The sequence below is a fragment of the Papaver somniferum genome, chromosome 1, assembly GCF_003573695.1.
Source record: "Papaver somniferum cultivar HN1 chromosome 1, ASM357369v1, whole genome shotgun sequence".
In the NCBI taxonomy this organism is placed as follows: Eukaryota; Viridiplantae; Streptophyta; class Magnoliopsida; order Ranunculales; family Papaveraceae; genus Papaver; species Papaver somniferum.
The window spans coordinates 114,855,839-114,927,927 of record NC_039358.1 but is presented as its reverse complement, the minus strand read 5'-3'; the positions used below and the strand labels follow the sequence as shown (position 1 = coordinate 114,927,927).

General features: G+C 36.6%; 2 protein-coding genes, 1 long non-coding RNA gene and 3 pseudogenes across 3 annotated transcripts; 3 read left to right on the top strand and 3 right to left on the bottom strand.

Moving 5' to 3' along the window:
• Window positions 1-1,807: 1,807 nt before the first annotated feature.
• LOC113297392 lies at window positions 1,808-5,003 on the bottom strand. Its single transcript, XR_003333460.1, has 2 exons — window positions 3,377-5,003; window positions 1,808-2,037 (listed from the first exon to the last, which is right to left on the bottom strand). It is a non-coding gene; the product is annotated as an uncharacterized LOC113297392 (long non-coding RNA).
• Window positions 5,004-22,932: 17,929 nt separating this feature from the next.
• Window positions 22,933-23,910, top strand: LOC113349524 (annotated as a pseudogene).
• A 5,942-nt stretch (window positions 23,911-29,852) lies between these two features.
• On the top strand, window positions 29,853-31,146 carry LOC113297384 (annotated as a pseudogene).
• Window positions 31,147-42,251: 11,105 nt separating this feature from the next.
• Window positions 42,252-44,191, bottom strand: LOC113349515. Its single transcript, XM_026593493.1, has 3 exons — window positions 43,427-44,191; window positions 43,047-43,228; window positions 42,252-42,648 (listed from the first exon to the last, which is right to left on the bottom strand). Exons 1-3 carry the CDS (start codon window positions 44,189-44,191, stop codon window positions 42,252-42,254), a joined length of 1,344 nt encoding a protein of 447 aa, XP_026449278.1.
• A 7,376-nt stretch (window positions 44,192-51,567) lies between these two features.
• On the top strand, window positions 51,568-52,762 carry LOC113297374 (annotated as a pseudogene).
• Window positions 52,763-52,941: 179 nt separating this feature from the next.
• Window positions 52,942-55,177, bottom strand: LOC113297368 (patatin-like protein 2). The gene is made up of 7 exons (XM_026545813.1): window positions 54,937-55,177; window positions 54,604-54,785; window positions 54,315-54,501; window positions 53,958-54,119; window positions 53,551-53,853; window positions 53,271-53,446; window positions 52,942-53,171 (listed from the first exon to the last, which is right to left on the bottom strand). The coding sequence occupies exons 1-7, from the start codon at window positions 55,075-55,077 to the stop codon at window positions 53,102-53,104; spliced, it is 1,221 nt and encodes a 406-aa protein (XP_026401598.1). The 5' UTR covers window positions 55,078-55,177; the 3' UTR covers window positions 52,942-53,101.
• Window positions 55,178-72,089: the final 16,912 nt, after the last annotated feature.

Here is a 72,089-nt window from a genome sequence, read left to right as displayed (position 1 = left end):
ATATCCATATCACGTCCATCCCATGAAAATAGGCCATTGAATCTCATTAAAACAAGTCCAATAATCCAACACTAAATCTGCCAGAACTGTTGTAACTTTTTCCCGCCATTTTTTGCATTTGAATTTTGAAGAAGATGACCTCCCCCTATCTAGTTCTGGTGTCCCTTTAGCACATGCCCGAAATGGGTTACCCCTTATCCTAAATTAGAGTCTGTATAGTAATTTTCTCCCACGAGCACAAAAACCGCTTTTCGAGCCAATTTCGCCGCAAAAGCTTATTTCTCCAAAATACCTATAAAGACATAAAATAACCAAAATAAGTACAAAATCGAGCACTAAAAATATATACAATTGAGATCATATTAGACACAAAAATGTGTTTATCACTCAGTCCTGAGAATTTTGATATTTTCTGATGCACGTTTGAGCAACATTTGAGAAAATATGAAGAAATCGAGGTTTTTGCTCAAACTGAGGAAACTTCATAAGATGAAGGAAATAATAATAATAAAAGAAGGAATCATGAAGTGTGGGACCGGCTATGGCCAAGGCATGGCTGTCCGGCCAATAAGCCCGATCCCATGGCACTTTTCCTAATTTTATATTATTTTCATGATTTTAGGGAAATACCATGAAATCAAGGAGTTTGTTGAAATAAAGGATTTTTCCTTAAAGTGAAGGAGTTTCCATGAGATGAAGGAAACAATGGTAATTAATAATAATAAAATAAGTGGTGTGTGGGACCCGCCACGACTAGGGCATGGTCGGCCGGCTAGGGCCCGGTCCCGCGAGTCTTCCCTAATTTTATATCTTTTCCTTGATGTGAAGGAAATATCATGAAACCAAGGATTTTCATGGAATGAAGGAAATAATAATAATAAAATAATAAGGAATGCAAGGTGTGGGACCGGCCACAACTAGGGAATGACCGGCCGGCTAGTGAGCTTGGTCCCGCGACACCTTTCCAAATTTTTATTATTTCCTTGATACAGAGGAAACACCATGAAACTGAGGAGTTTCCTTAAAATGAAGGGTTTTTGTTCAAATGAAGGAATTTTCATGAGACGAAGGAAAAATAATAAAATATGATAAAATAAGGAATTAGGCGTGGGACTGGCCACGACATGACTGGCCGGCCGGTGGTCCCGGTCCCCTAGCGCCTTAGCTTAATATTTTACTATTATTATTTTTCTTCCTATTTTGCATAGGTTCATCGTTCCTTCGTATTTTTGAATGCTCGTTCGTGCATTCAGGTGCTCGTTAGTGCATTATTACTGAATACACTTGCACCATTTTGGTCGGGGCTTACTCGATAGTGGCTCAGATGCCCGTACGTTGAATATTTATAACTAACCCATGGAATTCTGCTGGGAAGAACCACAAATTGAAGTAATGAAATATTATGAAGAACGTAGAATGTTTCCAAATATCCAGTTAATGAATTTAAGGATTAGAAATAATTAATTGATGGCCTCTATACTAGCAGGCATGCTGTCTAGGAGCAATAATTATCTTAGAGTCGAGTAATATGAGCTTGTTGAAGCGTCATATTTCTTTTATACAGTCAGGGAAAACATTGTTACATCCTGAAGACGTTATTGCTATATACTAGCAGGCAAGCTGTCTAGGAGCCGTCCAATCTTTCGATTCTATATAGAAATATTTACTGAAATTGCTCAGTATTTATAAGATATGTCGTTGCCTCAGCTTAGAGACTACACATCTACGTATACAATACTCTCTGTAGCGCCCCCAAAGCTATCAGCTGACTAATCCAAGAGATTAACTAAATAAAGAGGCACTACGATTCTAAAACAAATACTTAAACTTTCAATTAAGAAATCTGCTACAAAAACTTAACCCAAAACTAACCTCGCTCAGAAATATATATACAAGGACTCCTCTCAAATGATACATATACAATAGTCATTTGGTTTACAAATAGAATATACAATATAATAAATATAACAGAAGTTAACCAACTAACGAAATCAACCCTTGAAGCTTTCGCTGCGCAACTCTGATCTGTCTCTGAAACTGAAAGTGGGAATAGGTGAGCACATCATCCCTAGAAGAGGTTCCCAGTAGGAATATAACATTTAACTTTCAAGAAATCATGGAAAGACATGGAAAACAGTACATGTTTTCCCAAACATTAAAAAGTGACCAAGTCACTGTAATAAACAAACATGTATATGGACAAACTCCTTCTTCAAACAATGTATAATATGGTTGTGCAATTCCGAACTCGCAAATCCACACCTAATCGTATATATGGATGTCGACAATTCCGAACTCGCAAACTGCCAACCAATATATCATAAAAGCTCTAGGTATAAATGTGAAGGAGCGTATCCTATATACCACAGGTGGAAACTCTTATTTCCCATATAGATTCATATTGACATTCAAACATTAAAAGTCCTTTCCAAACCATGGAAAGATTACAAAATAATCAACAGAATACTCATAATACAAACTGAACATGGAATGCACAAATAGACGATGCATGAGTTTATAAACATAAATCTTTGTAAAAGAAACAACAATGGTTTCAAAAGATTTAAATGTAAATTCCCACCTCTTTTGATGACAAGACACGCCTACCTCGAGATCCATGATCCACCGGTTCATCCTTTGAATCGATCGTTGTTAATAACTAACTGTTAACCACACAAGAACTCTAAGAATCTAGCCAAAATGGTTCATACAAGAGTCATACAAGTTTATCTAATGGTTCTAAGCCCATTTATGGTTCTACACCTTTTCAATATCTATCTTTAGAACATATAAGGATTTACTAATTCTATTAGGTTGGTTCTGTCGTCCAATAACTAAGTCTTATGAATATCTATAACTTTGTAGAAGGAACCAAAGGCTAATTCGGACCATAAGGGGTCTAATTCATCTAATTAAGAAAGATTAATCCTAAGCCCAAACCCACGACCCGCGGGCTTACTCCGGCCCGGCCCATCAAACCAGCCCGTTAACAAAAGGTTTGACCCATCTAAGTCAACTAACAGTCAACGTCTGGTCAAAGTTCAACCAACAGTCAACGTGCAAGGTCAGGTCAATGCCCAGGGTCAATGTTCAACGAGTCAAGACTAGTGACTTAGTGGGTCAAACCCCATTCGACTCAGTCAAATGGACTAAGTCAGCTAGAGTCAGATACCTGACTAGGTTGAATGGCACAAAGCCAAAACACTTGAACAGGCCAGAATCATTGCTCAGACCAAGGAATGCTAATGCACAATCATTGTGCAACACCAAAACTCTAAACTCTACAACTCACACTCAAGTTCAATTTCAAACTAATAATACATCAATAAAATCATTCAAATAAACTTCAAATTGAATTACAAAGATAACAGCCTACCTGCAATTGCAGTTCCAAGCTTTCACTGAAAGATTCGACCTAACCTATTCCTCTAAACATCAACCACTGAGTTCAGTTCCACCAGATTCTAGCTAAAACCTCAACCACATATTCATTTCACCCTCAATAGCAACATCACTCAATATCATACGCACCCAACTGATTCAACCACAGTTTTGTAACTACCACTAAATCTAGTTCTGTCATTCAACCACACAGACAAGACCACCATATCCATCCACTCATATTCCTTGCAACTTCAACAACATCACCACTTATTCCTCTAAACATCAACCATTGAGTTCAGTTCCACCAGATTCTATCTAAAACCTCAACTACATATTCATTTCACCCTCAATAGCAAAATCACTCAATATCATACGCACCCAACTGATTCAACCACAGTTTCGTAACTAGCACTAAATCTAGTTTTGTCATTCAACCACACAGACAAGACCACCATATCCAGCCACTCATATTCCTTACAACATCACCACCTCACGGTCTCAACAATAACTTTACCACTATACTTCAATACTTCCATTACACCACTCTTACGTTCATTTTCCTTTTAACTCATTCACAACCATAACAACTTCCCCTTCAGTTCTTTAGTTACAACTTCAACTAAGACCACCAACCACCAACACCATAAGAAGATCATAACTTACTTACATTCAATTCCATACAGAGCACCAACTTATACATCTCAAACCTCTAATCTTCAACTGTAACTCATTGCAGACCTAATCTACATCTCCAATTCCAACACAGGTTCATATACATTCATTTCAATCTTATCTCCATTAACATCAAACATTCAACAACCAAAACGAACATCTTAACAAAATGAACTTAGAATAATAATTACCTCCAATCTGTGTTGCTCAAACAATTGAATTCCTTCCTTCTTTGCCTTGATCTGTTTCAACACCTCATCTTCAAACAACATCCATTAAATCCTTATCACCTTTACTGGAATACAACAGATAAACCCAACTTAATCTCTAATTCAACTGCATCAAGACCTAATTCCATTCCCAAACACAAGATTTCTCTAATTCGAACCCAAACAATGACCTAACTCTTCAAATCAACAAAACCCATCTCCAATCTTTCTTAAACAACACCTAATTCGAATTATACCTTAACTCAGAAAACCCGAAAACCTCAATCTCGAATTAACTTCTTCTCTGTAACCAATTCTCAAATTGAATACCCAATTCTTCTTGTTTGTTCTCAAAATACAAAACCCATTCTCTAATCATCTATCTATAGCATCATATTCACTTTCTAAATTTTCTCAGAGCTCTCCTCATGAAACCCTAACTTACCGATTCATCACTGAATCATCTTCAGAACTTCACTTAAACACTAACCCCTTTTGTTCTTCATCGCCAACTAATCAAATCCTCCTTCAATTAATCAATTATTCTATGGCTTGAACTATCTGGTTTCTCTACAGATCGTCATCTCCTCTTCTTCTCATGATCCACCAACATGAACACCACCACTAAACCTTCTTTGATTATATATTAACAACATCATCGATCGATTCCCTTAAATCGATTCTCAGAATCTCCGGAGAAGAAAAGAGAACAAAAGAAGAAAGAATAACGAGAGGAGAAGAAGAAAAGAAAAGAAAAGAAAAGAAAATGAATCTCTTCTCGATGGTTTTGAAGATAAGGTCGATCCAATTTGCTGAGTCACCCACTCGCTTCGACAGGTGCAGCCACAGGATAATATCCGAAATTACTATTTTACTTTCTGAAACAACTTGATAAATCTTCTTAACCCAGTGTCCGAATGACGCGTGCGAGCAGTCCATTCCGTATAACTTTTCGAGATATATCCAATGGTACTAGTTTTGTATCTAAATCGTTGTTAGATTAATTTCTATTAATTAACGTTCGTATTAAACTAATCGAGTTATTATCGGCTAATTCGTCACTTGACTGGTCTAATAGCGTTGACGAGCTTCAAGGTCTTTACACTCTCAGTTAGAGGTTCTTGCGGCATGAACTTTCATGCTTCAATGAGAGACATCAGCCTCAATACTCATCTGATTGCTGGATCAGGAGTATGTACAATTATGGTTTTACGATTTTATCCTTTGTCGAAAATCCACCATCTACACTTGTAGATGCTTTTGATACTTCAGTTTTTTTTGTTCATGTGACTGGAGCCATGCTTCACCGAGTAATATTCTTTCATTCATGTTATTTTGATAATTTCATATCTTTAATTGGATGAATGAATAAAATCTCCGAAAGAATTCCAAAACCCCTTTTTGCGAAAAACAAGTTCGTCCATTCTTCCAGAGAGATTCAACGGATGGAAAGTCAAAACACATAAATTAGCGTAGCAATAACGCTAGCTGGCGCGTCACATGTTGTTCGTCTACTTCCACAATAACGCCTCCACATGTTGTTGGCAACCGTAACTCAAAACAGGGGAAACAATAGCAATAGTTAAGGGTTTGACCAACCTTTTATCGGATTTTCCCTTGCAAATTACACATGATGTCTGTAGCATGCCGCCTGAGTATGTAGAAGTGTGAGCTGCCACAAGCTGGGAAACACGTCGCGAGAAGTAGAGAAACCTCTTCAGGCGAAAGTTGAAGCCAGATGTTCTTATGCCGCCACTTGCTGATCTTCTTCCTTGCATATTCTCCTCTTCAGTACTTTTTGAATAAGATATTTCTTGTAGGGTTTGATTTTTTCTGGTTTCGAATTGATGGGTAATGGCTTTGTGAGGGTTTGGATTTTACTTGGTGTTTTTCCCTTTGAGATTCAGGAAGACTTATTTTTTGAAAGAAAGATACTTTTAATTAAAATCGAAGCCCTAATTATGAACGCAAGCAGTGCAATCATTTTGAAGGAATTACAAATATTGCATGAAGAGGAAAATTGCTGAAGGAAATACTAAGAAGAATTTTGAGGCAAGAGGTGGCGTGACTTTTTAGACTTTGAAAGGTTTGAGCCACCGGGAATGTATTACTATACCGTCTAATTTGTCCGTGTTGATGAGCTTGCAGTAGCCTCCCAAAATAACTTCTGCTACTAGGTATGGTTCGTCTGTGGAGTCGGACGAAGGAGGCTGGGAGGAAACTTTTACTACCATGTCTCCAACTTGGAATGGGTTTTGATGTTGCGCCGCTACTTGATTCTTGGATCCATTATTATTGACTAAGACAACTTCCAAACTTTTAATGAAACACTTGAAGGGGCCGGCATCCCATTCATATCTTCCAGTAACGCCCGGATTGATAATTGGATCTAGTCCTCAGGCCTGGGCGGGAGGAGAAGTGACTGGTTGCATAAAGGATTGTTTGATGAGACTTACTTGTGTCCGAAATATGCGTATGTACGTCGATGGGCTTTCTCCAGGCAGGTGGGTTACATTGGCAAGTTGTAGATACAACAACATGTAGTCTTCAGGGTCGGACGGCTTGTTGGAAACACTTTAAGGTACGGACACCGGCAGAGGACATACTCCTAATTTTTCTTTATTGTTATGCACCCACGAGCGCCCCAGAATCATGCCATAATTTGGGCATTCTTTGACAATGTGGAATTTGCCGTGTGTTAAAGCATCTCCCACCTTTATTTCGAGATTGTTGTAGCCGTAAGCGTTCATTGCTTCTCCTTCCGTGTTTTTGACCACAATTGGGGAGTGAGTAGCCTCTTACTTTGAAACCCCGCAGATCTCAAAGTCTTGACAGTAAAAATGTTGAAATCAGAGGCTGCGTCGATTAGTGAGCTATCGAACTCGACATCCTTCAGGTGAGCAGTGGTCAGCAGTCCCCAGTTGCACTTTCCAACGGTGTTTCCCGAGAGAGGTTGGGATTTGGGAGCAGTTTCTTTGACAGAAAAGAGTCGCCTGCCCGACACGACGCGGTTGAGGGCTGTAAATATATCTTGACTCTGCGCTTTGGAGAAATAGAGGATTTCACACACATGCTGCATCATGGACTGCACTTTCTTGTGGACAGAGTCCCCAGAAAGCATACAACTCCTAACTGGAAGAGGATCTCTGTGAACTCCCTCATTGCCTAGTTGAAGTTCTCCCGCCTCCACCTTCTCCTTGAAGATGTGTTTAAATCTATAGCATTCATTGGTCGGGTGATGGACGAACCTGTGGTAGCGGCAATACTTGGGATTTTCCATTTCCTCTTCAGTTGGCGGACGCCTGATAGGAGGTAGCTTGATGGCATCATCTTGAATCCATGCTTCCAGGAGTTCAATTACCTCATCGATTGGGAAAGGGAAATCCAGGGCAGCTTCTCCGGCTTCTTGGGGTTGCACAGGAGCTTTAGTTGCGGCCTTTCGAGGTGGAGCCGCCTGATGTGCTGGTGCTGCACGCTTGGGTGGTTGTTTTGCTGCTGGAGCTTTCCTTCTTCCTCCTTCACCCACCACGCTTACAGAGGGGCCAGTGTTATATTGCTTGTTGACGAGACGTCTGTTTCCTCGAGTTTCGTGTGCTTCTTCACTCTTGGTCGGCCTGGTTCTTTCTAATAATGCTGGTGTTGTTGTGGTCGACCGCTTAGCGGCTTCATGAAGTTCAGAGAATGTCTGGAAGCGTAGATTCTCCAATAAAGCGCGGTAAATGGGAACCATGCCATTGATGCAAGACTCCACCAGTTGTTGCTCAGTCACGTTTGGGTTGTGACAATTCAGTGCCTGAATTCTGAACCTTTTGACGTAATCATTTGGATGTTCATTGTTTCGTTGGAACATATTTCCTAAGTCAAGAAAGGTGATTTGCTCCGACACAAAGAAATACTTCTTGTAGAATGCTGCAACCATCTCACATCAGTTGGATATGTTGTTTGGTGCAATGTTGTTGTACCAGGTGACGCTCTTCCAGTAAGTGAATTTGAAAATTCTTTCAAGAGGAGGACATGATTGTATTCGTTCTCACCCAAGGATTTTAAAAATCGAGAGATATTTTCACGTGCATTACCAGTGCCGTCATAAAGGGAGAATTGAGGAGAAGAATATCCCCTCGGAAGAGGAATTCTTTGCACATCAGGAGGATACGGAGGTTGATGCTGGTGCATGTCCACCGGGTTTTCTCTGTCTCGATTTCATCGAAGTCGTTCCAAATCTTTCACGTGTGATGAAATTGGATGGATGATTCCTCTCCAATGGGCGGGCCTCTTCATCTACAAGGGTGCGCCCTGATGAGGTACTAGTGCCAGGGGTATTAAAATTGCTCCTCATTGGCTCTGGTCTGCGTGGTTCCTGCGGTAACCGATCCATTAGTGTCTTGAGGAAAGTAAGCACCTCATTCTGATTTGAATCCATGTCCGTCTTAGCCTTAGCAAGAACTTCCTATCTTTCCATCAAATCAACAATGGTGATAGGGGATGGCCTCCTATGGTTCCTCCAGTCTCTCGTCCCGATGGTGGAGTGGCGGCGGCTCTGGTGACAATTGGGGGCGTCACGCTCGAAGAAATATTGGGGGTGGCGGCAGCGGCTCTGGCCCTGGTGATCGGAGGTGTAACGCCTGAGGAAATGCTTCCTGTGCCGCTGGTGTTGATCATGCTGACAGGTGGTACATTGATGCCACTGGAAGGGACGTTGATACCAAGGACGTTCTCAGCACTGGTGGCATCAGGGCTTGTTGCTGATCCGGATCTGAGCTCTACCATCTTGAAATTGGGATTGTGATTAATGATTTTTCGTGGGTTGTAGTAATGAGGTTCAAACTCTCGGATTTGTGAAGGATAATTTTTTAGACTTAATAAAAAAGATAAATATATACAATAAAATATTAACAATGGTGAGAGGTACTGGGACTAATGATTCGGCCAATCTTCATAAAATAGGGCTCAATGAATTATTCTCGACAATAATCGCTCAAAACATAAGTTATATGGACTCTTATTTTTCCAAAGTAGATTCTCAAAAAATTGATTGTAAATGTTTAGCATGGAACATCAAATCACCTAAGCTAAGCATGACCCATCTAATCAAATAACAACCAATTTTATTAAATCATATTTCAATTAATTTTTAATGCAAAAAGTAAATAAAGAATTAATTTAAATTACCACATGGATGAAACACGGCCTCCTCCGTCGTCCCAGTGCTTGGGGTTTACCTCGTCATATTAATCATGTTCTCAAAATACATAATTGATGCTCAAAATTTGATTAAAAGAGTGAAAGTATAAAACAGTGAATCTACGACCCACAAAAGACGTCCAGAAATCAACGATAGAAGTTTACTGTTGTAAAACAACGATACTTAGCTGTTGCTGTTGACACTGTTGAAGAACGACGGTCCTGGGACGTCTGTTCTTCGTCTTCTCCTTCTTCTTCAACAGCAGCATGAAACTTTCCTGCAGTTCTTCTCTTCGCCTCTGCAACCTCCCTGTGGTCTCCCAATGGACCCCAAACTCTCGACACCCTTTCTCTGGCCTCTAAGGACTCTATTTAAACTCGAAGCATGCATCGAATCTCCTCCATAACTCCACAAATCCTCGGCAGTGAAAGAAAATATTTTCGGATATTTTCTTTCCTGTTTTAGCTTTTCACGCGTTTTCTCTGGTCCATCACACTCCAATTCGATTACACATGATCCAACAGGTTGCTCGATGCATGAAACACGAGCAGAACACACACAAAATCTTCCAGAAGTCGTAGAGAAACTCTTCTGCATGTGTTTTACCTGTTTTGATCCCGTGAATTGGATAGCCAATTCTAGCCAAATTTGAGCTAAGAGAACACTCACAACAGCTTTTCCATGTTAAATCACAACTTCTCACCAATTTTCAGCGATTGAATCGCACTTGAACACCTTCATTTTGCTGATTGAAAATCTGTCAGGAGTGAAAATGGTTTTCCCGCCAAAACAAGAATTTGAATGTTGAAGATGATATGCCCCCTATCCTGAACTGGGGTGCGAATAGCAGATTCCTTGGGGGTGACCTTGGGGTGCCCCTTAGTAATTAGGTTACCCCTTATCCAAAAGCGAGAGTCTGAATAACACTTGTCCTCCGGGTGCCAAAATCAACTTTTCGAGCCGAATTTTCCAAAAATGTTTATTTCCTAAAAATACATAAAAATACAATATTAGTACAAAAATAGAGTTCCAACAATACAGACATTGAGGACAAAGTAGACACAAAAATGTGTCTATCAAATACCCCCAAACCTATTATTTGCTAGTCCTCGAGCAAATCTAATCTAAAAAATAAAATGACTACACTTAGCACGTGCAGTAAGTCGTTAAACCACTAGGTGGCCCTAGTGGAGGAGTGTTGTCTCCGGAGGGTTTACCAGAGGTGTACCCACAAAACCTTCATACTCCAAACCCTAGCTATCTCTGTCGAACCTTGGAAGGCACTAAAGAATTTCCTTGGTTGGCTTACAATCACTGACTACAGGAGGAAGTACCCTGATGCGAAATTCCAATTGTTGTACACGAGTTTACACTCAAGCATACTAAAATTCATATAAAGTGACAGAGCTCTACTCAAAATAGTTGCACTATGGACATCATATTCGGAGTCAAACTAATCATATGGATAGAAAAAGGAGATGGAAATAGAAAAATGTAGATGGTTTTGATGTTAACCAAATGATCGATGTTTCACATATCTGTCTGAAGGCCACTGCCAGAATGAACCTATCCTAATAGACTGAGATACCGGTCTGACTAATATCAACACAACTGGCATATACAAGGGAACCAGTGGTCAATAACTTAAATCTAAATCAACAAACTAGCAAATACAAGGGAAACAGCAGTTGACTACACAAAACAATAACCATTTTATTTTTTTAACTTAACGGCATGAATAGATCTTTTTGATCCAAGCGCATGCTTCTTGTCAGCAGATTACACGATAGTTCCCACGGGTCCTGCATTCCACGCTTGCTTAGGCGACGGAAACAGGGAGAACACACGCATATTGCTATCCAAGTGTTAATACTTATTCCGATTGGTCTAACTGGTCCGGTTTCTTTTTTTTTTAGTAACTCAGTCACTCTAATTCACCCTAGCAGTGGTAACAACTTGAATCGTGTGCCCCACCTAATAACTTAGAGAAAAATAGTTTAAAATGAAAAAATAAAATGAAAAAAAGAAATGAAAAGGACTCAGCGAGATATGGTGCAACTATCATGTTATTTCTAACACCTGAGCTATGTGCTTTTATGAATAGACTCTATAGATGTTTCCATCTAATCAGATTGGCTCCTCAACTCCTACAACCAAGATGTTCCCATCCACTTAGATTGGTTAGTGCAAACCTTAATAGGCATAAATTTATAGGCTCTGGAGTTTATTAATTGCAACTAAAAAGTTTCTCCCATACCCCCAAACTTAAATCTAACATTGTCCTCAATGTTCTAAAGATGAAACTAAAAGCATGAACAAGGAGAAACTGTTACCATTTGAAGCGAAAGAGTTAAGGAAAGATATTACCGTGTTGCATGAGCATGGGATACCTCCCAAGAAGTGCTAAGTTTAAAGTCTTCAGCCAGACTTAGGAAAGGATTAGTCAACTCGAACCATAAAGTAACAGTCAAAATAACTGTGGGTCTTCAAAACTAAATAGAGCTGACCAAAGGAAACTGCAATGAACCAAGATAGTGAACAAGACTAGCATGACCTTACTTAGTTTCCTGATTAAGAAATTTATATCTAATTGTGGTTCAGGTTCAGGTTCTATAAAAGGGTCTAAATAGAAAATTTTCATTGGATGCGTTTCTTCATAGGTGGGATCCGAATCATTAGGTCCTAGAGTCTGGAAAAACTCAAATATGATCTTAGAAGCGCACAATAATAACCTAAATAACTGAGGATCCTCTAAGTCAATAAGATTTGACTTACATAATTGACCACAATGAGAGTAGTGGTCATTCTTAAGCAAATGTGTCGATTCTAATTTCCTAAATCATTTAGGTTTAGTCTCACAACTTAATATTCGACACATTTGGAATATAAACGTTCCCACAGTTGGAAGAAAACTATTTGGTGGGAAAACAAAGTCAATCTGGGGATCATAGCCTGGGCAAACCACATCAACCAGAGGATAGGTTTCTAACGACTGAACTTCTTCCTGGACATCATTAGGTTCGGGAAAACGAGTATGAAGGTAATCTTGTAAAATTGTCGAGGCAGAGATATCAAGTCCTAAGTGAAGGGACTTTCTGAGAGTTAAAGGTAAGGCACTAGGAAGGTGATAATCACCCCCAAACTTAGAGTTTTGGGTATCTCTAGATAAACTAGCTACAATTTCCCTAATTTCTAGGTCATCAAATTCCTGGAAATGGTCAATTGATTCTTCTAAGTCAGGTTCATGCTCACTCATCTCTACGAGTTCATCTTCTTCGTCTAAGACTATTGTTTCTGAATCGCTAGACTCTAAAACATTATTCTCAGAATAAACTCGTTCATCTAAATCATTATCGGCTTTGTAAACAGGAAATACTACATCGTCTAAAACGAGGGTATCTCTAGTCAAATCCTCGTCCTTTTGAATAGGTGAATAATTATTAAAATTATTTGGATTTGAACTAGAAATAATATTATCATTGTAAAGCTCAATTGGAGTAACCATTTCCTGATCACTATTCCTACATAAGTATGATTCTCCATCAACACTATCCTCATCATAATAACATGAAAAAGATCGAACCTCATCAAAACAAGTAGTGCTACCAATTCTAACCTTGTCATCTTAATTATGAAAATAACTATCCTCATTTTTAAGGGTATTATTGGAAACACTATATTAGAAAGTAAGATTATTTCGAGCAAGTCTTTCGTTCGTCTCAGCCATCAGCTTGAGGGATTCCTCTATAGAAAGTTCACTCATTATTGTAGTTCTTTTGTCTAGAATTACACTATTCATCTCAGCTAACTTACGCGTCGACTCAGCTAACTCCCTAAGGGACTCTTCTAAGGAAGGAATAGGAACAGAGGGATCATAAAAAGGACTACTTTTCAATAGTTTGATTTTATCCTCTAGAGACGAAGAACTAGTACTATAATCTTCTTGCTCGTAAGACTGATGCATGTGTGGATAGTAATTGGGCTCACCAGGGTATGACCCATATCCTTCCAAATGATGGCGTTCCCAACCACTATTCCCAACATGGTCATAGAAAGGATGATGTCCATATTCAAATTCAGGTCGATAATCATTGTATTGGCTTCTATCATACCAGTTCGACATTCTTAATTGCAAGGGAATTCTACACAATCACAAACAAGGATGACTCGACCAAATCAAACCTATAAAATCTAGCAAACAACAAGCATGATGGCTCCACTTAGATTGTTTCTAGACCAGCTTCTAATCCTTCGAAAGGGAATTCGTTTCAATTTAAGCAAACCCCTCTGGAATCAATCCGAGTCAAAGTAAGTTGGATTGAGGCGAGGGAAGCTCAGTGGAGCTTTGATACCCAAGGCCTCACCGCTATCACAAGGCGGCGCAGTCACGCATTCGACTCACAGAAACCATCATGAACTTCGAAGTATGCTAAAAAGAGTAACCAATATTTTTCGAAAGATTTTCCTACCAATCTCGTTACCCTATCGGTCTCGTTCTAATCAAATTTTAAGCTTGGGTTCGCGTTAGGTTTCGTTTTCCTAAGGCGGGCAAGAAGGGAGCGGTGATGAAATTCGAACCCTTATCTTGTATTGGCCAGGCCTTGCCCTTTACTAGGAATTTATAAACAGTCCAAATTCGTCCTCAATCAATGAATCACCTTAAGGAATACAGTAACTCGCTTACAGGAGATTCGCGAGTGTTTCGATGGACTTACCTCCCGTACCAGACAGGGGATGAACCGTTGAAGTCGACTCGGTCCACGACTCCTATGTCATGTACGAACCCGAGGGGCCGAGACGATATTGTAATCGTCGTCCTTCCCTGCAAACAGTTTTATATTTAATGTACCCTTCCTTAGGATTTAAAAAAAAATAATTGTCCAAGTCCAAAGTCCAAATAAAGTGCAAAAGAAAAAAAAAAATAATTACAAAAAAAATGGAAGGTCTCTAAAAAAATAAAAAAAATAAATTCTCTCTTCTTTTTTTTTCCTCTCTTTTTTCTTCTTTTTTTTGCTTTGTCTTTTTTCCTTCTCTTTTAGCTTTAAGCTTTGATTCCAAGGTCTTTAGTATCCAACTTCAAACCTGTAATACAAAGAAACAACCAAAGAGACGTAAAAAGAACAAATGGAATAATAAAAAATAATAAAAACCTAAAAATTCTACCTAAACAAAAATCCGCGTCGGCGGCGCCAAAATGATTAATGATTTTAGATGAAGTTGTAGTAATGAGGTTCAAACTCTCGGACTTGTGAAGGATAATTTTTTAAACTTAATAAAAAAGATAAATATATACAATAAAAATATTAACACTTGTGCGAGAAACTGGGACTAAAGATTCGGCCATTTTTCATTTTCAAGTGGTTCAGAATTTAATTTTAGGCGATTATAGTTCAAAACAAAACAAATATTAACTCTATTCTTTGCCAAAGTAGATTCTATAAAATATTACTTGTATTTTATGAGCATGGCGCATCAAGAATCCCTAAGACTAAGCATGCTCCATCAAATAAAATCACAAATAATTAATTAAAATTGGTGCAAAAAGTAAATAAAGAATTAATTTAAATTACCACATGGATGAAACACGGCCTCCTCCGTCGTCCCAGTGCTTGGGGTTTAACTCGTCATATTAATCATGTTCTCAAAATACATAATTGATGCTCAAAATTTGATTAAAAGAGTGAAAAAGTATAAAACAGAGAATCTGCGACCCACAAAAGGCGTCCCGAAATCAACGATAGAAGTTTACTGTTGTAAAACAACGATACTTAGCTGCTGCTGCTGTTGACACTGTTGAAGAACGACCGTCCTCGGACGTCTGTTCTTCGTCTTCTCCTTCTTCTTCAACAGAAGTAGGAAACTTTCCTGCAGTTTTTCTCTTCGCCTCTGCAACCTCCCTGTGGTCTCCCAATCGACCCCAAACTCTCGACACCCTTTCTCTGACCTCCAAGGACTCTATTTAAACCCGAAGCATGCATCGAATCTCCTCCATAACTCCACAAATCCTCGACAGTGAAAGAAAATATTTTCAGATATTTTCTTTCCTGTTTTAGCTTTTCACGCGTTTTCTCTGGTCCAGCACGCTCCAATTCGATTACACATGCTCCAACAGGTTGCTCGATGCATGAAACACGAGCAGAACACACACAAAATCTTCCAGAAGTCGTAGAGAAACTCTTATGCATGTGTTTTACCTGTTTTGAGCCCGTGAATTGGATAGCCAATTCTAGCCAAATTTGAGCTAAGAGAACACTCACAACAGCTTTTCCATGTTAAATCACAACTTCTCACCAATTTTCAGCGATTGAATCGCACTAGAACACCTTCATTTTGCTGATTGAAAATCTGCCAGGAGTGAAAATGGTTTTCCCGCCAAAACACGAATTTGAATGTTGAAGATGATATGCCCCCTATCCTGAACTGGGGTGCGAATAGCATATGCCTTGGGGGTGACCTGGTGGTGCCCCTTAGTAATTAGGTTACCCCTTATCCAAAAGCGAGAGTTCGAATAACACTTGTCCTCCGGGTGCCAAAATCAACTTTTCGAGCCGAATTTTCCAAAAATGTTTATTTCCTAAAAATACATAAAAACACAATATTAGTACAAAAATAGAGTTCCAAAAATACAGACATTGAGGACAAAGTAGACACAAAAATGTGTTTATCAGATTGCAACCGAGAGATTAATCTCCCAATGTGGTCGCCAATTGTTTATGGGTAAAAACTGTTTCTGCTGGTTTTGGTAAGTTTGGGTGTGTGGATGAGAAACAAATCTAAACTTAAAACAAATGCACTGCACGGGAGTACTTTAGATTCGAGAGATCAATCTGTACAATCCTGTCCTAAACCAATAAATGGTCGTTCCAGTCTTGGTTCGGTGACAAAGTGAAGGAGAAGGGTTGGTCTTAAGGAGGGAAGCGAAGAAGGTGTTGAGACCAGCATGGTTAATTCTGAAGGTGTGGCTATTTTATGACTTGTATAAGAATTTGGAACTGGATTGTAGAATGAAATCTATCAGTTCTTTGGTGTTTTTCTGGATACTGTGTTGTTCTAACCAAAACTTGTTGTTTGGTCGAAAATAGGTAAAACCTATTTATACAAGTCATATTGAACGCGCCCTGATCTCGTAGAAAGTGGGAGTGATTGAGTAATGGAGAAGTGGGATTATGTGTAAATGCCAGAGACCACGTTCCCACCATGGAGGAAACTGGTCAGTTTACACCCACTACTTATTATCGCCACTAACTACCTTTCTGACACTTTCTTATAATGGGCGTGTTGCACGCCGCATGTTGTAAACCGCCAGAACAATACCCTGATGAGCATCCCCCAGTTTGTGACATGTTTGATGTCTCGAGTGTTTTCACGGAAAAAATGTAGCAAGTTGCTATGTGTGGCAAGTCAAAGTCAGGAGACTTGCCACAGGAGAATAACACGTGATGCTATTTGGCTTGTCTTAGTTGGTCGCCCAAAACTTGCCACAGGCATGTCAATTCTGTGGCGAATTCGGACGGCAGAGATCGTAACTCATGAGAAAGGATGGCCATTGATTATGTCCACATTCTATTGGCGCCTGATGATAACACAGTGGCGTCATTGGCACATGCCAGTGGCATAGTGGCGCCTGGCGTAGCCATGACAGCTATTTTGGCATATTGGTTTTAGACCCAAATATGGCTCTGGCAACATTGGTCCTGTTGCTATATCAAACTTAAGTCCTTAGGATAATTACTTGACTTAGTTGGCGTGGCAACTTTAGATAAATTAGGGTTTGGCATATCGAAACCCTAATTAGCGTACGTCATGGCCGCGGCACGGTGGCGCTTTATGTAATCGGTGCCATGACCACAACAAAGGAACTGTGGAAGGCCATAATATGGGAATAACCACAAGGCGCAAGGATGACCATGGGTGATTATAGAATGGCGCCATTTTTAGGGTTTGGAGGGTCCCACATGGCTCGTGGCATGTTGTAGGGCCAAAGTAGCGTAATTGGACCACGACTGGAAATTAGGGTTTCGACTAATGCCACTAAGGCAGAGCCGTTTAGAATACCCTAATTGGAATATGTTATGGCGTTTGTCCACGAACAAGGGGTGGGTTAGCACGTCGGCGTGCTATTTATGGCATGTTGACACGATTGTCATGTTATTGCGGAAAAGTGGCACGTTTGGCATGTTTGGCATGTTCGGCATGCTACTACAGCAAAGTGGCACATTTGGCATGTTTGGCATACCAATTAGTATATTGGCACGGCATGGCATGTTTGGCATGCTACTAGCACGCCGGAGCAGAATGACACGTTTGGCATGCACGTTCGGCATGCCAATTAGCATGTTGGCGCGGCTTTTGGGAAGCCAATTTGGCATCTGGCGCAACTTTTCCTCTTTTAATACTGTGGCAGGTTTAAAGCGACCTGATTGGTCAATTAAAAAGAGGGGCCGACCAAGCACGAGTGTGGCCACACTTCTAGTGTGAATGTGGCGGATTTAAAGCGACCTGATTGGTCGATGGGAAATAGGGACGACAAGTATGGGCCCAGCCAAAACTCATGTGCGTGTGGCGGGTTTAAGGCGACCTGATTGGTCGACAGAAAATAGGTTTCGGTTGAGCAACATGGGGTGTGGCCACTTGCAAGTGGCGACGGCTGGCCAATGGAATAGCCACACCTTCCTTTGTTGCTGCTCCTATTCCGCGACTCCTTTTATTCCTTGTTTTCTGATTTTAGGTAAGATTTTGCACCTACTAATCCATGGCGGATTAACTACCTAGTACGCCTAGCCTTAATTTCGACAGGCAAGGTCTAATATACTGCGCAGGGCGCAAAACCATAATTTTTGCAAATTAACCATGGTAATATCTGAATCTTGTGAATTATCACAAAATTGATTGAATTCTATGTGTTGACACAGAGTTCTTTAAGTTCATTGCCAGAGAGCAGTATGCTTTCCGATTAAATACTTTATGCAAGGACCTTAACCTTCATATTTGAAAATTCGTGCTACTCTGCTACGAGTGAACACAAATTGTCATGTCATATCAACATTAAAGGTTCAGCCGGGAACATAGCATAGAAAGCATTCAGAGAAACTTATATTAACTGAATAACACAAGCAAGGTGCCAAAATTTACAGAATATATGGGATTGTTGCTACATGCACCATTCTGGATAAATTTCATGAGAAAATATTGAGTTGATCAATAAATGCGCCAGTGAAGAGGTTGAACACTCGTCACTTTTACATGGCTCTGTATTTTTGCAGAGTGATGGCCTATTAAATGCAAGGTTTTACAATCTTAACCATGAACTAAAAACCACCATCAACACATAGCTGACATTAAGGGTATATGTCCCACTGTTAGTATGCATCAGATCTATTTATAGAGTCACACCAAACCTTATGGTAGATGCAACGTAGAATGAAGCCTAATATGAAAGAAATGGTTCGAACCGAGGTTCTTAAGTTGTTAGATGCAGACATTATCTACCCCATTTCAGACAGTAAGTGGGTCAGCTCCGTTCAGGTTGTTCCCAAGAAATCCGGTATTACTGTAGTCCATAATGATAATAATAAATTAATCACAACCCGAGTGACCACGGGTTGGTGTGTTTGTATTGACTATAGGAAATGGAACAAGGTCACTAAGAATCACTTTCCCCTTCCGTCATCGACCAAATGCTAAAGCGATTTTCAGGTCATAGTCACTATTGCTTTTTAGATGGATACTCTGGTTATAATCAGATTTTTATTACCCTAGAAGACGAAGAGAAACCCACTTTTACTTGTCCCTTTGGTACCTTTGTGCATAGACGCATGCCTTTCGGGCTATGTAATGCCCTGCGACTTTTCAGCATTGTACGATGATCATATTTTCTTAAATGGTAGAACGGATTTTAGAGGTATTTATGAATGATTTTTCAGTGTTTGGTTCGTCTTTCGATGAGTGCTTGCATCATTTGTCATTAGTATTGACTAGGTGTAAGGAAAAGAATCTAGTGCTTAATTGGGATAAATGTCATTTCATGGTTCGTTCAGGAATTATTTTAGGGCATATCGTATCTTCTAAGGGTATAGAGGTAGATAAAACCAAAGTTGACCTTATTAAAACTTTACATGTCCTAAAAATCGTAAGAGATATTAGGTCATTCTTAGGGCATGCAGGTTTTTATCGTCTATTCATTAAGGATTTTAGCTTGATTTCTAGACCTCTTTGCAATTTGCTTAGAAAAGATGTTAAGTTTTTCATTGATGATGCTTGTTTAGAGGCTTTTGAGAAGTTTAAGACTTTACTCACTACCGCCCCCATAGTCCAGGCACCCAGCTGGAACCTACCCTTTGAGATCATGTGATGCTTCAGATTATGTTATTGGTGTTATGCTAGGTCAGCGAGAAAACAAATTACTTCATGTGATTTACTATGCTAGCAAAACTCTGAATGATGCCCAGTGGAACTATACCACTACAGAGAAGGAACCGTTAGCATTGTGTTTGTCTTAGACAAGTTTAGACCCTATCTCTTAGGTTCTAAGGTCATAATCTTCACTGATCATGCTGCTTTGAAGTATCTTGTTTCCAAGAAGGATATTAAATCTAGATTGATTAGATGGATCCTCTTGTTGCAGGAATTTTCCATAGACATTAGAGACAAAAAAGGTGCACAAAATATAGTAGCAGACCACTTGTCTAGGATTATTGTGGATACCCATGATGATTCTCCTCCTGTTAGGGATAATTTTCCTGATGAAAAACTGTTCATAGTTACCCAAACACCTTGGTATGCAAATATAGTGAACTATCTTGGTACTGGTTGAATGCCCCAACATTGGGGTAAACAAGATCGTTCTAGGTTTTTATCCGAGATTAAGCACTTCTTTTGGGATGATCCTTATTTGTTTAAGTATTGTCCAGACCAGATTATTAGGAGATGTATACCTGAGAGTGACTAGTACAGTATTATTTCCTTTTGTCATGATCCTGCTTGTGGGGGTCACTTTAGTGCTAAGAAGACTGCTGCTAAGATAGTGCAGTGTGGATTCTATTGACCTTCGTTGTTTAAATATTCCCACAGTTACTGTGTTACTTGTGAACGTTTCCAGAAATTATGAACCATTTCCCGTAGGAACATGATGCCCTTGAACCCTATTTTAGTTGTTGAGGTCTTTGATGTGTGGGGTATTGATTTTATGGGTTTGTTTCCTAATTCTTTTGGTAACCTATACATCCTTGTCGATGTAGACTATGCCTCTAAGTGGAGTGAGGAGGTTGCGTGTAAAACCAATGACTATAGGGTTGTGATTGAGTTCTTGAAGGATAATATACTTACACGTTTTTTGGTACACCGGGAGCTATAATTAGTGATGGAGGGTCGCACTTTCGTAATGGACATTTTAGGCTTTTGATGAAGAAATATGGTATTACACATAAGGTAGCTACCCCGTATCATCCACAGACTAGTGGTCAAGTAGAGGTTTCTAATAGGGAGATAAAATGTATATTATAGAAAACAGTTAATCCTAATCGGAAAGACTGGTCGTCGAGGCTTACTGAAGCCTTATGGGCTTATCGTATTGCGTTTAAGACCCCCATTGGAATGTCACCTTATCGACTTGTATATGGAAAGGCATGTTACTTACCCGTTGAGTTAGAACATAATGCATATTGGGCTGTCAAACAGCTAGACTTTTCACTTGAAAAGGCTCAATGGGTTGGAAGAGATTCGTAGAGATGCATACGATAGTGCTAAGAAGTACAAGAACAAAATGAAGCTTGTGCATGATAGAAATATGTTAAGAAAGTCATTTTCTCCAGGTCAAAAAGTTCTTCTATATGACATTCGTTTGCATCTATTCCTCGGGAAGTTACGTTCGTGGTAAAGATTGAGGACTAGGTATGGAAAGATGGATTCAAATTAGAGTTTATTCATAGAAATTATTTCATGATAAATGTAACCATATATGTTGGTCCAAACAATATTGAACTATACTTATCTTGCTTTTACACTTCTACTTACGACGCCTTAGAATTGAACAATAAACTTTTATAAAAGAAATGTGTAATAATATGACTTTACCATGGATCATAATAGGGTGCTTTAATGCAATTATTTACAGTAATGAGAGACACAGTTATTCTATTAGTCCTACCAACTCTCATTATTATATCATAAATAAGAAAATAGAACCACTATTTAGCAATCTATTTACTGGTACTCCCTTTTTAGCAATCTATTTACTTGTTCTAATCACATACAACCACTAAAACAAGTTAGAACTAGGCTTAATAGGGCTCTTTGTCATGATGAGCGGTTTAATATTTTCCCAGCAGCCTTAGTTACTAACCAGATTCCTTCATAATCTGACCATCCTCCCACTTTGCTTCAAAATGATAATTTTTCTTTGTGAAAGTGAGGATGAAGGTGTCCCCATATGATGTTTAACTGTCATTGAGATTGTTTCATGTTCTTTTTATCTCCTTTTATAAATATTTTTTTCTTTGTTACAACTTTTTCTTTCTCAAAATAAAAACCCAACAATGAGCTTATCAAACAAGACCTTTGGCTAAGTCTTATTGAGGAGGGAAAGGATGACTTGAACAATGCTGCCACATAAAATAGAGGAAACGATAAAGTGTTGTAATGGAGGAGGAAAAATTAATATAAGCGAGATTTCATCTCTCACTTGAGAAAAAATAAATAAATATCATTCCTCGTTTTTAGTAATTTTAAAATTCATAAAATGATCTCGCCATTATATTGATATAAACCTAATGGCGAGATCATTTTTAGTTATTAATAACTACTGTATAGTTATTGATAACTACTCTCAAAGCAGCCCTATATCTTACTCAGTTCCTCGTAGCGTCAAAAAGTTCATTGGGAACTACTGTATTAATTATCGGTGATTCTAAACAGACAACGAAATAAACCACACAAAAACCGAATGCTAAAAAGTTCTCACATTTTTTTCATGGGTCCCGTAAGCCTCGTGGAGGACAGCAGGGGCCGGGTATATGTGAGAGCTTTATTGCGTTTTTTCTTTTGCACGGTTTATTTCATTGTCTGTTAAGAATTTTTGATCGGTTTTGCTACATCCACTACGAAGTGGTGCACCGAGAGGGATTCAATGGCAGAAAGGTCACCCTCTCTGTATTGGGATAGGGATAAGGCATAAGTGGGCCCCATCCCCTCTCACACGGGACATCCACTTCGTAGTGGATAAATCATTTTCGATTTTTGATTAATTATAGCAAGGACTTTTTTTTTTTCTGAAAAGATTATAGCAGAGACATCCTTTTTTTTTAAAAGATTATAGCAGGGACATTGATGAAAGAAAGTCAATGGTTTGTACTTTGTAATTCCATCCTAAACACGTAGCACATTCTCAACCTTCCATAGCTTTCTGCGCGTGAGATTGACAATCATTGCATTTCTTACAAAACCCAATCTCAGCTCCATTTTCTAATTCTAGTTTTCTCGCTCTTACTAATGGAAGGAAACAGTGAAGAAGTAGCTCACGAATTTCTACCATTATATAGGATCTACAAAGATGGCAGAGTTGAAAGGTTAATGGGAACAGAAGTTGTTCCTCCATCCATTGAAGATCCAAAAACTGGCGTTTCATCGAAAGATGTTGTGATTATACCTGAAACGGGCGTATCAGCAATACTTCATGTTCCAAAACTCACTCAGAACAAGAAACTTCCTCTTCTTGTTTACTTTCACGGAGGATGATTTTGCATTGAAACAACATTTTCTCCAACTTATCATAATTATCTAAACGATGTTGTTTCACAAGCAAATATTGTTGTTGTTTCTGTTGATTACAGAAGAGCACCCGAACACTATGTTCCGATCGCTTTCGACGATTCATGGGAAGCGTTAAACTGGGTTCTCTCTCACTCTAAAGGGGGAGGTAGTGAGAGATGGTTAAGCGATAATGCGGATTTTGATCAAGTCTTCTTGGCTGGTGATAGTGCTGGTTCTACTATTGCACATAATATGGAAATTCGAGCCGGAACTAACCCTGAACAAATTCACGGGGTGAAGATTTTTGGTGTTGCTATGGCGCACCCTTATTTCTGTAGTAGTGGGGAACCAATTTTGGAAGACAAGTGTTACATCGGTTCAAAGGAAGGACCAGAAAAATTATGGTATAGTGTTTGTCCATCAACAACCGGGCGTAACGATCCGCTTATCAACCCAACAACTGAAACGAATCTCGCAAGGTTGGGCTGTGATCGAGTTTTGGTGTTTGTAGCGGAGAAAGTTGTTTTGAAAGACATGGGATGTGTTTATTTTGAGACATTAAAGAATTGTGGATGGGGTAGAGTTGTGGAGATTATGGAGTCACAAGGAGAAAATCATGTGTTCCACTTGACTAATCCTAGCTGTGAGAATGCTGTGAATTTGATGAAACGATTCGTTTCATTTCTGAACATCAATTCAATCCAATCTATTTGTTAACTTTTATTTATGTTTTTCAATAAATGTTGTCAATTTGGCAATTGCTAGTATAATGTAGTTATCTTTGTTCGGATCGTACTGTAGCTTCGATCCCCTGTTTTGGATCTATTCGGCATGTTTGTTTGTAATGGATCGAGTTTTCTTAAGTATTTGAGAATGAAATTGGTTCACCGGTTATTTAAGGGTGTGGTAGCTTAGTAGCCAGGAACGTGTGAACAGTCATCACGAATCACAGTGAGAACCACGAATTTGCGTTCCTCAGTAAAAACCGTGATGGGAACGCGTTGCTGGCAAGAAGGAAACGCACTTTTAACATGGGAGGAGTGTATATCTTAAAATATCCACAATTTCTGGCTACTGAATCTGGCTAAATATCCTACTAACTGTATATTATCTTCACATCTTTGTCTAGTATATCTAGTTCCTATATTCTAGGATATCTAGCTAGCTTATCTCAGAATCCTATAAAATAGATGTAATGGTCTGTATATAACAGATACTTTTGGCTAATAAATATTCTATCTTCCCCTACATGGGAGTCTACACCACTTCCAAACCAGGTGTGAGTCTACACCACTTCCAACCCCAGGTTCACACGATACACAAGCACTAAATCGGATTTAGAAAGTTGTAAATAATGAGAAGAGACAAAAGAAGTGAATGAACGAGAGCTATATTGTAGGATACTAGTAGTAGAAAGTTGATGCTTCATTAAGATTTTCTAAATATTGTAGGTTGTTGTCTTGGTCCTGATTATAAATTTGGAGAACTAGTAGTATAACTAAAGCTAATTTACGTTCCCGACTCGTTCCTCGATTTTTATTTTTTGAAAATTTTACGATTTCCGTTTCCGTCCTCGCTCTCGTTCCCGACCCCGTTCCCGCTCCTGGCTACTGAGTGTGGTAGTAGCTGAATTCTTCTCAGTCATACAGTGGAAAATGTCAAGGAAGCAGAATAAACTATTGGCGATTGACCCACCGACGTTTTGATGGATCCCTGTTTTCAAGCTTGGTTTCTCCAAGGCCAATGAGTACATCTCTTCCAGAATTGTCATCTAAAGTCCTCACATTCAGAAGAGCTGGTTCTTGTGGGATGGGACTCATGGGAGTATCTCCCACACAATTATGTAAAACTGAACACATATGGAGCATCTAATTTTCATTTTTGTGGTTTTGCAGCATTGGGAGTTGTCAGAGATGATCAAGGACAATTGTTGGTTGCCTTGGAAACAATTGTTGGGATACCGAAGGGTGTATGTCGAGAGTGACTCCACTTATGTTATCAATATGTGTGAAGGAATGACTAGTATCCCTTGGTTTTTTGCTAATGTTTTGGTTAATGTTAATTTTTGGTATCTCAGTTTGACCATGTAATGTTTGTACAAAAGTATAGGGAAGATAATGAAGCTGCTGATATACTTGCAAAGGCATCGTTATATAATGAGTTGTTGCTTAATCCTTCTGATTTTTTTGATTACTGTGTGTTACACAGGAGGTTGCTAGGGGAATGGCTTTTCACCAGTCTGTAAAGCCCACTTAGTTGGGTAGTGCATCCAGATTACCGAAACAAAAACTCTTGTTCGAGTTTGAAAATATAATCTTGTCTTAGTTTCTCACACTTGGTTTACACCAAGTGATTATGTAGTTAAGTATCATAAATAGTACGTTGCAGTCTCAGTCTTGTATCGAATCTCTTACCAATAATGCACAACTAAAAATTTATCATAGTATCATAGGGGAAGAAACCCACCTTCATTGGTTCGTCTTCCGCCAACCATCACCACCAATCTCATCTTGTACTCATTTATTCATCACCACAACTCAATTTTACTTCTCAAACCCTAAAAACATCTTCTGAAAAAAGTATTTTTTTTTTGTCATTATCCCCGATTTCTTTGATTTCTTTACGATCAATTTTGAAATTCATTTTGGAGTATATTCACTCTTCCGCTGCTACTACTGGTCGGATCTCCTTGTTTCATGCAACATTTACATCATCTCCATCTAGTGAAAATTTGGAAATCGTCTCAATGATTCAACAAAGATTCTCTTCATTAGAGGTAATCTTTGATTCATATAACAACTTCAAATTAGTTCACTTCTGGATTCACAATAGTATTTTCCATTTTATGTTTCTTGCACAATCACTTCTCTACATTGAATTGCTTCTGCGATCCCTAGAAATCATCAGTATTACACATTTAATTACCTTGTTATCAAATTTTTACAGAAATTCTTTCTGTGAAAATTAGGAAAGTTTTAACAAATTTTAACACCTTCAAATTTGTGCAATTATCATCGTTGAAATCAAACCACAACTTTCAATTTCCGAATTTATAGTATTATCTTCACTTTTTGTGATCTTCATTTTCGAAATCACATATTTTACCAACACTACATCTTCACATCTATTGTTCTTAAATGGTCTACTATCTTTCAATATTATCTTTTGTATTGTACACTTAGTGCTTGCAATGCAGTTAAATGTCTTGCTTGATTCTATGGTTTCTGGAAGGAGTTGTCTACATGTGAATTTGCTTTCTTCGTTCTAACCAGTTCTACTATGGGTTTTCAAGTTTGAGGGGGATGCTCATCTTCTTCTACAATCTAAGACGCTAAGATGTCCATATTCTCATTTCATTTTGAGTTCCGATGTATTGCTTGAGGGGGAGTACTCTACCTTTACCTTTCTTCTGCCATTATAGAAAAATAACTTTTCATTACTTCTTAATACCTAATTTTTACCCATCTCCTAAAACTTTTAAAATTTGATTACAAAATAACATCACTTTTAACTTTTAATCAACACAGAATTATAACTTTGAAGAGGTATTTTTACTATCTCGATACTAAAACTTTGAAGAGGTATTTCAATTATCTCATACTAAAACTTTGAAGAGGTATTTTAACTATCTCATACTACAAAATTTTGTAGAGAAATTTCAACTTTCTCATACCTGTTACCACCATATCTTCTCAGTATCTCAGCCATTACAACACTTCAACCGTTATGTCATTGTTTTCTACAACTTAAACTACTTCATCCTATCAATATATATTTTTTTTGATTCCTGCTCATATTATTCAACTGGCCTTGGTTTAAAATCTCGTACTTTAAGAGGTGTTTTCAGTTACAAACTTGGTGATACACTCCTTGGTGCTTTTGGTCAACAACCTATGCAGTGTTTTCAAGCTACTAGCTTGAGGGGGAAGTGTTTATTGTTATTTCTTCGCAGTTGAAATGTGTATCTTTCATGTAATTTCTCCAAGCGCCTCCACCAGGAATAACATCATCTATCGTGTTTGATAAGGTTTGACGTAGTCTGCTTCCTTCAAAATTACACCTTGAAGATTCCCAAGATGTCAGGATTCCACGTCGAACAACAACAATAATCTTAGTATAATTATAATTGTTGTTAGATTTAGATATTGTGTTTTATCCACTTTAGTTTGTAACACTTGTATTTGTTTCTATTCATGTCTTCTTTTGCGTGTCAATCTAATATTCACTCATGTAATCAGCTTGAGGGGAGTATTAGAGTTAGAAAATATAATCTCATCTTTGTTTCTCGCACTTGGTTTACACCAAGTTCTTATGTCGCTAAATAGTATAAATAGTTTATTGCAATACTAGTCTTGTATCAGATTTCTTACCAATAATACAGAATGTATGAATCTTTCACTCTAAATGTTAGATGAAAAAAACTATATCTTGATTTATAGTCTACTAAAGTTAGTCTCAGACTAGGATTAGAGCATGATAGTTGAGTATCAGTATTCAGTTAATGACCATTGAAGATTGAAGAACAACAGAGAATCTGCGGAAGCTTCATCAACAAACGTATGTAAAGACTGATTATCCTATTTACTCATTATTTCTACCATTTTAGCTAGTGAGATAATGTCATATGGCTTTAGTGTAACTGATGAATTGAAAAAAGAATTTTTTAGCTTAATCTTGTACTTGACTAATCTCGAAATATAAATTTAACCATTGGATGTTCATAGGCCTCATCGCTTTGGAGGTTAAGGACAAGATCATGTTCGAAAAACTATCATTGTGAAAGAAGCACCTAAGAACATCAAGTATTCCTAATGGTTGCAAACTGAATTTCCTAGTACGCAAAATGATTTTTTTTTTAATTCACAAATTGTGCATAAACTTGATGTTCGTCAATCCAAATTTGATCATTGTTCACAAAATGATTTTATCAGTTCGCGAATTGTGCACTTCAAACATCTCATGTACACAAAGTGAGTTTTCAGTCTGTAAACTGACATGTTCTTGGGTATTACCGGAATCGATATTGCTTGATGGTTCACGACCTTACTTGGTCCTTTGTGAGCTAACCCATGTGCATGGGTTTTATATAGATAAATACGCACATATTTTTCTTTGTAACTCATGAAAATTTCTCACATGCTTACATGGTATCCATTCTTCATAATCAATCTATATTAAGAAGTTAATAAAGTTTTCTTGGGATCAAAGTAATTCGTAAACATAGAAACTAGTTCACGAACTTGTTTGTCCTTAAGAAATTATTGCTCGAACTTTAAGCAATCTATCCTAATTCATTATTATAGACGAGGGAGGATCCACTCACATGGTTACACTTTTGATAACGTTTTTCCTAATAAAATCTAAACCGTAATGAATTTGAAGTTAATATTTTGTATATATGTTCCTCTTACAAATATTTATATACCCACCAAAAATGAGCACGTCCGAAATACCAAACCTCACTATCTATCGATCTTAATTCAACGGTTGAAAATCCATTAATTTTCAACGGCTAATTTTTTAACTTAGTAGATGGAAGTGTTGTACATCTCGGAGTGTGCTCATTTTTAATACGAACATAAATCTTTATAAGAGGAACATATCCCCAAATATCATTTTCAAATCCGTCACTGTCCAATTATTAAAAAAAAAATCACTCAAAACGTGGGATAATGTAAATATAAGAGTGCGAATGGATCCTCCCTTATTATAGATAGAGTACTCTCTCAACCTAGAATCTCAATCTTGGCATGTTGTGTCCTAGTTACGGTTAGAGTCTTGACATATTAAATTAGTTGTTGGAATTCATTTTTTTCCGAGGAGTAATTTAAATGATCATTGTAATTGGGATTGTTTCATGCTCTTTTGATCTCCCATTGTAAATTGTTTTTCTTCTTCAAAAGTAAAATTGGACAACGAGCTTAGGAGCACCAGACACCTATTAAATGCATCTCTTAACACTACAAAATAAGTAGCTTTTAGGGACAGGCTGTTTTTTCAAAACCGTTTCTAAAGAGGGTTATTTGGGACGCTCATGGAGTACTCGTCCCTATTAGTGATCAAATTTTTAAATTAAGGCAATAATATGACCGTCCCTAAAAGAAATGACGACCAAATAGTATTAGTGACGGTGGAACAGGGGACGGTCAAAAAAATGTCACTAATATCTTCTTAGGACGGATTTGGGCCTTTTGGGACGTTTTTTAGCCGTCCCAAAAAGCCTTTTGTTTTGTAGTGTAAAGTACGTCGAATGCATTCTGATCAAAATGGTCGAAAGAGCTTAAATTGATATTTCAATATGCATATGTGGATACAGGTGTATCCCTTTCAATAAAATGTTAAAATTGTAATGCTGATATTCACCGGCAGAATTCAAACGCCATTGTTTTCTTTCTCCTTATCTACCCAAGAGATCGAGATCGACATAGAAAGGTTGGTAGTAATCACCCACCATAGCACTAGTCATAATGCTATAATAATTATTCTCAAAACAGCCCTATTTTTACTCCGGTTTCTTGTAATATATCTCGATCTGTCAAACGGTTAATTTGGAACTACTCTATTGATTATATAGTGGAGGGTGTGTCATGAAAATGACCAGAAAATAAATAGCTTATGCAATTCCATCCTAAACACGTAGCGCATTAACAACCGTCCATAACTTTCTGCATTCATACAAACTGTCATGTCCAGTCTAACCCCTACTTAAGTTTGTTATTGACAAGTTTCATTTCATACACAACCCAATCTTTGTTCCAACCCTATCCTAATTCTAGTTTTCTCGCTCTAATCAATGGAAGGAAAGAGTACCAGTGAAGAAATAGCTCATGAATTCCTACCGTTTCTTAGGATCTACAAAGATGGCAGAGTTGAAAGATTCTTAGGAACACAAGTTGTTCCTCCATCCATTGAAGATCCAAAAACCGGTGTTTCCTCGAAAGATGTTGTGATTATACCTGAAACGGGAGTATCAGCAAGACTTTATGTTCCAAAACTCATTCAGAACAAGAAACTTCCTCTTCTGGTTTACTTTCACGGAGGAGGATTTTGCATTGAAACAGCATTTTCTCCAACTTATCACTATTTTCTGAATGATGTTGTTTCACAAGCAAATGTTGTTGCTGTTTCTGTTGATTATAGAAGAGCACCCGAACACTATGTTCCGGTCGCTTATGAGGACTCATGGGCAGCGTTAAAATGGGTTCTTTCTCACTCTAAAGGGGGGAGGTAGTGAGAGCTGGTTAAGTGATTATGCTGATTTTGATCAAGTCTTCTTGGGTGGTGACAGTGCTGGTGCTAATATTGCACATAATATGGCAGTTCGAGCCGGAACTAACCCTGAACAAATTCATGGGGTGAAGATATTTGGTGCTGCTATTGTGCATCCTTACTTCTGTAGTAGTGGGGAACCAATTGCGGATGACAAGTTTGACATCGGTTCAAAGGAAGGACCAGCAAAATTATGGCATTGTGTCTGTCCATCATCAACCGGGTGTAACGATCCGCTTATCAACCCAACAGCTGAAACGAATCTCGCAAGGTTGGGCTGTGACCGAGTTTTGGTGTTTGTAGCAGAGAAAGATATTTTGAGAGACATAGGATGGGTTTATTTTGAGACATTAAAGAATAGTGGATGGCCTGGAGTTGTGGAAATTATGGAGTCACAAGGAGAAGATCATGTGTTCCACTTGATAAATCGTAGCTGCGACAATGCTGTGAATTTGATGAAACGACTCGTCTCATTTCTGAATATGAAGAGGGTCCAATCTATTCCTTAATTTTTATTTATGCTTTATGTTGTCATTTGGCAAATTGCTAGAATAAATGCAGTTATCTTTGTTAGAATCCTAACAGTACTGTAGCTTCGATCTCCTGTTCTAGATCTATTCGGCGTGTTCGTTTGAAATGGGTTCGCTTCAGTAGTTGTTGAAATTGATGTACCGGTTACTTAGATGTTGTAGTAGTTGAATTTTCTCAGTCATTTATGGTCACGAAATTGGTGCACCCGAGGTTTGCTCTTCCCTTCGTTTCAAGGAAAGAAACTGGTCGCTTAACCACGGTAAAGAGGGAGGTCTCGCTCTACTTCAGTATAGGTAAGCTCGATCATCTACGAACTTTAGAAATGGATGAGCGTGCCTATGTGGCTCCTGCACATCTTTGCTAGTATTCAACTATGAAAGCATCTCCAATGCTAGGGTGAAGGTAATCCTAGGTGGAGGTCATAATGATACATTTTTTTTGTGGGTCATTTTTATGTGGCTAAAAAAAGGTTAAAGTTACACTTTCTACCTAAAATTTCATCTCCAATGCCAAGGTATTATTATCCAAGAACTTAGAGACAAATTTAATTTTGGAATAAAACATTAATGATGTGTCAAAAGACCTTGGGTCATGGAGAAGATAAAGATATGACTTTCTCCTTTACCTTTTCCTATGAGATGGAAGTCATGCCATGCTTATACCTTACCTTGACCATGGCATTGGAGATAAAATTTTTGTTAGGAAAGTATTAAATCCTAGATGTCATGTCATTTTAAGACTTTCACCCCTAGCATTGGAGATGCTCTGATGCTCGCGCGGATCTTTTAGATTTTTGAGCTCATCTTCATCGGTGACTCATTCCCAGGCATATCTTCTAGTTTGGTAACGATCCTTTGCTTTGCTGTTCGCCATGATTAAATGTAACCAGCGAGACCGAATTAGATGGGATGGCGGTCCCGAATCTTAATGATATTCCTAACCTTGTGGGCCTTTCAACTACCTTATCTAGTATGGGTCAGTCTCTCACATTTTCTTTTTTTTGGTCTGCTTGAGAGCATAGGAAAATACAAAAAGAAAAATATAAAAAATATCAATAAGTCATATCATATTAAAGAGAGTTTAGTTCAGTTGAATGAGTCAAGCAGTAAATGCGCAAAGAAAACCCCCTCCCCCCTTTCTTTGCTTCTTTTTACTGGTCTGATTTGAGACAGAGAAAAATATAAAAACAAAAACATAGGAAATGCCAATAGATCTTAGAAATAAAATATTAGAGAAAGTTTAGTCTAGTTGACTAAATTAACTGTCTGTTTGGTCCATTTTTAAAATATATTTTACAGTTTGGTCCTGCAAATTAACGTTTGGTCCCAGGGTTTTGTCCGCCCACACGGAATATTTGTTTTCTGTTACTAAAGTACCCCTTCACTACTGTATAAAATCAGAAAAGAAAGAATCAGTCTCAGTTTGAATTTATCTCTCCTACTTCTCTGTTGCTGTCGTTTTTTTCTATTGCTGCAAATCCATTTTTCTAGGGTTTACGAAGATTGATTTTGTTTTTGATACGAAGATTGGTTCGATTTATAGAAGATTAATGAGGAAGTCATTGTTACTAAGACTGATTTGACTTACGGAGTTGATTTCTGGTTTTAGAAGACTAATTCAATTTTTACGGAGTTGTTTTGAAAATTTACAGATCTGATTTGATTTTTACGGAGTTGATTTTGGTTTTCGAAGATTTGACGGAGTTGACTTCAGAATTACAGATCAAATTTACGAAGAGTTGATATTCGAAGATTGGAGTTGATATGAATTCTTCTTGTTTCTGATGAGTATTCATACTAATTCCTTTTCTGATTGTATTTTTATTTGAAGTAATTTTGTAGATCGTCTATATTTCTTTTCTTATCAGGAGTTCATTAGGTTTAGTGAATTAACGAAACCTAATGTGTGTTTACGAATCATGTTTAAATTTATGCATTGTAGATTAGTTTGTTGTTTGATTTTTAAGATCAATGTGAATGAATGAAGTTTCTTTGTTAAGGCTTCATTTTTTAGAATGAACTCTTTCCTTGTTAAAGAAGAAGTATTCATGCTGCTTGTTTATCTGTTACTTTGTTATTTTGTTAAGAAGAAGGTCTTCATTTTAAGAATGAACCTTTATTTTTCTGAGTTTTTTAGGTGTTCATATGTTGGAATGAACTCCTTTTTTTTGTTAAGAATTTTAGGTGTTCATTTATTGGAATGAAGTTCATTTTGTTGTGCGTGTTCATTTGTTTATGTGAACCTTCATTTTTCAGGTTCAGTATGTCTCTTTCAAGTTGTTATGCAGTTTATATACTACAACGGACATGGCATTACATTGGAAGTTTCTTTACAGTCGATGCTTCCTGACCTGAAAATATATGTTTATGATTATTGGAGAAACTTGGCTCCTCAAAGCATAAGATTTAGTCATGACGTAGGTTGTGATAAAGTGTCCATCAATTATGATTTTGCTCTTCAAGGTCTAATTGTTGTTTCTTGTTCAAAGAAATTGCCACATTTTGATTTGTTTGTTGAGGAGGCTTCTAATGGTGGTGTTTCTAGCTCTTCATCTTGTATTTCCACGCAGTCGCTCAGTGACAATGAACCATGTAGTTAGTCCACTGAGACTTCAAAGATTAAATACCTCATGGAAGGTCATGAGGAATTAAAACCTCTTTTGTCCAACGGTTGAGAGAATATTTTTAAAGGTGTTGGTCAAGTTTTTCAAGGTGGTGTTGATGAGGTGCGCTTAGATGTCGACAAATATTGCTTTGTAAAGTTGAGAAGGTTAAGAATGATAGACTTAGGTTCACAGTCAAGTGTGGTAGGAATGCATATTGTCCTTGGTATCTGCACACTATTCCAATTGATACCGCTAAAAGTGTATTTTCTATCAAGGAATTCAATGGGAATCATACATGCGGTGGTGCTTATAAGCTGAAGGATCCCCCTGTGAAGAAGAAATTGATTAAACATATATTCAATGATCAAATACAGTCAAATCCGTCAATAAATCCTTAGGATATCGTTGCTCAGGTGAAGAGTTTTTACGGTATTAACATAAAATACCATCATGCTTATAAAGGAAGCATCTCAGTCATAGATATATGGTGATGATGTAAAAAGTTATAAAAATCGTGTTTGGTTTATTGAAGAAATAAAAGCTACCAATCCAAGCAGCTATGTTAAGTTTGAATTTAATAAATCAACTAAACGATTTAATAGGGGCTTTTCATTTGTTTTGCTGCCTATATCGAAGGATACAAGTTCATTCGCGCTATGCTTTATTGTGATGCAACATTTCTCACTGGGAGATTTAAGGGAACGTTGATGGATGCCACTGGTGTGAATGAGAACCAAGGTAAATTTCTTTCTTTTCTGTATAACTCACATTTTTTTTTTATATTTCCTAAAATGAACCGACTGCATTCTTTGATTTTTAGTTCGTATTTATTACTGAATTGACTGTTTTCTTTTGGTTAGTTGATATTGCTAGTTCATTTTTGCTAGCTTCATAGTTCCTAATGAACTTGCATCTTTTAGTTCATACTTCTAAATTAACCGATAGTTTTCTAAATGAACTGACAATTTCATCTAATGTTTTCTCAATGAAATGACAGTTTTAGTTCTTTTGTTTTCTTTCATTCTGTAGGTTTTTTTCCTTTCACGTTCGCTTTAGTTCCTTTAGAAGACATTGAAGGTTGGGAATGGTTCATGGAAAACTTGTAGTATTGTGTCGACTCTTGTCCTGTCACCTTCATCATTGATCGTCATGAAGGGCTGAAGCAAAGTATTCCTAAGGTTTTTCCTAACTCGCATCATAGTTACTGTTTTTATCATTTGAAGAATATATAACCTCCCTATCAATAAAGGACATGAGAAGTATAAACAAGTACTGGATTTGTTCCATAATGATGCATATTGTTACAACGTTGCTAAGTATGAGTCTGCTTTGAATGAGATGTGTATTATTGGATGTGGTTGGGTTTCCAAGTACCTCCGAAATATCGATCCCAAGCTCTAGGAAAATGTTTTCTTTGTATGATGTAGGTACGGCTCAAACTCATCAAGTATTGCAGAATATTTCAATAGTTGGATTCATCGTGAAAGGAATTTTCCTCCAGCCGCTCTTATTAATGAGCTCAGGATAAAGATTATGAGGATAAGTTCAGAAAGGCGCGAGCTTGGTAGAACTTATCTAGATAGTTTGACTCCCATCTACAAATCTATACTCAAGGAACATGTCGATATATGTCGTCCATGGAATGTTACCGAGTCAGATAACGATATCTATGAGGTGCACTCTCCCATCTCTCATGTTGTTGATCTGATGCAGATGACATGTACTTGCCAGAGATGGAAAGTGTTTGGGTTCCTTTGTGCTCACGCCACTGCAGCTATTACTCTCAAGGGTGCTGAGATTTTGATATATTCAGCCTCACTTTAGTTCAAATCATTTTCGTAATTCTTATGTTCCTGCAATTCGACCCATTCTCAACTTCGATAGGCTTGTAGTGTATGAACCTGAAGACATGGTTCTTCCTGGTATTCCAAGGAAAGCTCCAGGAAGACCACCAAAGAAGCGTATTCGCAGTGTTTATGAGAAGGAGAGGAGGCCTATGAAGTGCTCTAATTGCAAGAAGATTGGGAATCACAACAAAGCTACCTGTCGTCAATTACTGCTGGAGTAGTATGCTTGAACTTTTATTTTTAGTTTATGTCTTTTTATGGTTTATGAACTGCTATTACTTTTGAATATGAACTGGTAGTAGTTTTTTTTAAAAAAAAATTGATATGCAATTGTCTGGAGTGAACTTCATTTTCTGGAATGAACTCCCTCTTTTTTGTAGAACTACTACTTTGAAATTTTATTTCTATGGGATATGTACTTTATCGTCTGGAATATGTACTTCCTTTATTAAACTTTATCATTCTGAAATGTTGTTCATTTATTTAGATGAACTGATTCTATAGTTCATTGTCTAGAATGAACTTGGAGATTCTTTCATTCAGATGAACTGATTATACAGTTCATTGTATAGAATTAACTGATTATATAGTTCATTTATTCAGATGAACGGATTATATAGTTCATTTCAATATTTTACATATTAAAATGGGATTATAATACTTATACGACTGTTATTTTCATATGTTTTTTTTGCATACAGTTCATACCTTGAAAGAAACTATTTTTCACATGCTTTTTTCCATTGAAAAACACATATTTAAGTTAATTCATATGTAAGATATTGAAATGAAATGCCATCAAACAAAATGTATACTTGACATTAAAAGTTTTTTTTTTGTCCAAAACATCAAATAATCTACTGTCCAACATACCATAGTTAAAAGAGTAAACAGATCAAACTATATATGACATTATAAGCTAAGGTTTAATCATTCAGTCTTTGTAACCTTCTTTAATCATTTCATGGTTAAGATATGCTTCATTAGTTATTTTACCCCAACTAAATCCATCTTTCTCTTCATTTATAAGCTTTTATGCCATTTTGTATCTCCACTGTTGCATCTTTTTTATAATTTCATCTCTTGGAATCAGATGCTGAGATTTCAGGAGCTTTGGCTTGCAACTTCGCTTTATCCAATAACATGTATAGAGAAGGCAATCTGGATGTGCTCCTTGATCAGGTATTTATACTTGCTCAATGTTTAAGTCAGTGCTTCTAGGAATATCATGTTTCACCAGCTATCTATCAATGTGTTGTTTACAGTAGGCAGCCATTTTTCTTCCATCTTGTGTGCATCTTTTTCTTATTTCTCCTGTTTTGAGTGAGTTGTAATGCTGCCACTGATAGTTTCCGATGTCGTATACAAGAAGGTGGCAATGTAAACCAATAGGCCCTTCAGATCTTAACAAGGTTATGACAGACCGACCATCATATTAGCAAATAATCGAATTGCCAAGCTTAATGCTCAAAAACATCCTTCATCGGGCAGGTTCATTGGAATGATTATCTTCTGAATCTTGCTAGGAATATATGCTATGAAGTCATCAATCTCACCTGCCCTATCATCTGCTTTCCTCTGATGAACAAATGTCTGCAAAGAGATATATAAATTTTCAAATACAGAATAACATCAAGAAAGCAATTTATCATAGAAATGTACTGCTGAATAACACTACGGAATGATAGTTTTGTCAGATTAGTTCATATTGTTAATGAACTGACAGGTTTATGTCACGTTTCTAAATAAACTAACAGTCTTTTTATTAGTTCATATTGTTAAATGAACTGACAAATTTAGTTCATATTGTTAAGTGAATCGACTGTTTCTTTAGATCACTATATATCATCAATAGTTATAATGAAGAGTTACCACTAAATTTCTGGAAATAAGGACTTACAAATCCAGTAGGTGCCATCATCTCAAAGTGGATGTATCTCGATGGAGTTTGGTTGTCTATGCTATCTACTTTTTCTCTCTTCCTTTGTGTTGCCATCTTCCTCTTGTAGCAGTAGTAGAAAAGAATCAAGACATCAAGGTCTTTATTGAACACTAGATCATTAATATATTCTCCTTGGACACCAAACTGAGCTTTGTTAGCTTCACCATCTACAAGACAAGTTGCTTGACTGCAAAAGGATAAACAAAAATTTATAATCTCAACATATAAACAAAAACTTAAACATAAATGAATAAGAAGTTCATTTCTGTATTTTTTTTACCTTTGGATAGCATGTTTGTAGAAGTTACGCAACACTCTGTTTTTCTCTTTGTTCAATTTGGGGAAGTATGGAGACTTTTTCAGGTCCCCCATATCTGGAACGATTGGCATGTATGATCTCAGCTGCTTTACTTGCTCTCTATTCTCTGCTGGAGGATTTTCTAGTTCATTTCCTCTTCTCTTCTTGCTTGTTGCAGGTTTTTGATCTGTTTTCTCGATTGCAGCAAGTACATTCTTTCACTTCTTCTGCCCAACATTCTTCTGTTGGTCAGAAGGTTTAGGAGGTGTCTTTGAAGCAACTTTCTTTCCTCGAATTACTTGATTATTATCCTATGGTTTCTTCTCCCTATTTAGTTTTTATTTCCTTTGCAGTTTCAATTTGAACTTCAGTTTCGATGCACTGTAATCCGATCCACTTGTATAATCTTTTCCAAGTACATTTGCTGCTTTTCTGCCTCTTGTAGTCATCCTGTGTCTTTCAACAGTTTGAATTGGGGTTGCTTTAGTGTTATCAGTGGAAGAAGAACCAAGACCATGTTCATTCACATCTGTAACAATTTGTGAAATTGTCTCAACTTTTTTTGCTGGCTCAACAACTTATTCAATCTATGTCATCCAAATTGAGAAAGAAGGATGACTAGAATTTATTTGGTGGAGCGCATCTGTTACAACTACAACAGCTTCCATTTCATTTAACTCTTCATTCTTCTGAAGCTTAGCATCTACTTCTTCTGACAATGTACAGAGTTGCAGATTTGCATGCTCTTCAAGCTCTGGCAATGTACAGATTTGGATGTTGTTTTCTGTTAATTAAAAACGGAAATGAGAAAAAAACAGATTAAAATGTTAGAATTGTCTTAAAGTCAAGAAATGAATAGAGTTCATTGTGCAGAATGAACTGACAGCAACAAATTATAGTGTTGATATAGTTTATAGTGTTCATTTAAAATTATCCGAGAATGAGAAGAGTTCAAGATGGAAAAAAGATTACCTAGATCCATAGGTTGGGGTTCATTTTCAGAAAGAACTCCATCTGAATTGTTGAATGATGGTAACAATCCATATTCTTCATGAATCAACTTCTGCAGCATACTCTCCGAACCACTGACATCTATTTCTTTAGAAATATTACGAACATTAAACATTTGGAAATTGATCTGAACACCAACACCTTCATCGGAGTTCAGATTCACAGCTTCTTCATCATTACTAGGTACAATAGTATCTTCTCCAACTTCCATTTCAATGCATTGTTTTTATCTTCTACTTTTCACCTGGGTATCAATGCTTTGGAATGCTCAGCAAGCCAAGTATGCAAACAAAAGTATACTAGTTAGTTAACAGCACCAACAAATAAACAAGTTAATTAGTTATAATATGCAGTTTATTATATATTTCATCATACCAATAAATACATGTAACACCTGAAAAGACGAGGGTACCCAAATATACCTCAATCTAAAACTTTTCAACCTATAAGTCCTTTCTCCGAAAGTAATTGTCTATGGACTAAGTCGAGACAATACAACTAATCGGTTCACACTTCGTGTGATCGTCTATGGATATGAGATCGAGATAATACGACAACAAGATAACTTGTGTGATTGACTATGGATACAAGATCGAGACAATACAACAACGAAGTATGTTTACATGATAAAAGGTTCGTACTTAACCAAATACAATAGGATTGCTATCAAGTAAATAAGAATTAACGCTTGTGTATTTTACTTCTAATTATAATAAAATAATTATAATTGCGGAAATATAAAAGTAAAAGACACAGCAAGATTTTGTTAACGAGGAAACCACAAATGCAAAAAAAAAACCAGGACCTTGTCCAGAATTGTATACTCTCAGAATTAAGCCGTTATACAGAATCTAAACCAACTTCGTATAGTTGAGTCCAAGTAACTAAACCTATAGTTCACCTCGTTCCGTCTGTATCCATGCGCCTCCAACTTGCAATAAGTCACGCACTTGGAACAATTCCTTTGGTTCGTATTCCAAACAGTAAAGTAACAAGGAATATATTTGGTAACAACTCTTTTCAACCAAGTGATATGAGTTTGACAAAAGGATCTTTCATTTATCCCAATAAACTCCTTTATCAGGTCCTTAGATCTATCCAATAACAATTACCAAAGTAATTTTCAAGATTTTGGAATCAATACTTTGAATCACAAAGAATTGTATTGATGCTGATCTACTCAACTAATCAATCCAATATATCACAAAGATAAGCCGATTATAGTTGGATCCTTTTCCAGCCGAAACAAGTATTGTGCACACCAAAGATTATGAACCCAAATCAGAAATCTTCTTCATCTTCAAATCTTCTTAGATCTTCAATAAACACCTGCACACAATCAACTTGAATCTCTTGTGATCAATCACACACAGAACAAAGTCTGTTAACAATGGATTATCATAAGACGTCTTTAGATCTACAAACAGTCTAAAGATCCCCGTCGAAACTTCGATCTAGTTTGAGTGAATCTTATATCAGAAGAGAAGATTCTCAAGCATAAACAAACTAGGTGCAATCAAAGTTCAACCACCATTACTCAATCAAATCAATCGAAAACTAATAATAAACTGCAATTATCTAGTTTCCCACCAACGGTACTAATAGAGCTTCTCAATCCCAAAGAAGTCTTTACACCGAGCGGCCATACGTAGGTTACTTTCCTCTCCGAATAGGCGGCTCCACCAGTAACAACACAACTAGGTAGCTTTGCTGGCTCTGAGGATTAGTTTGCTAGAAATGCAAACTTCAATATTCATAGACAACGAAGTTTGGACACCAAGGAATTTCCAAAACCGAATATTCTCAAAGATATGCAATAAACACCAAATCGGTTTTGATAATTCCTGGAAATGCCATGTCCAATTAATTAACCGAAATCTCAGAAGAAAATCTCCAATTAGTAAATGCACCTTACTAATTTTTATTTTCTAAAGATATGCATTTTAATTGCTGGAAAATAAAAGCATATAAAAACTAAAAACTTTAATTAAAAGATTCTCAATTTATTTCGTTCCGGGATTCTCCTTTACCTATTAAGGAATATCTTTGAACAATAAAAGATAAGAGTTACTGCACATGTTCAAAGTATGTCGACATCTTTACTTTATAAATCCTTTTTCATATTTACAATCTTGGAACCGATTTGCCACACTTCTAAACAAGTTTAGAATTGGTTCATCTGACTTCCAAGAACTAACTGATTGATTATCCTATAAAATCACCATTAATGGGTTTCACGGTTCTACCTCCAAGTGGGTACTAGGATCGGTCACACTAGTTACCATAAAATGGATAACCAAGTACTAGGATCGGTTACCACTTCTTATGGTAAAACTTGTGATCGGATGACCAAGTTATAGGATCGGTTACACCATCTTACTAAAACTTGTTAAACCTCTTACAAGGATCGATTACACTCTCTCTTGTGATCGGTCACACCTCTTACTAGGATCGGTTACCCAGTGGCTAGTATTTAGCCACACCAAATTCAAGATATCGATCTTACCATCTTAGGTAATTACTTAAGATCAGTTTCACTAATAAAAGTCATACCAATACAAAAGTCAGGCCTTGTGAATAGTTTTACCAAGATACATAAACAAGTTATGAGCGGTTATACTAAACACACATTTTGGTAATTCAAATGATTTGCAATGAATAATAATACCAATAATCCCAGCAATTTCCCTTTCGATTCACAAAACAATTTTATGAATTTACTTCCTTTAAACAAATGTAAAACATTGTTTCCTAGGACGAAATATTCACCCATACCCATAAATAATCACAATAGCATTCATACGATTATGTCGATGTCTTATATAAGAAGTTCAAAAGATAGACGTTATACTTCGTATTGTATTCCTTAATACTATGTCTAACTAGAGTATAATCATTCACAGCTTCGCAGTTATGTTTTCGATATGCACGACTTGAAAGATATGTTAGGGAATGAAACAGTTCAAGTCAAATATTACTAACCTCAAGTGGAAGGATGATGTCGTCGTTGTAGCTCCTTAATTCTTCACATTCTTCAAGTCTTCACGTAATACTTGTAATGTCTCATATCCTAATACTTTCAAGCTAACCTATACGAAGTTGACTCTAATAAATAATCAAGCAACTCTTTAAATTATTTTTGGTTCACTAAAATATGACAACCAAACTTGACATACCAACGCTTGGTGGGTTCAACCGAGCTATGCTCTAACAACATCCTTAAGTGGACTCTCTCGCTATACTTTTTTTTGCTCAATCAATTCAATTTTTATTACTCATTTTGGAAAAAATTACAAAGTTTAAGCCCAACTAAAAGATAACAAAAAACAAAAGGCTAAAAAGAAAAGAAAACTTAAAATGACTCAGGCTAAGCCCATAAGCCCATACAACTAGCAAAACCTATAATATACTCTGTCAGGAGATTCCATTGCAGAGAGAAAACCTGGTCTAGCTGCGAAAATATGACTTGTCCCTCTCTCCAAACCTGCTTCTTTTTTTTGCTAGAGAATCAGCTGAAAAATGTATTTCTCTCAAGCTATGTACAAACTGAATCCTCTATAATAATTGTTTTATTCTGTTCCATCTCACCTGACAGATCCATGGTAGCTTTCCAGAGATGTATGCTTTTATTGTTGCATTAGAGTCTGAGTTTATACAAATATTAAACTTACTGTTCTGCACTGCCCATTCTGCAGCTCCTATAATAGCCATTACCTCAGCAATGAAGTTATTTGCAATATCCAGACCTTTAGCTTCAACATATATAATTTCACCATGATCTCCTCTGCATATAAAACCATATACTGCTACACCTGGATTCCCTCTTGAAGCACCATCATAACATATCAGTGCTTGATTTATTTCAGGGAGATGAAATCTAATCTCCACAATAATTTGTATCTTTATTGGTTGATTTTTCAACTCAAAATACTTGAAAATCATAAAATCATAACTGCAATCCCACATAAAGCTTTTTATTCTTACTGTACAGTCTTTTGTGTATTGTTTTATTCCTTGCTTGAACTTTTCCAAATCCACTTTTTCATCTTCAAAACATATCATGTTTCTTAATAACCAAAGTTCCATCATTGTTATTGAAGCTACCAGGATCCATACATCTTTAACTACTCCGATTTTCTGCTTAGAAAAACTCTTCACATCTTCATAAGATCTAGGATTACAAAACCGAAAAATATCTCCAAGCCATTTCCAAATCAATTGACTGAAATTACAGTGCCATAATATATGCTAAAGGTTTTCAGTATTTGTCCCACACATATAGCATTTTGATGCTAAACTGAAACCTTTTCCTTGCATTTTTCATCAGTTGCACAAATCCCCCTCACCAACTTCCATATATTACTAGCAGTTGTGGGATGTTGAACTGAATTCCATACATATTTAGCCCATTTTACCTTATTGTAATGTAATCTTATTAATTCAACAGCTGATGAAACTGTGAACTCACCTGACATTGTACCATACCAAATCCCTGTGTCCTCTTGTCTTGAAATTATTGGCAATTCTTCTACCTGAAAATATTGCAGCATTCTTTGAGATATGAGTCATTCACCATCAATAATCAGATCATCCACCTTCATACTGTAATTTTGTAAAATATATTCATCATCAGGAAATAACTCAATAAGAGGTTTTTCTTTGATCCAGGCATCTCTTTATACTGAATTTTTATCTCTAGTACCTATAATCCATCTGGTGTTCTATTTTACCTCATCAATAACCCATTTCAAACCAGACCATATTGAAGACTTCTTGTAACCTGAAATCCATTCACCATTTATTGTGTAAAACTTTGCTCTCATAAATCTTGCCCATTCAGCCTTTGAATTTTGTATTTTCCATACTAACTTCATTAATAAAGACTTGTTAATCACTTCCATCCTTCTTATGCTCAAACCTCCTTTCTCCATTGGAGCACATGTTTCATCCCATTTGAGAGTTACACACTTTCTATCATATGGATCACTAGTCCATAAAAAATTCCTAATGAGTCTTTCACAAATCTTCACCACACTTACATGCCACTTGTACACTGACATGTTATATATTGGTATGCTGCATAATATTGACTTAATTAGAGTAAGCCTATCTTTAAAATACAACATTTTACCAATCCAACTAGCCAATCTATTTTGTAGCATTTCAACCACTCTCCAAACAGTACTTGATTTCACACCTCCAGGTTGCAAAATTACTCCCAAGTATTTTTCAGGAAAATTAGCTAGATTCATTTGATATTCATTAGCAATTTGTTGTTTCCTTGCTTCACTTACACCACCAACAAAAATTTTACTCTTCATCTGATTTACTACTTGTCCAGAGGATGATTGATAATCTTGTAGTAATTTCAACACCTTTTGAATTTTTCTTTTGTGACCATTAAAGAATAAGAACACATCATCTGCAAATAATATATGAGTAGGATGAACTCCTCTGAAGTTTACCATTGGCATAATCTTATTTTCCTCTACCATTTTTCTCAAGCTCCTACTCAAAACATCTTCATCTATAACAAAGAGAATTGGTGACAGAGGGTCACATTGTCTCAATCCTCTGCTCACTTCAAAGAAACCAACTGGTCCACCATTGACCAATATTGAAATTCTAGTTGAGATAAACAATTGGCAACCATTTCACTCAATTTTGTGAAAAAACGATTTTTTTCATAACCTCAAATAAGAACTCCCAACTCAGAGAGTCATATGCTTGTGTAATATCCAGTTTAAGGCCTATATTCCCCCCTCTCCTCTTGGTGTCAAGTTCATTTATCATCTCTGATGCCAAGACTATATGTTCTTGTATGCATCTACCTTTCAAGAATGCACCTTGTTGTTCTGATATAACCTTTCCCATCAACCCATACATCCTTATTTTCATAATCTTAGTCAAAATTTTGAAACTGAAATTGCTAAGGCCTATAGGTCTGAATTGATTTGGTCTTCTAGCACATTTAACTTTTCGAAGTAAAAATAAAAAGTTAGAATTAAGACCTCTTGGGATGAAACCTTTCTTCCAACAATATCTGATTGCATTTATAACACCTTCCCCCATGATCTCCCATGCATATCTGTAGAAAAAACCTGGGAATCCATCAGGACCAGGAGCACTATCTAGATTCATTAAGAACACGACTTCCTTTATCTCTTGAGATGAAGGAATTTCCTCTAGAATTTTGTTGCCATCTGGAGTCACTACTTCAGGAATAGCATCAAAAATACCTTCAATAAAATTAGTCTCTTTAAAATTTTTTTTTTTTAAATGATTCTCCAAATAACAAGCAATCATACTCTGATCACTTATAATGGTACCAAAATCATCTTCAAGCTCTGTTATGGCATTTGAAGTCGTCTCATTTTAATAGAAGTATGAAAGAATCTGGTATTTGTTGCTCCATCCTTAACCCATAGTTCTCTTGATTTTTGGTGAAGAATTGATTGATGTCGTTGTGTTAGGATTTCCTGCTTTCCTCTAGCCACCACTAAATTATTCAATAAAGGGATATTGCTTGGATCTTTATCTGAAATGATAGTTGCATTTAAGTCCTCCTTTTCAGCTTCTGCCAATTTGACTCTAACATCTCCAAATATATTCCAATTCCACTCCTTTATTTTTATTTTCATTTTCTTCATTTTCTGCATAAAAACAAAAAAAGGATTACCACTCACCTCCTCATTCCACACCTCCTGAATAAAATTCTTGGAATCTTCGTGTTCAAGCCAAACTTTTAAGACTCTAAAAGGAACATTTTTTGGTTTGGGGACCATTACACAAGAACCTAGTAATGGATTATGATTAGATATACTTCTTACACCCACTTTATAATTCCATTCTGGATACTTTTCAGTCCATTTTAAATTATATAGAGCTCTATCCAAAGTACAAACAATCCTTTTTCCTCCTGGTATATTGTTACTCCAAGTATATTGTAATCTAGAGTTAGAATCTTGAATTAAACTGCAAGCATTCAAAACTTCATGGAAATCCTGCATTGCCACTCTTAGAGGAGCTCTTCCACCCATCTTCTCTTCTACACTGAAGACAGTATTGAAATCACCAATTAACAACCATGGTAAATCCATATTTATAACACTTTCTGATTCAGACCATAATACTCTTCTATCAACAGTTAGTGAAGCAGCATGTATACCAAACACTAAAACTCCTCCCATATTCACAGTAATAACTTGCTTTGTTATAAAAACTATTGTAGGTGTTGTGGTTGAAGCACTCCAGAACAACCATATATTACCTTTTTCATCATTATCTGAATTGTGAATTAACTTGTGATTCATGCCAGCCAACTTCAGACTTTTACAATCCTTAGAATTCCATTTATTTTTGGCTCAACCACCCAAACTAAAGTATGACTAAAATTCTTTACTAAACTTCTTAATTTGTCTTTGGATTTAGGTCTCCTTAAGCCTCTGACATTCCAAAAGAGAATCTTCATTTAGAATTATGAGATTGAGAAGCAGAAGGACTTCTCACCCCTTTTTTCTCTTTCACTAAATTATGAGAATTTTGTTTTCTTGTTGTAATTAAACTGATATTCTTAGGTTTAATAATTTTCTTCACAACTTCTTGTACACCCATCTCTAAATCAGGCTCCACGTTAACAACATTAATGATTGAAGAACTACTAGATGCAACATCTTGTAATTTATTCACACTTAAAGGAGGAAATTCTTCATTAACTAAATCTTGTAGTAGACTCTCTCGCTAAACTTTCCATGATATGCTTGTGAATTAGATGAGGCCAGGACACTTTACCAGACTCTAGTAAGACAATGTACTTACAATGGATGGAACTTCCAACACCAATAGTAACAAAAAGTGTTAACAACAATAAAAGTTTCATCACTGTAACAAGATATCATCATATGTTTTATGTTTAACCAACTCAAGGATCTTAGTTTTTAATTCTACATTTGTTATGTCATACTCTCTTCTGTCAGGTGGAGTAAATCCATGTGCTTTATAGAACCTTCCATATCTGCAATCACTAATTGTTAGAGACTCTAGCAATGCATCTTCTATTCCTCCATCTTGCATACACGGAATGCCATACATTATTTAGAACTCTTTAGGAGAATATCTTAAGATATATGTTTCTCCCCAAATGTGAATTCAAACACAAAATCTTGACCAGGAATTATTTTGTGTGCTTTCCATAGGAGTTGGCATGATTTGACTATCTTATTCCACTCAGAGCTAGCAATTTCGTCTACTATAAATACATGAATCACATTCCAAAACCGACTCTTTTTCAGCAGTGCAATTTGTTGTGCATTTAAAGCTTCTCCTTCTTTCAGTTTTCTAATACTACTAGCAAGCGTAATGAAAGCAGAAAAGCTACCCTTGAACTTTATAGTTGACTTTTTACTAGCTTTATTCCCATCCTCATCTACATAGAAAGGGGGAAAATGTAATTTATAAATGAACTCTGGACAAGAACCATCTATGATAACAATATAAATAATGAACTCTTATTATATTTTATATGATAACAACTAATAGTTCATAAAACATGTTGAACTCCTACTACAAAGTCCAGAGTTCGCTAAAGGGAATGAATTCCATCCCCATAAGCAAGACTAGCACAAAGATAGTTCACCAACAGTGGTGAAATACTACCATGAAACAAACATAAAGAACGGAGTTCACCAAAGACGGTGAACTCCATCCCCATAAGCAAGACTAGCACAACATAGTTCACTAAACAGTGGTGAACTCCTACCACGAAACATACATAAAGCTCGAAGTTCACCAAAGACGGTGAACTCCGTCCCCATAAGAAGGACTAGCACAAGGATAGTTCACGAACAGTGGGGAACTCTAAAGCTATGAGTTCACCAAAGACGGTGAACTCCAATCATATAAGCAAGACTAGCACAAGGATAGTTCACCAACAGCGGTGAACTCTTATTACAAAACGTACATAAAGCACAAAGTTCACCAAAGACGGTGAACTCCATCCCCATAAGCAAGACTAGCACAACATAGTTCACCAAAAGTGGTGAACTCCTACCACGAACCATGCATAAAACACGGAGTTCACCAAAGATGGTGAACTCCATCCCCAAAAGCAGGACTAGCACAACATAGTTCACCAACAGTAGTGAACTCCTACCATGAAACATACATAAAGCTCGGAGTTCATCATTTTCTCTTTGAATCTGAGATGAGGGAAGTGAAACGTTTCTGGAAAACATAATAGGAAATAGAGAAGAAAGGAGAATAAATGAACGAAGTATACGTTTCCTCGCCTTTAAGGCGGTAATTAGTATGAAAGGATATTTTGGCCATTTTCCATATTTTTGAACAATTATGGACCAAATAGTAATCGTGTTTTTCCATAGGACCAAATCAATATGGACCCACCGATAAATTGACTAAACAGTTTTTTCCCCAAGAAAAAGACTAAGAAAACAAAGCTTAGACTAAAGTTGGAGCAGAATTTGGCTCAGCGCTAATACAAGAGGGGGTTGAGAATATGTCCACACATCTTGGACACTGAACCTAGATGCATATTGAGACATGTTGATGAAACTTGCAGTAACTTTAACCTCCTCAATTAAGCACAAGACTCTCCATGGCATCCGAGAGGAAGAGCCATCAATATTTTTCCGTTCACTTAAAAAAAATTACTTTGCTGGTCAGGGACCTGTAAAAAGTAAAAACTATTTGAGGCTTATAAATTTCTTCTCCCAACTTATAGAAATGGCTACGGGGTGTCTAAAATGGATTAAAAAACTAATCTAGTCTCAAATGAACCCTAATCCTAAACTCATAAAAATTGAAATCCTTTCAAAGAAAACAAAACCTAAACTTCTAAAACAAACAAAAAAAAAATCTTTCCATATTCTTCTAATCTTTAATAATCTTCAAACCCTAATCAAATTTTTTTTTTTAAATCTTTTTATCAACTATCGCCGATTCGTAAGGTAAATCCCCTTCGAGCCAATACTTTTGAACTTGGTTATTCATTGATTTAAACACGTAAAATCCACTTTTACAAAACCAAAACCTCGTAGTTCTACCCAAAATTGGTTTATGTGGAGCCATCAGATATACCGATTTTAGAATATTCGTCGTCTCCGTGAAGAACATGCACCAAAATCGGTTTATAGGATGATTAGCATCTACCGATTCTAGGTAGATCAGAATATATAGAGACATAACTAGAATTGGTTTATAAGTGCTTGATCGTAAACCAATTACTGGTATTTTTAAGATACATATTGAATAACAAGAATCGTTTATAGGATGTTCCTCGTAAACCGATTTTAGGGTTCAATTTCTCTGTATAGTTTTATACCCAGAATCGGATTACATATATTGTCTACATACCGATTTTGGGGCTTGATTTTTTTAAGATTTTTTTTTTAGTTGATTGGTTAAGAATTTGATGATGACGAGTTTTGAACTCATGTCACCGGTATCATCACCCAGTTACTTTACTGTCATCTCTACAGTGACACTGTAGAGATGAAATTACATCTCAGGGGATACACGATGCAGAGATGAATGGCCTGTATGAAGAAATGGACGTTGGTTATGCAACAATTACTGTTGAGGCTGCTGCCAATATAGTTGTTGCAGATGTTGCTGCCAAATGTCAATACAGGTGGTGGTAGTGGTGCTGACAACGATGGTAGTGCTGCCGCCTGATCCTTGATACCTTATACTTTATTATGAACTATCTAGGTTTGTATCATTAAAAGACTTGTTTTAGTTTTTAGTTTAATGTTCTAAGACTTATGGTTTAGATTATTTATTTTGATCTCTTTAATCAGTCATGTTTTAGCGACGAACAGTAGTAGCATAAAACCCCGCAACCCACTACACTTCGACCTAACCACACCAACCAGATGCAAGATAAAGAAACTATAAAGTTATTATATGATTTTAGCATATGCAAGAAATCTCTCAAGAACATGCTAATTTTAGTCTTAAAATCTCTCAAGAACATGTTAATTTTAGTCTTACATATGTTTTCTCTTCCTTAAATATGTCTCAGTACCTCAAACATATTGTTATAATCTATTTATTTTTTTGGACTAGCTGACTATCTCGGACATCATTCTGATGTTCTCGGGAAGCCTCCCAATTGTACCAATTAGGGCTGCACATGGGCCGATACAGTCCGGTTTTCTTATGAACCCGGTACCTGTACTTGGAGTTGACAGGGACCTCATTTTGAGGACCTGTACCTGGAGTTGTACATGTACATATAAGACCAGTCTGGTTCTAGTCCGGTACCGGGTTTTTACTTGTTATAAAAATTTTGTCGTAATAATATGCAGAAAAAAATATACAGATCCAAACACACCAAAAATGAAAGTTTTGATAATCCATACAATCGAACAATCCATACAAATATTTTCCTACTGACAATGATACAACCAAATCAACACATTTCTTCTTCTTCTGATCACCAAGACCTAATAACCAAGATTGATATGCGGCTTTATCAAAATCATTTAGATTTCTACTCCAATCATCATCAACTGTTGAATATGCCTTGTGTAATTCTAATGACATCCCCATAGATCTCTTCCATCATCTTTAGTAATTACTTCATAGCAAAACATCTCAGAACCCTAAAAATCAACAGAATGAAATCATCAAAACCCTAAAACATCAATTAGCTATCATTATTCATTAACAGATGATTCGATATCATGCAAATAAATAAAAATCATACATAATACTCGTTTTTGAAAAACCCCAAATTGTAAAACCTAGGGTTTCGTTTTACTGAGAACGCCTAAAAACTGAAACAAAATTGAACCAAAATAGAAGTAAAGACAAACAAATCGAAGTAAAGAAAAATAGAAGAAGAAGAAGAAATAAGAATTAACCATTACCTTATTCCAAATGGTGATGAAGAAAAAGTAATAAAAAGTATTTCTTCCGCTCCTTGCCTTTGTAGAAGAAAAAGTAGAAACAAAAGCAAAGAACAAGATAGTTAAACGACTAAAATGGTGGTAATTTTGGTGGCGGAGGTTGTAATGGTGAGAGGTGGCAGCGGCAGCTCTCTGTGGAGAGGTGAAGAAGAAAAAGAAATGGAGAAGAGAAACGAGTGAAATGGACTAGGTCATGAGGGTTATATATGTTAAGTGGACGGTTAAGATTAATTTTAATTTTATAATTTATGGCTAGAATATTACTGGGTACAATCGGTCCGGGGTGGCCGGAAATTAGATAAGAACCGGTACCTGTCCCGGTCTACACCGGTTCTCATGTTTTATTCTCGTTCCCTGTACCGGCTACACCGGTTCCGACCCAGTTCTGATCCAAAATTTCCGGTTCTGATCAGGTACACTGGTTCTGGTTCGGTTCTTGTGCAGTCTTAGTACCAATTTATCTTTTCTTAACACGTTACCTAGTCAGTTGGTATTTCGCTAGTTGACCGTTCTGACTCCACGTTAAATGCTCCATCATTCTGTTTGATTTCCATTGCTCATTTGAATCATTACTTTTCATGTGTCGTGCTCTCTTCTTCTTGGTAGATATCTTGGTTGTAAGGAGCAGGTGGGTGAAATGATTCCCTGCTACTCCAGATACACTTTATTATTCTGCAAGCGCCTCGGATATCTTCCACGCATTCCCTCCTACTAGAATGTTAAAATTGTAATGCTGATATTCACTGGCAGAGATCAAATGTCACTATTATGAGACCGAGATCGGAAAGATTTGGTACGTAATAACGACCCACCATAGCGCTAGTCATAAATAACTTTCCCGGAACAGCCCTATTTCTTTCTACTCGGTTTCTTGTAAAATTGTAATATATCTCGATCTAGAAAAGGGTTAGTTGGGAACTACCCCTACTTAAAGTTTGAGATTGAAATGAATCCATTCTTTGTTCCATACTTCTAGTTTTCTCGCTCTTACTAATGGAACGAAAGAATAGCAGTGAAGAAATAGCTCATGAATTTTCTACCATTAATTAGAGTCTTCAAAGATGGCAGAGTTGAAAGGTTAATCGGAACAGAAGTTGTTCCTCCATCCATTCAAGATCCAAAAACTGACGTTTCATCAAAAGACGTTTTGAAGATCCAAAAGACGTTGTGATTATATCTGAAACGGGCTGTGACAGCGAGACTTTATGTTCCAAAACTCATCCAGAAGAAGAAACTTCCTCTTCTTGTTTATTTCCATGGAGGAGGATTTTGCATTGAAACAGCATTTTCTCCACATTACCATTATTATCTAAATGAGGTGGTTTCACAAGCAAACGTTGTTGCTGTTTCTGTTGATTATAGAAGAGCACCCGAACACTATGTTCCGATCGCTTTCGACGATTCATGGGCAGCGTTAAACTGGGTTCTCTCTCACTCTAAAGGGGGAGGTAGTGAGAGCTGGTTAAGCGATAATGCGGATTTTGATCAAGTCTTCTTGGCTGGTGATAGTGCTGGTGCTACTATTGCACATAATATGGCAATTCGAGCCGGAACTAACCCCGAACAGATTCATGGGGTGAAGATATTTGGTGTTGCTATGGTGCAGCCTTACTTCTGTAGTAGTGTGGAACCAATTTTGGAAGACAAGTTTAACGTTTTCTCAAAGGAAGGACCAGCAAAATTATGGTATAATGTTTGTCCATCAACAACCGGGTGTAACGATCCTCTTATCAACCCAACAACTGACATGAATCTATCAAGGTTGGGCTGTGACAGAGTTTTGGTGTTTGTAGCAGAGAAAGATGTTTTGAGAGACATAGGATGGGTTTATTTTGAGACATTAAAGAATTGTGGATGGAGTGGAGTTGTGGAGATTATGGAGGCACAAGGAGAAGATCATGTGTTCCACTTAATCCTACCTGTGAGAATGCTGTGAATTTGATGAAACGATTCGTTTCATTTCTGAAAATGAAAAAGGTCCAATAATTTTTATTTATGCTTTTCAATAAATGTTGTCATTTGGCAATAGTACTGTTGCTTCGATCCCCTGTTATGGATCTATTCGCCATGTTCGTTTGCAATGGGTTTGCTTCAGTACTTGATAATGAAACTGGTTCACCGGTACCGGTTACTTAACGTGGTATAGTTGAATTTTCTCAGTCATATATGGTCATGAAACCTGTACTTGGAGTATAACAAAGTGGCAAGGCAGCAGAATAAACTATCGGCGGTTCACCCGTCTTGGTTTTATTCAGCGTCATTGCTAAACATTTGGTTTTAATTGCTCTATAAAAATAATTGATGCATATAATCAATGTTCGAAATATAAGTTCATTACACATAGTACATGATACGACACAATAATGAATTGCCAAAGAACATAACCACACATGAATCAAATAAACCAATGGGTTTAAGTGACCTTATTTACACACAATTGCATCAAACAATTTTTGTATATTCAATAAAAAATAATCACACCGGTGTTGTATGAGGTGAATTTTTTTCACGGAGTCGCCTTTCGTCGGAGAGTAGTTTGGCAAATCTGTAAAAAAAATAGAGAAGCTTAGCTTAGAAGACTGTAACAGATTCATGTGATATTAACGTAAGAACTAACAACGTTAAACAGTAAAATTGGCTTTACTTTTTCAAGGCTTCCTCATTAGTTCCACCATTTTCAACTGGTTCAGCTTGACCTGTTTGTAAGTTCATCCTAGAAACTGGTTTCTTCAGCAGCGCATCACCGGTTTTCACAAGATTATTCATATTTTCCTTGGTGGCCGCATCGATTGAAGCTAAGCTGCCAGTTAGTGTGTCATCCTGTTTGTCAGATTCACATAAAGAGAAAAACGTTAAAAACAATCTTCATTTGGGCTCAGAGAATGATATCTGCTGAGTTGGTCTAATTACAATAATCTTCTTACCTGAATTCGCAAGTAATTTTCCTCGGAATGAAGCGCTTGAAAAACGACAGAGATGTGGTAATCAACCATATCTGCACTTGCTTGAGAAAACACGTCAATCAATGGAGTTGATGAGCCCTTGATTAACCAACTCAAAATATTCCACTTGGCTGCCTTTTCAGAAGTATACTTCTCTTCTTCCTTTTTTGTGCCAGTCCCAACTGATATAACGAGAAACCGTCCGTAATCAACAGGCTTAATTGGGAAGAAATCCGAGTTTCCTTTGAAAATTTCCTTGGTCACTTCAGTTATGGCAACTAGAGCCTGTAACAAATCACTTTAAGATTACTACCTTGTTATCTTGTTGTGAATATATATAAATAGTATCAAAATGTGATACCCAAGACTCAAGTAATCCATTAAGTTACCGGATTATTCACAGCTACCCCACCGTCGATGAGATTGAATTCTTGTTCATTTCCGTTGGCATCCGTGTTTTTGAAATAATAAGCAGGAAGAAAAGTTGGCGCAGCAGAGGTAGATATGCAAACATCTGAGAGCCGAGCATCCACAGGTGATGAGGTCCCTACCTACACCATAAATTGGTATTAGATGTTAGACGTAAGAAAATCTTGTATAGGGGGTAAGAAGGCCAAAAGAAAAAGGTTCTGGAACTTTTTTTAAAAGAATGATATGCATGATCGGATTAGAGGACCAACTGGTGCTCAAATTTTGATGCGACAAATTCTCAAGTCATAAGCTCATTCTAAAGAAAGAATATGAACCTCAAAAGAGGAGAAGATGGTGGGTTGGAGGCGCTTGATATCGAAAGTTGGAATAGCAACGCAAGTTAAAGTCTGGTGCAGACGAGTCTCTCCAAGTTTCTCCCTTATAAGTTTGTGAAGATACTTCCCGTTATATTTTGGACCAGTTGCCAACTTAAATATATTTATCAATGGAGCAAATATCCCACTGCAATATTGAAGACCAAATCAAAATACCCATTGTCAGTATAAAGTCATTGGCTGAATTTCTAAAACATCAAAGGCCTGGACGCCGGTTTAAGTATTTAACCTCTTCTGTGGGAAAATCTTAGGGGAATGATCATGGTAGAATTGGGTAATATCTTTGGCAGCGTAAAGAGGACGATTTTCTTCATTTGGTGCAGTTAGCATGGCTGTCACAAGTCCGCCGGTGCTTGTCCCTGATATTACATCAAAATAATCTGCCAGTCTTGCTTCCGGACCATCCAACTCCTGGTACATGACAAACACACCAGAAATGAAATTAGAGATATTTTTAGATTAAGTTTATCGTTAATCCTAAAAGCTTATATGAATGAAATGAATGCAAAATGTAAGGTGAATTATAAGAACTACAGTATAATTCATGGGGGTCAATATTTACCTGAAGTTGTGATTCGAGGAATGCCAATATGGTGCCAGGGATGATCCCTCTAATTCCTCCACCATCGATACTAAGAATGGTGATTAATCTTCCATAAGTTGGTGGTTGTAACTTTAATGATATACTTCTATTGACCTCCATAATTATTAAGCTACTTCCAAACAATTAATGGCGAAGTTATTAGGTTTGTTAAGATATCTTATGTCTATCGTATTCAGGAGAGCTATCTGACTATCTCAAAAATAACTGATTAAAGAACTTTAAGTGCTCAGCATTTTGGTTTACCAACCGGTATATATATAGCTAAGTTGTTAGGAACTATTTTTTTCTAGTTCTCCATAGTCAAGTTTTCCGCAAAAAAATGATTCCCCCCTGAAGGTCCAATCCACGATTTGAACCTTCTCTCGATCATCATATAACGTGTTGAACAGTTCTGTTTTAAAAAACTCTAAATTTTTAATAAGCTTTCTTTGCCATAAGATAAAACTATATAGATAATCCTTGATTCATGAATTAATATTTGATAGTCAAATGCACCAACTTCTAATTGTATGGCGATGCAAGTAATGGTAACAACTCGGGAGCAACGAAAAGGATAATGACTTCTCTATTCGATTCTGAATATTTGTGAGGACTTGACTTGGTATATCCGTATACCGGCATATGTACGACAACCATATTAATTAAGCCTTCCAGGGGAATATGTTTTTCAGTTCTGCAAGGACAATTAATGTTGCACAACACTTGCACGAATAATCAAGGTATCCAAGACAAACACTAAGAACGTGTTATTACTTATTAGTTGTTACATGGGATAAAATTGTCGACAGTATGCAGTGGTAGGTTTTTTTTTCCTGAAAAATGGCATTACAAATACATAAATACCAGAAAATCAATCATCACTGATAAAAAAAAAAAAAAAAAAAATCCGACGAACCACTTCTCCGGGCCGTATAGAGATTACCAAATTCTACAAGGAATTACCAATACTAGCTGGAACTCCAATCCAGTTGTGAATATTATTATTTTGGTAACCTGTAACAGACTAGCAGTCATGCCACTTTTTAAGTCAGTTTACCATCAAAATGCAAATATGATCGAACACACTTGTCTAATTTCTGTTCATCCGTTATTTTCTTCTTAAATACACATCCATTCAGATACGCGTACGAAACCAAAAACTTTTAAGCGTAGTGCATGACATTACCTTACGACTTATTATGCTTCAAAACAAAACAAAGTACTAGTTACTTCTTAAATTAGTAGAGTTTCATCAGAATGTATATATTTCCAAATTCAAAAAATATATGACGTTTCCAAAGTAATATTACAACATGAAGCAATTACCAATTAACTGTTAAAATAAGAGAATAGCGTGGGGGAAAGAGAATTTTTTTAGTAGGAATTACCTATAGGTACTATTATGGCGTTCTTAGTTAGTGGCAGGTTCACCCACTAAAGCCCAATAACTGGAGGTCCATAATAAAAAGAAAACAATAAAATTGGACCCAAATTTTTAGTCCCTGGTCCATACACGTGCGGGACATTTTCTGTGCATTTTTAAAATCACTGAGATACCCCTTCTCTATGAGGTTTGTAATCAGTTTCATATTTCTACTCGAGCTCATTTTTCAGATCCATTTTTTTCTCTCTTTCCTCTCGATGCAGCTTCGAAATCTCGACATGGTTTTTGAAGATTGTTTGTTCCAGGTATGTTTTCTAATCATCTTATTTGATTCTTTGTTAGTTTTTTTTTTCTTTTTATTTGTTTTTTCGACCGAATCATGAGGATCAAATCGATTTTCATGATGTTTTATATTTTTTTTCCTTTTTGGTAATCGTTATAGATGTATTCCCAACTGATTTTGATGATTTAAATTTTTTTATTAATTTATTAGTGTTTTAGATCGGCTTTGGTTTTGTTTTACTCATGGATTCATCACTTAATTTGTATGATTCAACAGTACATATATGTCGTACTGAAAACTGCTGAATCAATTTTGTTATTTAGTTATATTTTCATCACTTTTTGGTAATCGTTATAGATGTATTCCCAACTGATTTTGATGATTTACAGTTTTTTATTAATTTATTAGGTTTTAGATCTGCTTTGATTTTGTTTTACTCATGGATTCATCACTTAATTTGTATGATTCAGCAGTACATATATCTCTTGATTCCTTGGAGAGAAATTAAGACTTAAGATTTTTGGGTTACTGAAATAGGAATTGAACTCGTTTTTTTGCGTGTTTACGATCTTTATTCTTGATTCGTTAATTTTTTTACTTCAATTTTTATAAAAATACTTCAGATCTAGATACATAATCATGTTTTAGGTTCATTTAATTAGTATATCTGATTTTTTAGTTTCATTTTGTTGGTCTTTGGTTTGTTTTTAGTTTGCTTTTGTGTATTAATCATCAGTACGTATATGATGTACTGGTGGTTTTTGATGAAAATAGTCCAGATCTAGTTATAAAATCATGTTTTACGTTCGTTTCATTTGGAGATCTGATATTTTAGTTTCATTTTGTTGGCTTTTGGTTTTGTTTCTGTTTGGTTTTGTGTATTAACCATCAGTACGTATATGACGTACTGATTTTCTGTGTTTACTATGCATCTTTATGTTTTGTTTGTGTATTAACCATCAATACGTATATGACGTACTGTTTGTATGAATCTTAATCGTAATTATTCGATTTTTTGATTAGATTATGATGTTTTTAGCTTATTTGAACTCTCAATTTGATTTTCTTGTTATTTTCGTTCTTTATTTTCTAAGAAAATCATGCTTGTTTATTGTTTCAGGGGTATTATTTAGCAGTACATATGTCGCATACTAATACAAACTACTTTTGATTCTGTTTTATTCTTAGTTTTATCACTTGTTGTTGTTTGATCCATAAGTACATATCTTCCATACTGAAATAATACTCTTTCGATTCTGTTTTTTTATAGATTCATTCCATGCAGTTGTTTTTTAGTTCATGAATCAGCAGTACATATGTGGCATACTGATACAAACTGCTTTTTGATTATGTTTTATTCTTAGTTTTATCACTTGTTGTTGTTTCATCCATAAGTACATATATGCGATACTGAAATAAGACTCTCGATTTAGTTATTTTTCTTCATGGAGTTGTTTTAGACAGTGAATTAACAATACATATATTGAATACTGAAAAAGTTGCTCTTTGAATCTGTTTTATAGATAGATTTTAGTCAGTTAATTCTTATGATTTTGTCAACACATATATGGAATACCGAAATAAAACTGAACCATCATTAGGTAGTATTAATCTTGATGTTGTCATATTACTTGTACTATTCATTTTTGTTCTGTTATTCATATATGGATTGTTGTTGTGTTTTAATTGTTACATTTTGGTCACATTTACAGGTTCAATATGTCTGATGTTAAGAGTGTTGGCGCTTTTTGGAGGAAGTGGTCCAATGGGAGTGGAGCACTAGAGAGATCCTGTTTTTTTTAACCTGTAAGCAGTGTAGCAGATATGTACTCAAATTATGTAAGCAGTGTAGCGGATATTACTCGAATTTCATAAACTGTGCAGCAGATATGTACTCGATATAATGAGCATGTAGACACACACGTTTGGTAGTCAGGGCATTGTGGTCATTTTTATGTTTTAATTAATTGTGGACCTTCAGATAAAAAAAAATTCTGGTTGGACCCTACTATAAATAACCTTATGGGCTTAAGACCAAACAAGAAATTTTCCATTTTTTATGCACCTAACCTTTATTCCAAGTTAGCTACTTATACAAGTTTACAAGTTCAGAAGTTCAAAACTTGTATCTTCACCTAATATGAGAAATCACCTTACATGAATGAGAATCATGCAGTACGAACACCACTACCATCTTGCATGTAATTTTTGGCATGCTATACAACACCCATTAGCTAGTTGTTTTGAATCTTTCAATGTAATTAACTTTGACATCGCCCACCATACTCCTCCATGTCCTACCAAAAATATTAGTACTTCATGACATTTTGGAGTGTTGAAGTTTCAATGCAATTTTGGTTATTCATGCTGAACAGACCATTAAAGAAATAACACTCAAATCTTGATCAAATCCAAACGATAAAATTCTTTTGTATTCTTAATCTTATCAAAATAACGGATAATGCGCCACCTAGCAAGTCTACAGTTTTTCTGAACATTCCAATGACAACAAGATTTTGATGGAACGGGATTCATATGGTTTTTTCTTTTTTCTTTTATTGATTACCAGGATTCAAACACAGCTGACCGTGGAAAATATGCAGGACACAGGTATTATTAAGTGGCGAGTCCTTTCAATAGTACTGGTATCGTCATGTATGATAATATTAATTAATTGGTACAACTATCTTGTGTATTTCTTGAAGTTGCTTGCAAGAAACAGAAATCAACAAAGAAAAGAAGATGGTGAACACGTATGTCAGTCTTGGAATCTTTGATCGATCTCAAGATGGTTAGCATCATACTTTTTCTTTTTGACGGGTCTGGATATACAATCCTTTAAGAGCACCGGACTAAATTTACACGATTGGTAAAGGCCGGTATCAGCATTAGCGGGGCTGGTCCATTTGATATAAGATAAAAAAAACTTATAAGCGAGTTTGGCGGTTGGATCAATGAAATGGTATCATCCCTGCTAATGCTGGTACTAGCCTTTAACAATGATGTAAATTTCGGTCACTTGGTTAATAAAGCGATTCAATCTTGCCATTATTTTTTTTAATTTTTTCATCATCATCTTGTTTAACTAGTTGATCATGAAACAGTCGGGATTCAACCGAAGATTGGATTTTTCGCAACTACATCTTTCAATTTTTTCTTTTAAAAGCTTGTAATTAATCAATTATGAGCGAAATACAAGTAGTTTGTATGATCCTCAAAAGTCGCAAAAGTCGCAGTTTTAGGAATAACTTCAAATAAAGAATCCTCAATATATTCAATGCTTTACCAAATTGTTTTTCAAAATGCTTTGCCAACAACTTAGCAGTTTTTGATTGGTCTGAGGTTATATTTCCATCATCATCTTCTAGCTCAAATAGCAGATTTCTTGTTTGTTTGATTCTTAAATTTGTGTGAAGAAATTGGCATTTGCAGCTCCCTCTTCGATCCATTTTAGTCTTGATTTCGGCCTCAATAAGGTTTTGTATTGGACTTCTCTACCATTAAAAACATTCTGCTCTTCCACTAACTTAGTTAAAGCATCTACATTTTCTGGAACAACATCTGAGCTTAACATAGCTTCCTGAACTACTTTTCTGAATTCTAGATGAGAGAGCCACATTTTTTGGATCTTGGATGAGAGAGAAACATTTTTTAAGAATCTCTGAGGAGCATTCTTAGGTTTTAGGATATTAGCACAACCTGCAAAAATTGGTGAATGATCAGATACGATTCTTAGGCCCACTTTATACCCACAATCATTAAACATTTGCAGCCATTTTGAATTGAAAACAACTCTCTCTAAGTTACAAAGAATTCTACTTCCACCTTACAGACAGTTTGACCAATAAAAATGAAGTCCATTTTTAGGAACATGAATTTATTTATAATTATTAAAACAATTATTGAAACATAACATAGCTCTCCTCTTAGGTTTTCTACCTCCCAATTTTTCCTCCTCGGAAATCACAGCATTAAAATCCCCAAAAGCTATCCAAGGTTGTTGCGGATCACTGATCAGTTCCATTTCAGACCATAATATTCTTCTCTGAGTAAGGTCAACATGAGCATGTACACCAGAAATCAAAGCTCCACCCATACTAACAGTTATCATCTGGCTCGACATCGAAATAACTGAAGGAGCGTCAACAGAAGAACTCCAGAATAACCATATATTACCCTTTTTATTAGAAAAAAATATATGAATTATCATGCTTTCCGTTCATGGTAAATTCAATATATTGCAAAAAGAACAAAACTAAAAACTTAGGTTCAGCAATCCAAATCAGTGTTGGACTAAAATTATTAACAAAAGACCATAACTCTTCTTGGTCCCTCTTCCTTCTCAAGCCCCTAGTATTCCAATATAGAATTTTCATGGTTTAGAATTTAGGTTTTTGGTACCTCATTTCCTTTAATTTTTCCTAAAGTTATATTTATTTGCGGCAAGCGCTAGTTTACTTACCTTAGTATCTGATTAATATTAACCGGAGAATTTATTGTTTCCTTTTCCATAATTTTTGACCATGAAGTAATCTGGACTGGTTCATTTGTAACCTTTCCTGTACTTGCATCTATGAACTTATTAACCTCACGGCTAAGAATAGAATTATCTTCAGCGATTTGTATCCATTTTATAGGATCCAATTCTGGTTCTCCTACCACTGTACCACAATCTGAATCAACCTCACCTTCTTCATATCCAAGAGGACTGAATCTTTTTGGATGTGTCATACAGCCTTTTCCACTAGGGTTTTTTTTCGTAAATTCATTTGAATATTTTTATCACAGAGTCCTCCACTTCATTACTATTACAATTATCAATAGGAACTAAATGCTCAAAATTACCTCCACCAGTATTTTTCTTTTGTTTGTTGTTTGAAATGAACTTTCACCGGTAGAATTATTATTACCATTCATGTCAACCTTGTTCTTCCCAACTCAACATCCAGTTACCAAATGTCCAACAATTATGCAAGTGATACAAAATTTAGGACAATCAAGAATCAATGTGTCCGGGTAGAAACCTCCAAACTTAGTTCTGATCCAAATCTTTCTTGGCTGAGCAAAATCTACTTCAACTAAAATATTGGCATAATAACCAAATCCACATTTCAACGTTGCATCATCGACTTTGATAAGTATACCGAATTCCCTGCAAATTGCAAGTAGATTTTGCTCCTTCAGAATTCAAGCCATAATCCAGGTAATCTCACCTACACAACGGCTTTTGAACTTTTCTGATTTTCAGGACGAAAATCTGAAACCCAATTTTTCACTCTTAAGAACTGATTGGTTACCTCCAACGAACCAACTTTAATATATCTTATTTCAATTTCATTATCCAGTTGATGGTGGAAAAACCTTTTCCAAGAGGAATGAGTTTACATTCTATTGTTGTCTCAAAATTAATGTTGCATTCATAAATTTGATTTTCTATAAATCACCGACTAAAAAAAACTTCAATGAATACAGAACTTCTTCAGAAATATCATTCGGCAAATCAGTCGATGGACACTTATTTGTTTTTTCAGTATCAGAACGAAAACCCAAATCAACCATGATTGTTTTTCCACTATGATTTGAAATGTTTGAAATAAAACTCATAATAAGAAGAACGTTATTCTAAAAACACCAATAATCGAAACAAGAACAATGAGAAGTTTAAGATTGAAATATGAAATTGGAATTAGATTTGAAAAATTTTCACTCTCAACTCATCCAAATCACCTGACTCTAACTTGTCTAACCTCAAAGAAATAGGATGTTATTCCTGAAGAAGAGTCGATAAAAGATGTTATTCTTGATACGGAGCCTGAAAGTGCACATGGTCCATATGGGTTTTACTGGAATATTCTACAAATCTTGTTAGGATTTGGTAAAATATGACTTGGTAGCTGCTATTAAATTCTGTCGGAAGAGAAAATTTATTCCTGCTGATGCCGCACCACTCAATGCATCCATTAAATGTTGCGCACGCAAACCGTCACGACCACAAGAAGTCCCTTTGGTGAAACTCTTAATGGCACCAAGAACAGCCTTGGACTCAACCACAATTGAGTCAACACAAACATAGTCCGGTGGAATACAAGGAGGTGGGGTTGTTGGATGTTTCGTTTGTAATTATGCGAAGGTGGATTCGTTGCGAGGAGCAACACCACTGGAAGACAACACCCGAATCGCAGCTGAAAAATGACCACAACTGAGTTCATAGCTAGTGCACCGCTAACACCATTATTGAATCCAGGAGGTGGTCTTAGGCCCATTTCCGTTGGAACCATTTGGCGCAGGTTGGTCTCTAAGATAGCTTCTTTCTCCGTTGGAAAGGCCATGACTTCTTACTTGGGGTGATCATCAATTCGGTGTTGGTGTGCCTGTTGGAGGTGAGAGTATCTTACACGTTGTAAATAGCTTGCTGGATTTGAAAGGTCAGTCCGCCAATATATCTATGCTGCTTGTTGACTTTTCCAATGCGTTCAATATGGTATGCCAGTCTCATCTTATTAAGGAAGTTCGGCTCCATTGGCCAGGTATTTCACGTTGTGTGGAATTTTGCTATAGTAGGCCTGCTAGACTTTACTATGATCAATATATTCTGTCCTCGGCACTTGGTGTTCAACAAGGGGACCCACTCGATCCATTGTTGTTTTCCTTGACACTTCAAATTCATCCACTTGTGAAATCTATTGCCTCTCAGTGTAAAATTGATTTGCATGCCTGGTACCTGGATGATGGGACTATTATTAGTGACACTCTCGAGGTGGCAAAAGCTCTAATCATCATAGAAGCAGAGGGCCCAAGCAGAGTTTTACATCTTAATATAAAGAAAACGGAGGTCTTTTGGCCTACCGTTGATCCGAGAAGTTGGGATGAAGATGTTTTTCCTCGAGATATTGGCAGACCAACTAATGGCGTTAAACTCTTGGGTCGTCCAGTGAGTATAGATTTGAATTTTATTAGTGACATGGCGCTGGCTAGAGTTCAAACGACCATTTATCTAATGTCCGCCATCAAAAAACTCCAAGACCCTCAGAGTGAGATGTCATTACTTCGCAACTGCACCGGTGTGTCCAGATTGTATTTTGCTATGCGTACTGCCAACCCTGTTCCTTTACAACGTGCCACTGAACTGTTTGATGATCATTTATTTCAGTATTTGAGACTTCTGATCACAGGTGATGGGGCGGGTTTTGGGACTTTACAACAGCGAATTGCCACTCTCCCTATCAAAGAGGGTGACCTTGGTATTTACACTATGGCAGATACCCGCAATTATTATTACCTTGCTTCCCAGAGCCAGACAGTTTTGGTTCAAAAGGTGATTCTTGGTAACTTATTCTCATCAGACAAAGGTTCTGCTTATCAATCGGATCTTCAGAACTTCATCCAGGTATGTGGATTACCTTCTAATTATTGCGTTGATGATACTGCCCCCCCCCCCCTTTTATGCACTCCCTGGCAGTCACTTATTTCGACGTGGTTAAAAAGCAAATCCCAAACCAATTCTCAATGTCTGCAAGAGATTCCATTTTGTGGCAGTGTAACAGTGTTAAGCATGCTCGAGATTATATTTTTGTCGTTCTCATTAGTGGTCTGAATCAATGCCTTGGACTAAGACAATTCAGAGCCGTAATTTGCTACCGCCTTGGTATCCCATTATTTGTCGAAGGTGGCATGTGTTCAAGTTGCAATAGACCCATGGATATCTTTGGTGATCACGCTCTTCATTGTGCCAAATATGTTGGGCTCGCGTTCCGACATGACCTAGTACATGACGTAATTGTTGACATCTGTTACAAAGCTGGCGTGCCTGTACGTAAAGAAGCCTCCCTTGGGTTTTTGTCTGATGATAATAGAGATTTGCGCCCTGCTGATGTTCTTGTGCTTAATTGGGAGAATGGACAAGATGTTTGTATGGATGTTACAGGTGTCTCGCCTTTCACAGGAGAAGGCATTCGTGCTTTTGTCCCTGGGTTGGCTATTTACAATGTTGTATTGCGCAAACGTAACAAATACTTGGATCAATTGTTTCACATGGTTACAGTTTGGGTGTGTTAGCCTTTTCTACGTTAGGGGGACTTGGTGATGATACTTTGTGGTTTTTTAAGAGATTGAAGAATTGTATGGTTAGTAATGATGTCGGTAGTGGTGTAGGTAAATTTCTTTTTTATAGATTAGGAATTGCTATTCAAAAGGGTGTTGGTGCTCAGCTTGTTGCTAGGCTTCCAACCAAAGTTTTGTATGATTCTTTTTAAATTGATGAATTAAAAGTTTTACGTGAAAAAAAAACTGCACAATCTAGACCAACTGGACTATGATGAATGTGTTGATGGCTAAACTTATTTATCCTCAAAAAGTTGGTTTCATCAAAGGGAGAAACATCCATGAACAAATTGTTTTAGCATTTGAGCTTATAAATGAGATGAGAGCAAAAAAAATGGGTAGTGTAGGCTTAAAATTTTACATATCTCAAGATTATGACACTGTCAACTGGGGTTTATTATTTTTGGTTCTGCGGGAGTATGGTTTTTCTTTAGAGTAGTGTGATTGGTTAAACATTTTGTTTCAATCAACTAAGATTTCGGTAATAGTAGACGACCTTGAGGGTTATTTTCGGTGGGTAGAGGATTGAGACAAGGTGATCCCTTATCTCCTATTTTATTTGTGCTTATTGAAGAAACCTTGAGCAGGGCATTATCCAATTTGATAGAGAAAAGTAAGGTGCATATAATGTCTTCAAGAAAAGGGATATATCATAATCATTTGTTTTTTGCAGATGATATTTTTATCTTTTGTAATGGAGCAAAAAGAGGCCTGGAAAATTTTAGTTATCTTTTAAGTGATTTCCAACAAAGCTCAGGGCAATGTAATAACAAATTAAAAAGCAAATTATGTGTAGATGGGACAAGTGCAAGAAGGAAAATTTAAACTTCTAATCTTCTTCAAATTGACTATCTTTCTAAATAAGTATCTTGGAATCATCTTAATGCCCGGGATAGTGAAAGCTTCTAATGTTTGGCCATTGGTCTTCATGTTTTAAAGTAAACTAGCCTCTTGGGAAAGTAAGTTGTTATCTTTTTAAGATACATTGGTGTTGAAACTGTCCTATATAGCATTCCAATATATAATATGTCATTTTATGAATATCCTGCCTCTGTCATTAAAGTGTGTAAGAAAATTATAAGAAATTTCCAGTGGTTTGGAGATAGAAAAAGTAGGAGTTTCAAAAAGGTTCAGATATGGTTTCAAAATGTTGTATCTATAGAATGGATCAAGACTCAATATCTCATTTGTTATGGTTTTGCAGCTTTAGTTTTAATATATTGATACAGGTATATCTTTCCTCTTTTGGGAGCTAGTGATCCTCAAGACGGATTGAGGACAAAATTGTAAATTAAGAAAGGAATACTGATTTTAGTCAATAACTTAGATAAGGAAATATACATAGAATATGAATATTTCCTAGACAAGGTAATATTCCTAAGAGGTTTGGGAAACCAAACCACGCCTACAAATAGGGATGTTTAGCTCATAACTAAACACATCTAATAAAGGAGGTTTGTGAGACAAATCACCTAGAAATAAGTTTGTAAGACAATTATTATTGTAAAAACAAGCTTAGCAAAAAGTTTAAGGTTATTTATCTAGAGATATTGTGAGCGTAACAAAGAGAGAATTGTAACAGTTTTGTTGTTCATAATATGGAGAAAGTATTTTCTTTGAATCTGGTTTCTAATGTGTTCTGTTTTTTAGTTTTAGTCTATTATTATTATGAATTCCTCCTCTATAATAATAGTCACCAAGGTAAAGAGATCATACATATAAAGTTGGTATCTCCGTTTCTTTTAAGGAAGATTCCAGTGGTTTATGGTCTTCACTAGATCTCTATACAAACAGCTTGGTGAGTTACTTGAAAAGTAAGAATACGTTAAAAGAACAAGAAAACTAAGGATGACTAAGACAGACGATGAGTCTAAGACTGATGAACCAAAAACTACTGATGAGAAGGTGGTTATGTTAGAAAAAGATATGAAGACAATTCAAACTACCTGGACGAGTTGGTTGCTTGTATTAGTTCCAATACACCAAACCTGAAACCTTCGAAAAAGACGAAATCTCCATCTTGGGGTTCAGAAGAAGAGGATGAGGAAGAATAAGAAGAATACGAAGAGGAAGAAGAAGATGAGATTCCTAAAGGAACAAAAGCAACAAAACCTCGTGGTAAGTTTATGAATCATGGTAAGAATCTAAAATTTGATTTCCATGTTGATATTCCACTTTATGATGGAAGTGTCGATGTAGAGAAATTAAATGATTGGATTGAGCGTCTAGAGACGTACTTTTCTTTCTTTGAATATGGTTCGAATGATAATATAGCTTTTGCGGCATTGAATCTTTCAAAGCATGCTCTAATATGGTGGAAAGCTTATCAAAGACAATACCTAAGTAAGGGAGCATTGTCTTGGAAGGTATTCAAGGAAGTTGTGAGGAAACAATTTTATCCGGTTGGATACCTTGAAGAGAGATGGTTCAAGTGGTACGACTTGAAACAGTCAGACAACGAAACTGTGAAAGAATCTACTTCGGAATTTCAAAATAAAGCTATGGTTTAGGATTTAGACTTGGAAGATTATGCTATCTATATAAAGTACATTTTCGGGCTTCATGAGTATATACATAAGGAGTTGAAAATGTTTTCAGTTGATATTATTGCTGAAGCAAGTATAAAAGCTAATACAATTAAAGGTAGGCTTAAGAAATCTGATGTGGAAGGAAACACCAAGGGGAAGTCTGGAGGTTTCGTCGCTAAAGGAGATAAAAGGAGAAAAGAGGAAGGGAAGTCTAGAGACAAAGTTGGTTTAGTTTGAACTCATTGCGAACAAACATGACATATTATCGAAAAGTGTTGGATGAAGTATCCTAATCTAAAACCAAAAGGGTTGCAGAAAAAAAGAAGCCAAGAAGGCAGCACTAGTCGCACAAGCTCCAATAGAAGTCCAGGGACTAACGGAACCCAACTCAAAGCTCTCTCTCGGGAGCAAAAGAAGGACCTTTAAAAGATGACCTTAGGGAATGACTCTTCACTGTTAATACGTAGGTTAAGACAACACTTATAGATGTTGTTATTGACCCGAGAAGTCAGAAGAATTTATTTTCACATTCTTTGGTACAGAAGTTGGGTTTGAGGACTTTCAAACATCTGAAACCCTGTCTTTAGGGTGGCTTCATAAGGAAGGTGGGCTACAGGTTGCAGAGCAGTGTACGTTCAAGTTTTCTTTTGATGAGTCATACATTGATGAGGTTATATGCGACGTGGTTCCATTAGATGTTTGTCAGGTTGTACTTGGTAGTCCTTACTTGTGGGATCGAGATGTGATTTTATAAAGAAGGGAGCAGAAGTATACCTTTACCAAAGATGGGGAAGCATTTGTAATACGAGCTATAAACTCTCCACTTGAGGGAGCGAGCTTTATTACTGCCACTTAGGCTAAACGGTTGGTGAATGCTAGTACAAATTAAGTTCATTCTCATTGTGACCCGTTCTCTTGAGGAGAAGCCGAGTAGAGATTATTTGGAAACCCTAACCAAACAACAAGAAGACGGCCTAGAAAGGTTGAAATTGTTTGAACCACCATTACTAGATGATGATGGAGATGACAAGATGATCTTGCCACATGTGGAAGACTTGTGGTTTGATAGAGAAGAACCACTCGAAGAGGCATTATGGAGTGAAGAGCGACAGAGACACGACGGAGAGAGAATGACAATTTCCTAAATGAATGTCAAGGTCAAGTTCTCAACAAAGAGAGATGGTTCATCAAGGAGAAAGTATTGATGGTGGATTTTTGACGAAGGTTAAAACCGTAAAATCATAATTTTGCATATTTCTGACCTAGCTTCAGATGCTTTTGTGAAATTCATATTTTAGGATTCAGACTAAGCTTACAAACCTCATGTTATGATCTCTGACTGAGCATACAAACCTCTCAGAGCACACATGAATATGCAACCATTAAAGCCTCTCAACTGAGTTTTCAATGTTTTTCATACTTCATCAATTCTGAGCAATTTCAGTATTCACTTATGTATAGAATTGATAGTGATTGGACGGATCCTAGACATATTGCATGCTAGTATAAATCGTTAACATCTTCAGGATGTCGCAATTTTCCCTGGCTATATAGAATACATATGTATAAAATCTTAATGATTGAACGGCTCCTAGACATATTGCATGCTAGTATAGAGCGTTAACGTCTTCGGGATGTCGCAATGTTCTCTGACTATACAGAATAAATATTCAGAACGAGTTTGATGCTTCTACCATATCATACTTCGATTCTCGAATAAACATAATGCTTCTAGACATATTGCATGCTAGTATAGAGTCATTCATAGATTGATTCTAGCGCAACATTCATCAATTGAATTCCTAGAAAATAATCTGTTTTATCTCATTACTCTGTTTCATGGCTTTTTCTCAAATGAATTCCATGGATTAGTAATAGATATACAATCTATTTTATCTCATTACTCCATTTCATGGCTTTTCTCAACTGAATTCCATGGATTAGTAATAGATATTCACTTTTCGGGCATTTGGGCCACCACCGAGTAAGCCCCGAGAAAATGGTGCGAGTGTACTTAACAATAATGCACTAACGAGCACCCAAATGCATGAACGATCATTCAAAAATATGGATGAACGAGGAAACCTATGCAAAATAGGGAAGGAAAAAAAAAGGCGCGGGACCTGGTCCACCGTCCGGCTAGTCCCACGCCTCTCCCTTTTATTCTTCATCTTATTTTATTATTTTTATCGTCTCATGAAAACTCCCTTGTTTGAGCAAAACTCTTAGTTTCTCCATATTTCTTCACACAAGGATGAAAAATAATAATATAGAATAGGGAAGAGCGTCGCGGGACCGGGCCCACGGCTGGCCGGCCATTGCCAGTCCCACGCCTCCCTAATTCCTTATTTTATTATTATTTCTTCTCTCATTTTATAAAATTCCCTCGTTTGAGCAAAAACCTAATTTTTCCATATTTCTCTAATATTGCTCAAACTTCCAAAAAAACCAAAAAGTCAAATGGTCACATGACCGTGCGGGCTTCTCACTGAAAATATTAAAATATTATTATTTTAATATTCTTAAAATATTGGTCGCACGAGCAAAGTAGAGTTTCAGTCAAGATCAAACTCTTCTGAAAATCCAAAATATTGCTCGAACGCACACCCGAAAATATCAGAATTCTCAGAATTTAGCAACGAGCAATATGGTGACACGGGCATGCCACCTTGGTCGGTCTGGGTCGCCCCTTTGGCTTGCAAACTCCGGTCCCACACATTTGATAATTTTTACCTAATTAATCTTCTACAGTTCATATTGGGTTCAAAATCTTTCCAAACAACTTGGAATTTGATCGGTCGACCATCAGCTGGTCCCACGACCACCAAGGGACGGTTTCATACCCCTTGGTCGGTCCATCTTCTCTCCATAATTAGGTTTTACCACCTAATGCTTAGACGAGCACTATTTTTAATGATTAAACGAGTATTTAATCATTCTTTCACCACTTAGTCTGCCAAGGACTTTGGTACATGCTCATTCGAGCATCTGGGCGCTATATGGTTGTTCCACCATCTCACGTAGCCGGTCCCTATCTCACTCATGGTTGATTTTCAGTAAATCATCCATTTACCAACAATCAATCAAAATTAGGGTTTCAAACCAAATGCTCTGGAAAGCACAATTCTAAAGAAGTTCAAACACTAATAATTTTATGTTGATCCAGCAATAAACAATCTAATTAATTATACAATATTCAGTTCAGCTACCAGTATTTTTAATTAATATTTTATTTGGTCCCGCTACCAATAATTCATTAATCGAGCAATATTTGCTCAAACGAGCAATATTTGCTTAAACTAATAATATTTGCTTTGCTCATCTACCAACACTAAATGCTTAAGTTAGCAAAGTGCACGATCAACTGGGTTCAGAACTCACTTCTAACAATTTTGATTCAACTATAAATATTTAATTACTCGACCGAGCGATATTCCTCATGTTGATTAAACTATCAACGTTCGAGAATTCTACTGATCCAGCTATTAATATTTCATTGGTTCATCAACCAATATTTGGTTCGTCAGTCGACCATTATAATCTTTCTTCTTCGACAACTCATGACGCACACGAGTGCTCAACAACATTTCCTATCAGCAAGTCCATGATCGAGCAATCTCATTGGACGCTCGTCGATTCAAGTTATTAAAACATCATTATTACCTCAACTGGTAAAATGATGTGTCACAATCCATCAAGACTCAATGTATGTGCATTATTCTACCTCAACTGGTAAAATAATATATATCACAATTCATCAAGACTCAACGTTTTTCTATTATTCTGTCTCAGCAGACACCTTATGCTCAATCCATGAGTCTCAGAGCATACATATTCGTTCATTATATTCAACTCATCAAGGCTAAGACTCATGTCTAGTCAAGTCAACAACTGACAAATTAAATACATGTCTTCCTTGCAGAATCCACATTCATGAGACATCAATCATGTCACATGGGGGGATATTCACTAGGATTTTGGTCTGGCGGCATACGGCACGTGTGTACACCCACAATGAGAAATGTGAGTAATTCGCGCAAGCAGTTGTGGGAGTTAACAAAGTAGTGAATGTACAATTAACCAAGTCTCCGCACGATGTGGAACTTGTTTAACAACGATTTCCCACTTTCCCACTCTTTAACTCCAACAACCGTCACGCTTACTGGGATCAATGTGTCTAATGTTCTTGCAATATAAATAAGTTCCTGAATCCACGATTGAAGAACGAGAATTCTCATCTGAACAAGAACTCTCAACACAACAGAATTCAATCAATCAATCAGAACTTATCTTATTCGAACTCAACAGTTCACAAAACTTGCAAAGTCTACAACACATCCATAATCCTTAATCATCATTGATCTCACGCACTTCTCAGCTTGCCTCCTACAGATCGACCCTCATCCCTCTTTGTGACCGAATTGACTCTGGAACGACCATTGTCTTGGTTTAGGACGGAGTTTTACAGATTGATGTCTCGAACTCAAAGCACTCCCGTGCAGTGCATTTGTTTGCAAAAGGTTTAAGCAATTTGCTCGTTCGAGGAATCATTCGTCTTTCCACTTTTTCTCAAAAACCAGTAAATAGTTTTCACCCATCAACAGAAAGGAGCTCTCGAGTTTCCTAACATCCAGTTTTAACTTTGATACGGGCATGCCACCTTAACCGACCAAGGTTGGCCCTTAGGCTTGCAGAAGCCGGTCCCACATCCTATTAACGATTTTGACCTAATTAATCCTCTATAGTACATATTGGGTTCAAACTCTTTCAAACCAACTTGGAACTTGATCAATCGACTACCAGATGGTCCCACGACCACCAAGGGCCGTTTTCACAC

Excerpts from the sequence above, each read along its gene's own strand:
- LOC113349515 (XM_026593493.1), bottom strand. The coding sequence starts at position 44,191 with ATGGTAGAGGAAAATAAGATTATGCCAATGGTAAACTTCAGAGGAGTT. Across the intron at positions 43,229-43,426 it reads TGAAATGGGTTATTGATGAG|GTAGAAGAATTGCCAATAAT; the intron begins GTAAAATAGAAC and ends CAATATTTTCAG. Across the intron at positions 42,649-43,046 it reads ACTGCTAGTAATATATGGAA|TTATGATTTTATGATTTTCA; the intron begins GTTGGTGAGGGG and ends GTGGGATTGCAG.
- LOC113297368 (XM_026545813.1), bottom strand. The coding sequence starts at position 55,077 with ATGGAGGTCAATAGAAGTATATCATTAAAGTTACAACCACCAACTTAT. Across the intron at positions 54,786-54,936 it reads TCCTCGAATCACAACTTCAG|GAGTTGGATGGTCCGGAAGC; the intron begins GTAAATATTGAC and ends GTCATGTACCAG. Across the intron at positions 54,120-54,314 it reads CCATCTTCTCCTCTTTTGAG|GTAGGGACCTCATCACCTGT; the intron begins GTTCATATTCTT and ends TTTATGGTGTAG.